Source organism: Sinohyriopsis cumingii, chromosome 12, assembly GCF_028554795.1.
Source record: "Sinohyriopsis cumingii isolate HCF-2022 chromosome 12, ASM2855479v2, whole genome shotgun sequence".
Taxonomy (NCBI): Eukaryota; Metazoa; Mollusca; class Bivalvia; order Unionida; family Unionidae; genus Sinohyriopsis; species Sinohyriopsis cumingii.
In genome coordinates this window covers 43,509,424-43,581,512 of record NC_142972.1, presented here as the reverse complement: position 1 = coordinate 43,581,512, position 72,089 = coordinate 43,509,424, and the positions used below count along the sequence as shown (strand labels likewise).

The window sequence follows — 72,089 nt, the reverse complement described above, 5'->3', positions numbered from 1 at the left end:
CAGCTCTCGGTAAATCCTTTCTCTCAACTCCACAGGCAAAGCACGAATGTTCTCTTGTAAAGTATTCATGAATAGGTCAGTCCGTACAATTCACAAAAGTAATCCACATAGTGAGTAATTTCTGACCACTGCCATTCAGGGTAACGTCTCAGAATGTCACTGAACTTCTTTGATGTAAACGGTCTAAAGCGATATAATAGGATGAATGCACTCTTGACCCAAAGAAATCTAACACACTGGTTGACTTTTTTCACTTTCCTCTTATGAATTTCTCGACACAAAAGTTCTACAGTGACCCATTGAGATTTCACTCTGGCAAACCCCTGCCAAACTTCCTTGTAAATCTTCTCTTGCAGTTCTTTAGGTAATGATTCAATATCGTTTTTGAAATGAAGTTTAAATACTGGTCTCGGTGATGTCCAACATTTGACTCCTAGCCAATATGGTTTCTTCTTCGTCAACGACATGGTAAGTTACTTCAATGTTTCGGTCCCACTAAGGGTAAGTAATGACAATTCGGTGACCATCGAGCATGTTCAACGTAGGCCGAATCTTGCGGTTCCCAGTGGTGAAGTGACACACCGCAACTGAAGCACTTGACTTTATCTCCTTCGCCCAAGTAGAAAAATCCGGCTCTGGCTAATTCTTCGGGGGTCGGTCCTCCCAGATACTTAGGCCATTTTCCTTTGAACGATTGAAGACGATTTTGAAAGTCGCAGTATTCCGACAAACGCACAGGAAACGAATATTCGTCTTTCACAGGTTCGTTTCGATGAGGGCTGGGTGACATGAACAGGAGTTTGCTCAGGGCTGGATGACATCCGTAGGGAGGCAAACGTGAAGGTCGACATTCCCCTTTAAAACGAAACTCAGCAAAATGTCCAAGAGGACGAGCGGCATCACTTTCGCATCCCACAGGTTTGACACGCACAGCATCACTTTCCATGATAGGGGTAGGGACACTAAAGTTCCCATGATGCTTTACGCCATCGCTCAGGTCACAAGGTACAGCATCGTATCCATCGCAAGGCTCATAATCGCATTCCACTTCCGAAGTCTCACACTTGAATTGTGCCTTTCTAAACAACTTGTTCTGTGTTTCTCTGAAAGTATTCATCTTGTTCGCTCGGTCTTGGTAGTCACAATGAACTATCGATCTTGACCATAGCCCCTTTTTATACTAGTCGCAATGCAGTCTCCAGCTTGTACATCTTTCCTTTTTTACGTTTTTTATGTCCTGTTCTGGAAGGTACCGTCTCTAAGGTACCGTCAACATTGTAGCGTAGTGTGATGGGTGGAAAGGCCATAGAAAGGTAAGGGCAGTGCGGAGACCATCGAGTATGTTCCAGAATAGCTGAATCTTTATAGATACATAGTTCCATTCGTAACTTCAGTCCGCAAGCGAAACACAGTACCTCGTATCCCAATCCTGACTCAGGTCCCAAGTAGACAAATCCTGTTCTAGCTAAAACATGCGAAGAAGGTAATCCTTCCCTATCCGTAGGCCATTTCTGAAACGTGTCCAATCGAGGGGCACAATCACAATAGTCAGGTAAGAAGACTGGAAAATGGTAGGGTTTGAACTTGGAGTTCTCATCGGGTTTCTCACTCGATTCTTGCTGTCGCGAAGTCATCTTTCTGGTGGGGTAACTATCCTCTTACAACCAATGTTTTATACCAACGTGTCCATACGGTAAGGTGAAATGATTGGGAAGTCGCACTCGCTTCTGGTACACGATTTGATAGACTTTTTCCAAGGGTCGACTGACGATGTGGTGAGTGGGTAAACGTACAATCTTGTTCGGTTGATAGGTGGTCACTTTAAAATTTCCATCCACTCCCGATTGCAAGGCTTCTTTCAATACCCCAAAGTTGACCACTCGACTGGTACGATAATTCAGAGTCAGTCCTTTCACTTTGCACGTCGTGTGCACTTCTCCTTGTTTGTCCCGGTATTCGTAGCCGTAATTTTTGGGGCCGCCACTGACGAAACTTAGAATCTTGTCGTCGGGATGCTCGTCTGTCCAGGCTCCTAAACGGTCTTCCTCGATGTCAGGGTGATGTTGAATCGGGTGATGGATGTAAATTCAACTGTCCGTGTCAAAGTACAGAACGCGTTCCCCTAACAGTTCTAAAGCTTCGTACAATTTTAAGCGAGCATGGGCTGTCACGTAAGCCGCAATGATGACATTTCCAAAAGGGTCGTCTTGTACAAAGTCCAGATCTTCTTCGTAATTGACCAAGATCAAATCCTCGCGAACGACGTCCACGTGTTTCATGTATTTGGTTTTGTCGTGAATCATCTGAAAGTAGCGGAAAGGTTCTGTCAAATATTCCGTCTTGGGTAAACACGGTCGTTGTGCCATTTTACCCCACAAGCAATTTAACATCACTTTGGCAAACGATCGCCTGCCTTCGTTTTTCTCGATGTGGTCTAAAGAGATGCCTTCTTGTTCGTAGTATTTCTCTTTGAATTGTATTTGGTCTTCGGGAGTGTGACACCAGGAAGGATAGCCGCTGGCTTCTTGTTTCAGTTTCAAAAAGGCATCCACGTAGTCGGCGAAAATGCCTTTCTGACTGGGATCACCCTTGTGGTATTGTTTTGTCTTGGGAAAGTGGTAAATTTCGTACACTTCTAACAGTTGGTATCCCATGTCCAGAGCTTTGAACAATTCTACGCTGACCCAGGTTCCCGTGAAGGCACGTTCTTCCTGGCTGCGCTGACAAGGTTGGTCTTGGTTGCACGTTTCGGCACAAGTATGGCACAAGGGAAACATCAGTTTGCCTTGACAATGGTGAGGTAAGACGGGATGGTATAGGTTCGTGGGAGGCAAAACTTTGCACTTGATCAAGCCTTCGTATTGTCGAATGTTTTTCAGGTCGATGTGTTCCGTCAGCAATTGTGGGTGCCCTACAGGAAAGCGACAATATTTGCACACGTAGGGATACAGCGAACACACGTCCAAGTATTTGATTTCTTCTCCTTTCTCTTCGTCAGCTTCGTACAGCAAACAGGTGGCATTGGTTCTTCCTCCGTACAAATTATCCCTCGGGTTCAGTGGGTCCATGAACTGGTAACTTTCCACGAGGCGTTTAAACTCGGGATCGGTTTTCATACGGTGATCGTACTCGTGTTTCCACATTTTCACCACTTGGTATCCTTCCTGTTCCAACTTTAGGCGCCGCTGACAAGTGTCCTGGTACAAGTCTTCCATGGTTCGTTGCAAAATGTGATTTTTAGTGCCACGGTCAGGGTAACAGACGGGACATCCGTGAAATAAGGAACCGTTAAACTCGTACACGATCTTGGGGTTTTCTAAGTCCCAGCCATCGACCGAATACGTTCTGATGGTCTTTTCGCCCCCTCCGTTGCGGGCATGCTGAATCCACTTGTCTTCCTCGTCGCACAAGTAATGTAACCAACGTAGGGCTTTGACCGAGTATTGACGTTTGACAAAGTGGGTCGTTTGAGGACTGATGACAGCCAGGGTGTTTTCAGGCATGAATCGTTGTCGATACACTAAGGAACACGCTTTGGCAATGGTGCAAGCTTCTTTCAAAGGATCGACCCCTCCGTGTTCCATGAACAGTTCTCGAAATTTTCCACAGCAACGCCGTAAAATGTCCACGTCGGAACGACAATACTTTAGCATTTCTTCCTGAAAGTCGAAAGGGTCTGAGGCGTGAGCATGGTACCAAGCGTAGAAAGCTTCTCGTTGTTCGGTACGCATGTTGTCAGGGTCGTAATAGTGAGCCTCAGGTAAATGAGGTAGAACGGCGTGTTGATTGGCTTCCGTATTGAAAAAGTGTGGAAAGTAGACTTTAGCCATTTCTGTCATTCCAAACGTTTTAGGCATTCGACTCAAAGGCATGGCCAAATAGCTCATCGAATCTTTAAACTGTTCCTGTCCCACTTGCATGAAAATGATTTTGGCTCCGTTCAAAGTCACTTTAGGACGTTCGGTGCCTTGTTCCGTATAGTACCTCAAAAGAAACTGTCCATCGTATCCGGAGAAATTGTGAGCCATCACCGTGGCGTGACGATGACAATCTCGGTAACGTTCGATGTCCTCTTGGCTCCACGTCTTGTCGACGGGGTCTAAGACCCATTGGGCAAAATCGGCTAACGTGTTCGGCCCCCGAAAGATTTTTTCACGCCCTCCAGGAATCTTGCTACAGAGAGGGCAATGACTGAAGATAGGTTCTTGAATGCACTTCTCGCACGCTCGATGAGCCACGCAGAAATTAGGAATGTGAATGCCGGTTTCTTGCATGCATTCGAAATCGAAAAAGATGAAATCGCCTTTCTTCTTGTGACCATCCTCTTTCTCTGGTGGGGGTTGCTATTTTTGCACGTAACATTGGTGTTCCAAGTCCACGATGTGGTGACAAATGTGACATTTTTTCTTTCCTGAACATACGTGTGCCTTGGTATTATTGGTACGTATGACTTGTTCACACGTAGGGCACAATCTTAGCAGTTGACAAGCGCATTTCTTCTGTGAACCTTGCGTTTTCAGATGTTGTTGGTAACAGGTAGGGCTGACAAACGTGCGCAGACAAGTTGAACAAGGCACTGGTTCTTCGCTCAGACAGGGTGAAGAGGCCAAACATCCTGAGCATTTCAATCCACAATGCTTGTGTTGCTCTCGATTATTATAACCATGGTCACATTTCTCACATTAATAACCGTATCCCAGGAATCCGGCGATACTGGTAATGGTATCGAAATGGTCATCGTGATAATAAACATGAATGTATTTTCCGTCCTTAAAATCTTGCCCTCGAAACAACAGAGGCCCGCGCATTTCTTGAGGGTGCACTTTCAAGGTGTATCGTGGAGCTAGGACATCTTGCAATTTTTGCATTTCAGGAATGCCACAGGGTGTGTCTTTGGACAGGCCAGCTTGTTGCAACAGAAGTTCTGCTTCGTTTCGTTGTTTGGCTCGGTCCGATTGTTGAATAGTTTTCCAGGCTCTTTTCCATTCTGCCGTGTCGTTCTTGTTGGCATAGGTTCGTCCCACCGCGATGGCTCGGGCTAAGCATATCTGGTCTTGAGGGTTGTTAATTTGGACGAGACTCTTTTTGGTGCTGCGAAGGTCGTTCACCAATAACATCTTTTTGCATCCAGTCCCTTGAGGAGGAGAGACGTGGGTCATGTCCAGTGTGGCTTTACCATCGGTGATGTCAAACCGATCATTAGATTGTTGTACGTGTTGAATCTTGTCCATGACTTTGGAAGCGGTCAATTCCGCAGGGGTGCTAAACTCGATCCAAACAGGGGATTTCAAACCGTCGTGTTGTATGGAAAGTCTCAAGCGATCGTCTTCTTTGGGTTGACATTGTCGCTTGAGTGCAGTGAGCAAAGAATCCCACACCCCAGTGATAAACACTTCTGATTTCTCTAACGGCACTTCAGCCTTGAAATCTTTAAACTTCACCGTGTATTTGTAAGCCGTGGTTCTAAATTTTCTAGAGGAGCGCTTTTCCGTCTCTCGAATGGAATAGTATTTTTCAGGGTTGACTAAGGGTGGTGAACTTGGTTTAGAGGTTTCAAATTCTGGTTCAGTCATGTCCTCTTCAAAATCACTGGCATGAATTTGTGCCAAGATTTCGGCTCTGGTACGAGGCGATAGATCACGTTTCTGCCTCTTACTTTCTTCTTCTTTCTTCTCAAATGAATAGGATCGTTTCATCTTGAGTGAAAAACGTCAAATGACTCAAGTTCAAACACCATAGACTAATTTATAGTCATGGCAGACTAGCGTATATAAAAGGGTGTGTGTCTTGTCCTTTCACTATTCATTTCACTCTCAAGCCGAGCACAACGATGGAAGAGACTAACCAAATCGAACGTTTTGTCAGAGCTTTGCGAGGGGTCATTAGAAAATTCTCTTCAGACCAGCCTACGGACTACTCTCCTTCCTTTCGAGATAAAAGTCAAGATACTTGCTATATCTGTCAGAAGAAAGGGCATTGGTCTTCAGAGTGTCCAGACCGTCAAAAAAGAAAAAAAAAAACAGGGGCTAAAAAAGACAGAAGTCAAGATACCTGTTATTATTGTCAAGAAAAAGGACATTGGTCTCCAGATTGCCCAAAAAAGAAACAAGAGGAGTCAGAAGAAAAGAGGAATTCTACAGAAGAAGAGAGGGATTCTTCAGAGGAAGAGAGGGATTCTTCAGAGGAAGAAGAGGAAGAAAGAAGACAATTCTATTTACAAGAGGCAAAGAAACAGGAGAAGAAAAGAAGAAGGGAAGAAAATGAGGAAAAGACGGTGAAGAAATTTAAAAAACAGAGAGACTAAACAAGGAGACAGAAGAAGTCAATGAACTTTTAATTAAAGTGTTCTGTTATGAATTGTGAATTGGATTGTAACAAAATGGAGAAAAGAATAAATTAATTATACAAGGTAAGTGTCTTTGAGTTATGATTTTAAAATAAGAACGTACACTCACGCACTCATACACAGAAACGTACTATAAGGGTAAAATGGGCTGTTTAATATTTTTTTGAGTTATTGGCAAATTGAAAGGCTATCTCTTTTCGAGAAATGTGGGTGGCCCTGAAAAGGGCCTTTTTTCTTCATGGTAAAGGGGTGAGTTTAAGCAATCAACTTTAACTGCCTTAAGCCTTTGCCACGGCCAAGGCCTACTTCTGGACTGCGTAATGATGATGATTGGGTTGAAATCACTAAGGGTGGTACGGTAGGCTTAGTCACAGGGTTGACGTGTTTAGCTCGGGAAGGTCGTATTCTCTTCGGTCGTAATAAAGAAGTCTGATACATTTGTTTCAGACTTCTTAACTCCGCTAAAATGTCCAACAGTACCGTGACCGTTTGATTTTCACCCTCTTGTTTCTTTGCTGCTACTTCTTCTTGCTGTTGTTTTTTTCTTACCTCTTCTTCTTGCTGCTGTTGCTGTAGGAGAAAAGCTTGTTCCGCTTCCTTTTGTCGTTGTATAAATTTCTCCAATTCTTCTTTCTGTCTCTGTCTAAAATTCTCCACTTGCGGTAATGAAGAAGGTAACGAAGGTTCCGGAACAAATTCTTGCGAGGAGAGAAAATCCACAAAATCCCAATTCACCTCTTCTGAAAGTGAGTCCGGGTTCCCTTGGGCGGTCTCCCCTGTTGGTGCACCCCAATGGATCGTTTTCTGAGTTTCCGTCATGTTGAATCACTGTCGCATAGATTGACTGCACACAAGCGCTAGCGAATCTATATAGACCACGTGACGTCACAGACTGCTCTCTTCGGATTGGATGCAAGCTGACTGAATTTTGTAACGCGTGTTTGGATTGGTCAATGAACTCAATCTGTTTCAATCCTTCCTCTACCTATAAATAAGCGCAGTTCACTGCATTGATTCACCTGTTCTCGTCGCTTCAAGATGTGGACCACAGTTGAGTCATCCACCCTTGTGTCTTCCATGATGTTTAGGACGGACATGCTCATGTATGTCCGATCCAAGTGGACCGTTGTCCACAGGACAAACACCAGCCTGCGGATACGTAGGATCTACGTTGAAAGACAAGGATGCCTGAAAAGAGTGCTGATTTACGGACCAACAGTAAGACGCAGCCTAAGGACAAGAAGAAGACCAATGCGGTGCCCTTTATGTTAATGAATACATTAACATAAACCCAAAGGCCCTTTTTAGGGCCAGCCATATTTCTCGAAAAGAGAATGACTTTTCAATTGCCTACCCCTTTTATAAATAATTTAAAAAAAAATCCCATGTTCAATTTCCCTTGACGCTATAAAGTCCCACCCTGTTTAAATTCCTTTGACGCTATACAGTCCCCTATTCCCATGTTCAATTCCCCTTGACGCTAATCTGTCCCACGATTTTTCTCCATGTTAAATTTCCATTGACGCTAATCTGTCCCAGGGGGTTCTGTAATGCTAATTCCCATTGACGCTAATCTATCCCCCTTCACTACTTTGGTGCTTGCCTGTAGCAGGAATCAAACTCGGATAGCAAAAATAAGACAGCTTTTTTGGATCATCTACCAATTATGCACATATATAGAGAGGAAATTGAGATATCAGAGCTTATCTTTCACGTGATTTAAATGCACTTCACAAATCTTTGGATTTATTTTCACCTATCATGTTGATCACATATTCTAGTTTTATTACATTTTCGTGATTGCATTATTGGCATATTTGCGAAACAATAATGTCGCGAATTAAGGAAATACTAACTCTGTTACTTCATGTTGCTTAGTCTTAGCTGTGAAACATATATTAAGAATTGTGTCTTACCGAAATTCGCAAAAAAAAACATTACAAGATTAGGAAATTGTGCTAGAACGAGTTAGTCTGTCTTAAATATACATTTTGGGGAATGAATATGATATAAACTATATAAAGAAAAAGAAAAAATAAATAAATAAATAAAAGTGACGTTTAAAAACTTGGTCAGGACAAATCACTTTTCAACGTCTCTTGTTCTGGACAAGTGGTTGGGAGATAAATGTGTACATCATTGAAAGCAGAGACCTAATGGGAGTTCTTGCGAACTAGTAGTAATTTCATATAGTAAGATGCTCCTCCCACGCAAAACAAACAAAAGCAAAACTGACTGGTTAATTAAAATGCCATAAATCTCAATATACCCCTCATCTAGCGAACCAGCTGTCGTACTAATTAAACCTTACTTCTGGCTCAAAACTATCATCTACTGTATAATAATGTACACTCTTGGCAGGCGCCTTTTGCGTACTAAATTCTTTTACTACTGAATATTCAGAAACATGGTCCAGAACAGGACGACAAGCTATTATTGCTATACAAAGCTCTTTATGATCATAGTGTGAACAATTTTAAATAAATTGCTTAAAATCAAACCACAGGTGCTCGACGCGAGCTTGGTGTTAAAAAAAAAAAAACAACAAAAAACAATCATCTAAAGGAAAAAAATCATACAGAGTGACAAAAATACCTTAGATTACCCCGATGACCCGTTCTGACACAGGACCCTCTCTATCATAATATATAAGAGAGAAGATACGGAACTTCCAAATACTGCGCTCCACCCATGACCCTCGATTTCCTTCTGCTATTTCCGTCTTTAAAGGCACACGACCATACTATATGGCTTCTTTTACTTCTGAGATATTTTTCTATCCATCAAGCCATCATTGACTTTTCTGCGTTGTACCAAATTGAAGTTACGGGCTCCGAAACGTGCGTTTTCGCGAAGTTTATTGTGTTGGAAAAGGCAGCAGAATGGATATAGAAAAAAAACAAACAAAACGGGTCAGATATATTATATAATGTTTAGTCTAACTCCGTCTGTATGGCCAAAGTTGACTTGTATGTGTTTTTGTTGTTTTTAATTTGCTGATTTTTTCCCCCCAAACTTAAGGATTACAACATAAACATAGATTTCATTCTACATTACATATGCAGCCGTAAATTTTACAACATTTGTGAATTGTATACCACATATCAAATTAGATTTTTGCGTCTTTAACTTTTCAAAATATGAGTACAAAGTATTCGGTTGACTACAATCTATGAGATAAAAACGAACCGTCAAATCACAATCATTTGTATCTTTTATCACTTTATAGCAAACTTTCATATAATTAAAACTATAGACTTATCTTATAGTGTATATGGAAAAGCAAATATTTTTATCTCTTTTGTATCTACCGCGATTAACTGAGCCATAAATGAAAGACATTATAAATAATAATTGTATCGCAGATGTAATAAATGTGTATTTTGTTTATTAGATCTGAACTCTTTAACAATAAAATTGGAAGTTTCCGAGTGAAATGACTTTGTTATTTCAAAAAACTATTCTGCAACGTTAGGGGATCAATTTCAGAAATTGCATTTCGACACTATAGCACCATATATGCCTGCCGTGCATGACACGCCTCACTTGGAAAGCTATAGGAGAAGGGATAATTGTTGTTGTTGTATGGTTTAACGCCATTTTTCAGCACACGATAGGCTATACATGGCGGCCAGTATTAATGGTGGAGGAAGAACCCGGGAAAACCCCGGAAAGAACCACCGACCCACGAGAAGCTACTGGCAAGCTTCCTCACATACCCACGTTGGCCGAATCGGAGACTCGAACCCACGCAGACAGAGGTGGGATGGCAGCGATCCGTAACGGAGAGCGCTTTAGACCACTCGGCCACTCTGGGCCCCGGAGATGGGATAAAAGTGATCTCATTTTAATCAGATTGGCTGAAAATGAGCGTGCATACAAGGAAATTATCTTCCATAAATATTAACACTCTGCAGAAAGTACATCTTCGAGAGAGTTCACTGATTTCATAACTTACAATAATCAAGACTTATGTACACTATGAACAGACGGTGTCAGGCTATCATTTAGCATGCCAATTTGTAGGCTGACTAAACGCAATATTTTAATTTGACCAGTCTTTAATATGTGTTCCAACGGACTGGTAGGTCAAGAAAATGCGCAATGATTTAATCATATAGGTTCCACATATCCTACAGGATTCAAATCTGGTCAACTTCAGTCAAAATATTGATATATAAAATGAAATTGAAGGTTGTCACGTTGTGTTTGAAAATTTGTGAACAATTCTTGCCTCATGTTTATACATGTCCTCTGATAGCATTCGTAATTGAAAGTACTTTAGGCAATGTTAATACGTGTTGAATAATATGAAGACTTTAGACCGAGTCTGAAGCAAAGAAACTACCTGTCCATGCCTTATCCATTGCGTCACAGCCAAGTTCGCATAAATTCAAAGAGAACCTTGCCGCGGTGGTGAGAAACTCTGTTTTGCCGTTAGCCATTGACGTCACCAATCGACGTAGCCTTAGAGACCGTAAAACTCGACAATGTAACATATCAGTGTTACTAACCAAGACACTTTTCAAAGAGATCACCGGTTTCAATCAGAACTAAGATAGTCAAATGTTGGGCGTGTTTCTCACGCAGCCAGATATTATCCTGTTACATTCATTTTGGGAGAGCCAGTACAGTTTAGATTTGACTAAAAGTCGTCACGTATTCCGAGGGAAAACTATGTACTCGTAATAGAGCAGGAGAAAAGAGATCCAGGAACTTCGGACGAGATTTGGAACAAAGGCTTCTGGGGAAACTTTCCGGGTAGGATAGGACGCCGCCCAAAGATTAGAGAGAGGAGAAGACGGGGAGAATAGGTAGTTATTCGAAGCAGTAGGGCCGGGAGAATAGGCAGCTGTGTGAAGGAGCAGGGCCGGGAGAATAGGCAGTAGTGCGAAGGCGCAGGGCCGGAGACGGAAACAAGAGTACCGGAAGTACCGAAGGGGATACGAGGCGTAAGTTGCAGACGAGTAACAAGAAGGGACACGAGAAGGAAACACTCTCACCTTTAAGTTCGCGTGATGAAATAACTGGCAATTTAAATAGGTCTTGTAATGATTGGAAGCAACTGCATTGAAAAATTGTCCTGTAATTGTTGAATACCGTAATGCAGTTTATTATATTGTTATACTTTTCACCTTATTAGTTTTTATACTTTATACACCTACATCGTCAGCCTTGCTGACTGGGGGCTCGGAGCTATTTAATCTTTTATTTGCCTCTAACATTGTCAATAAAAAACAAGTCACTTGTCAGTTGAACAAGGAAGGAAACTGTTGTGTAATGGATTATTATGCCGCCACTGTGGTAAGTGTGTTATGGTTGGGATGGGGTGCTCACAATATTCTATTAAAATTATTACAGAAGTCCCCACCCAGGGTCGATTTTGGTTGGAAGTTAAATTAGTGAAAGATAGATGTAAATCTCCGAGCTCCCAGTCAGCTATGCCGACAGTTAAATGATTAAATATACCAACAACAAAAAATGAAATTCAACGAAAAAACAATTTAATTACAATTCAATAGTCAAATGATTAAAATTGCCCAAGTACCCTCCTTCCGCTCGACCCTGTTATAGCCTATTGCATAATTGTGATTAGTAGTGTGATATAGCTTTCCACCTGTCATTGTATTATGCTCACCTGTTTATTCTTCTCTCCTATTCCTCCAATTCCTTCTCCTCTTCCTCCCGACTTTCTCCAAATTCCATCACCTCATCGACTTCTCTATACTTATCCCCCTTCTCCACTTTCTCGTCCTCGACTCATTTTCCTCCTCCTCCTCGATTCTCTCCACCGACTAGACTTGTTGACTCCGACTGCTCTGCCTGTCTCACTTACGTATCCCCTCTCAGAGACTCGGGACTCAGTTGAACCGGAAGTTCTGTCCCACAAAAAGTTTCCTGTGAAAACGCAAGGACGGTACAATATTTTCCTTAGCCCTCTCATCTCACACTACACACAGCCTATCATCAGATAACGGCTTTTAAATTTCTTTGATCACGCATTCATTCACATCAAAATACTCGTACGTTCTTGTATGGTAAAACAAAGTCGTAAAAAAAGCACGGTATCAATTACTTCTCATACATACATCAATAAATTGCGTCACATCAGTACATATTCCAAATCCCATTATACTAAACAATATCACAACAATCAGATGCATTTCTTTACATAAGAACTCGTATCAAGTACACACTTATTCAAATATACAAGCTCTGATATATTCATTCATACATATTGATTAATCTTACACACTTCAATCATCATCCAAATTCACAATTCAAGCATGTGTAAATTCTAACATATCACATGAATAAAAGTACCAGTTTCCTACGAAGTAACCTAATAGCGACTTACAAAATTAATTCCGACCACAAGCTAGCATTCTACATAAAGGATACTAGTAATAAGGTATACATACTACACATAATTACAATTACGATGCCGTAATATTCTGCAAAAATCGAGCAAATAACTTACTGACCTTTACAAAGCTTTGTCTTTCCTTAGAATCTCCTCTAAGTTTTTTTTGGGTGGGGTGTGTGTTATCCCTTATTTGATTTTTTCAGACCAGTACAGGAGCCCCCTGCCCTAACTTGATTGTATTCTTTGTTATTATTGTATGTTTTTGCTATATGTGTACATTTATGTATTGTATATTTTTTGTATCTACTAGTATTTTTCCATTTCAAGAAAATATATTTCCATCATCTCTTCATCCTCTAGTCATCTGCGTCTTTTCTTTTCTTTTTTACTAGGTTTTTCTTTTCTCTCTTCTTCTTTTCCCTTTAGAGTTGTTTTTTTTCTATTTCTCTTCTTTCTATTTGTAGTGTTTTTATCACTTGGTTATTTCCTTCTGATGGTTTCGATTCTTCATTGTTTTTGTTTGTCTTGGTTGTTCTTGGCTGTGCCGTTGGTTTCTCGATCAGCTGCAATACTGTTTTTGATAAGATTTTTTTTCTTGTTTGCGGTGATGTCGTTGTTGTTGATGTTGATGGTAGTTGTGTTTCCTTCAAATCTATATTCGTTTCTACTCTCGTTTGTGGTGTTGTCATTTTTGTTCTTGGTGGTGGTGATGTTGTTCTATTTAACATTCCCCGTACTTTTGTTGTTAATATGGCCTCTGTAGCTGTTTCTTGTACCGTTTGTTTTCTCTGTTTCGGCGAAGTCTTTGTTGTTGTAGTCGTTGCTTCCCCATTTAAATTTTGTTCTATTTCTGCTGCTTTTGTTGTTGCTACATTCTCTGGAGTTCATCCTGTACTTGTTTGTTCAGTTGTCAAGCTTGTTGCTTCTTTGCTGTTATTATTTGCCCCGCTTCTTTCCGGTTGTATATTCTGCTTATTTGCTGCTGATTAACTTGTGATTTTTCTTTTTGTTGATTACTTTGTCTTGGATTTGGGTTGTTTGTCTTTGCCCGTGCCTTCTTTCTTCTCGTTTTGTTTGATTGGGCATTTGTGTGCTGTGTGCCCTGTAATGCCACATCCATTGCACTTCCTATGGTATATGCAGCCTTTATACCACAACTTGGTGAGAAAGCCATGTAGTAAAAGTACTGGTTTGATCTTTGTTATGTTCTTCTTTTCTATCTCTAGTGTAGTCTTATGCCATTTTTGATGGTAGTGAGGAAGATGATGTCCATTTTTGCGTTCAACACCATAACTTTCAGCTTTGCTTCAAAACGTTTTACCATAACCTCTAGGAGAATCTTCATTGGGAAATCTAATAGGGGCAGGTCTATTGTCCTCTTTTTGATCTTTCTTAATACCGGTTCTGGTTGTATCATGAGCACCTTTCCTCCTGCTATTTCCATTTCGCCATATGGTAGTATAGGCTTGTTTCGCTTGGGTCTTAGAATCCACGCTTTGAAACCTTTCGTATTCAGGAAGGCTGTTAATTGTACGAAATCTTTGTTGAAAAGTTGTAGTGCTACCATAATTCTTGTCATGCTCGGTCTATTTTCCATTGGAATTTGAGATACATCAATCTCCTGTGCACCTTCTTTGAATTTACACTCCAAGAAATTTCCATTTTCTGTCTATATTCGTGTTGTCTTGAAGTATTGTTCAAGCTCTGAAATTTCCTTATTTGACACCATTTTACCTCGTGCAGTGCGTGATTCTCGTGCAAAATCACTACGATTTTTCCAAATTTTTGCAAAAGTGCAGTTCTCTTTGACTATCTGTCTTTGCAAAGTTTCTATTAGTCTATAGTTTTCAAATATTCATTCTGGTACTGGTACGTATACTTCACAACTGGAGTCCGGTGGACTTTCTCGCGGTTTGCTTTGTACGTGCCATTGTCAATAATAAAGTGAGACATTACTTCTCAACTTTTACAGCCAAATCACGAGTGGTTTCCTCGGAGTAACCCTATATTGCTCAGCAATCTTCCTAGGCGAGACTAAATTTTCGGTTGCTAGTTAGAAGTTATAATTCGGATCGAAATTGTGATTACAATTCCGATTGGGTGTCGTTTAGACCCGATCCAATCAGACTTATCGGACGATGTCCTTCTCGCTGTCTGCCCACGTGGTGACGGATTTATAACACACCCCATTCCCTTCCGGGTTCCTCTGAGCTTAGGACTAAACTGTAACACATAGGTTTGAAGTCGCTCGATCTAACGTGTCTTATCTTGGGTCACGGTAACCTTGCGTAAGAAGTTAACTCTAGCGTGCGGTAATATTTAGACATCAAAACATGACTTGTAATAATAACTTAGTTTATACACGACTTATTAACTGGGGCTGAGCAAACATGACAAAAACGAAACAATCACAACTGATTTATATCTTTTGAAATCTTTGTCTCTGTTCAGACTGACAGCTTTTGTGTGTTTATTCAATATAGCCAATGGTTTACAAAGTAGAAATTGCCTTATCTGTACATTCTTTGTTGAGCTATATTTTCCAGACGTTCAGCTGTATCTCGGTTTCTACTTTATTTCCTCTTCAATTTATATGTACAAAAATACATGTTACATTACAATATTATGACAGCTTTATGATCTGGACCAAAATACACTTAGTAGTCATTTATAGTTGCCCTCCAATCTGTATTATTATTGCGTACATTTTCCCTCCTAATAATGTTGTTTATTAGAATCATACAAGTGACCTGCCTAACGAGTCGGACCATTTCATTGTCAGGTATGTTTCATAATGCACATAACACATACCATGTTATTTAATATGTGAATCCACATTGTAATTGGTTATAGACAGCGCAAGAAGTAAAGTCCTGTAATATGAATTAAGTTGCAAAAAAGAAAGACATTCAACTAAGTTATTTGGATTCCTGACCATACCAACGTTATATAAGGGACATTTATGTATTGAGTGTTTAAAGTCGGAGACCACAGTAAATATCATATAATTAGTATATAATCCTGGACCATGGTAAACATCACATAATCAATGGTTAATCTAGGACCACCGTAAAAATGTGATAATCACGATATATTCCGGGACCACCGTAAATATTAGACATAAAATCAGGGACAAAACCAGTATCCTAAATTATTAAGCCTAAGGATAAAATATATTTTGTATGCAGTGATTTTCCCTGCTAAATGCATACAAGCATTTAAATATGATGCCGAAGTCTGCAGATATATTTCAGTCCTGTATGTTAGTCATGTCGTCTTCGTCTCACCTCTCCGAAATATCACAGCGGTCAGTAAACTTATTCATATGGTATATGATTTATAAGGGGTTGAGATCTCTTGCTGGCATGAGTGGAGTATCATCATAATTTGCCTTCATTTGCATCCGAGAGGGAAAAAGACCATCCCTCAAGACTGAGAGGCAGCAGTGTCAATTGTCATGGTGACAGAAAGCACATGTTCACATGGTTAGTGGTTGGTTAATGGTAGAAGGTTTAGGATCTGGCAAAATGAAATAATCTCATGTATCAATTCTTATCATACATTATACGGACACTTACCTTATTCTGAAGGTCAGAGATTAAAGCAAAGATGGTTACTTGCATTTGTTTTGTTTTTGTTTGTTTATTTTGAGGATTATAGAAAGCACCCCTGTGAACAGGTACCAGGCAGTAGATAAGATTCACAATTACCATGTATATTTCAGAAGGGTCAAATGTCTAAGTGATATTATGAATTGCTTTAAACTTGTTGGGGATCCATTGTTGACACTTTTATGAAGTACTTATATATTTTGTTTGCATATGTGGATACATATCATATTCAGCACATCAAAAGAATTACACACCAGTAGAATGGGACAAAAAGTTGAAAGACCAAGTCCACAAGGTTTGTTTGATTTTGTGTTCTTAGGCCAAACCAACATTCCACCATTGCCACATGTAAGACAAAACTATTTATGCTATTAACTGGTATGTAATACTGCTATTGACTGGTATAACATATATGAAAATAACATCTAGGATACAGATTTTCTCTTCACTGCATAATCCAAAACAAAAGACATTGGTATCCTTTTAAAAACATAATTGTATTCTCTTCTGCAGATGTTACCCATAACTTTATTATAACGGTTGTCTCATTGTACTTGTGGTGAAGAGCAAACGTTTAGGACTTATTTTCCTTCCTAAATTAACTTTTCTTCTACATATTTAGATGCCTCGGGGTAATATATTGAAATTAATGTAGCGTTTACTCCCAAATACCAGTCTTATCCGTTCAGAAACGAAAATTCAATCCACCTTTTGAAATACGAATTCATCCTCATTTAGAAACACAAAAAATCAATGATGAAACTATTGCGGAATTCTGTATGCCTAAATTACTACTATGGCTATCGAAACCTCAGAAAAAAATATTTGGCCTTAAAGAATTCAAACATTCGTCAACAAATCCTCTCCTTTTCAGAGTAAAATCCGGAAAATCAGAAAGATGGAGATAATGTTAGAGCTTCAATTGCAACACCTCATTGCACATCTCGAGCCTGTTACCCGGTAATCCTTCAATTTGTACAGCCTTACTAAAAAAATTGGGCTCAATTGAGATTTTTTAAAATATAAAATCAAGCATTGCATATTATTTTTGATTACCTTTCCACACTGAGAGCTTTGCAGAATCTTAGTTTTGTTGGCTGCTTATTCACGTTAGCAAAAAGAGTAATGAAATGGCAGATAAAAGAGTCAAAGCTGCTAGGATGCGTCCGCTTCCGAATGGATGATTCAAAATACTACCATCAAATATTATACAAATTTCCACAAATTTCATACTTGAAAAACTATGTGGAATGCAAATAACACAACCAAATTTAATAACATTATGCCACTAACAAACTTCATAACACTAATCACACTGTTGGTAAATGGTATCCCTCGTATAAAACGATTAGATAGATGGCGTGATATAGTGCCAGTGGCGTATCGGCCACACATACCTGACTCACGCATACCTTATAAGGGCGAACCTCGACTGAAACGTGTGGCATAAATCATGTTTATTTCCTATACCACTTAACCGTATCGGAAATTCGCACGGCATTATGGGTGACATGTTTAAAAGACAAAATGAAGTATTATTCTTTTTTCACATCGGCCACGAAAGGAGATTTACGTCTGTCAATAAATCTACTGGTTGTTCATTTTTGTTTAGTTTTGCAATATTTTGCTAGTTAAAAATGTATATTCAAATTAATTTTGGAAAGTCACGAAACATACTATATAGTGCAATCACACAAGAGAGCGAGAGAGAAGGAGAGCACCCACATTGTTCATCGTGCACTTGTTAAACGTATGAAATTATTTTCAAATCTACAATCAGTTGATCTACAGTAATGTCATGAAGTAGATTCGATTGCAATGGCAAATGACAAATCAAAAAGATCTTAGTTCACCAGTCCAGAAGTATATTTTGTTAGCGTAAAAGACAGTACTTGATTTACATCCTTCGTTGAAGCAGACTTATTGATGATTTGGGGAAGATGAAATCAGTCAGCATGTTTCTCGAGGGAAGTTATCCTCCGTAACTCTCATTTATCATGAGAAATGGTAAAAAGTGAGCGTACATTAATATGACATTGTCCGTTCATCTGTACGTCAGTCCGTATGTTTCTTGTATCATTTACGCACAATAAGTTAAGCTTTACACCATCTACGTTACCAAAATGTATCTTTGGTTTGCACTTGGAGTTAGAAAGAAGCCTACTGATCTGGAGTCGAGGGTAAAGGTCATTATAACTAAAAACTATTTTACGCTATAACTTTTGTTCTACATCACAGACCCAGACTAGACCTTGTGCATGACTTTTACTTGGAGTAGAAAAAGAAACCTATTTATTTTGGCGTCTAACAATCATAGACTGAAGATACTGTCGCTGAAAAATGAAAAAGATTCTTGCACAAAAGTTTCAGTTCTTGACAAAAGTATGCATTGGGCATGCACTTCAGGTAGACAAGATGACTCTCGGTTTAGGGATTAAATATCAAACGTCTGTGTCATTTTAACTCAGAAGGGCGGTTTTGAACAACTGATTTCGTCCTGGAGTAAATTACCTTGATCAAAGAAATGATAAACAAAAATATGTGCTCGTTTATATCATGCATCGAACAGGGAGAAAAATAAAACATTCCTTGATTTTGTAAATGAACATCTTTCAACGAAACTAAATTCCTTATTTATGAAATGAAAACAGGAAGTTAGTTTCCACATTGTAGATACAAAATCTAGTTTCGGTGTTATTCTAGATAATTGTCATTATGTGCCAAATCTTCCAAGCAGCATACATAGATCAATACTCTTCCGAGCACCAGTGGAGCTATAAACTAGAAGGGAAACTTTATTGCATTAAAATGGGTGAGTTAGTTCTTTTTATTAGTAGTAATGCTACTGCTACTAATCATCGTCATTGCACGTTATTCCTAGACGGACATTTTGTTGTTTACCTTTATACTATTGTGTTTTTATCTTCTTTTACTTATTTCTTTTATCCACTCGCCAAGTTTTGATTGCTGACAAATAAACCAACGTGGTTGAGGGGAGGGGAGGGGGAGGTCATAGGATTCAAGTAGACGCAAGCCGGTTCAGCCTTCTCCAAAGTTGTGAAATATATACCTTCCTCTGTTTCTTAACCCACTTTATCTAGCGCTCGAACGCAAATAAGCAAATTTTTCTCAACAGAACATAAAAAGGTAACTTGACTAATGCATAACAAACTTAATAAAAACAACGGCATCAAATGATTAAAGCATGCGAAATTGAAATAAATCGTGACGTAGGCGGTGATGAACGCAGACTTATAAAATATGAAACTAGATATGATTTACAACCTGACTGAGGATTCGATATTTGAAATCCATGCGACAAAGGCTAGAGAATGAAAACTTTAACAAAGAGAATAGAGAAAATGGATGATGAAGAAAATAAAAGGAAGAAGCCAAGGGTTTGCGCATATAAAATGAATGAAATTATTTTTAAAACTACAATCAGTTGATCTACAGTGATGTCCTGATGGAGATTCGATAGCAATGATAACTGAAAAATCAAAAAGATCTTAGTTCTCCAATCCAGAAGTATATTTTGTTAGCGTAAAAGTCAGCATTTGATTTGAATCCTCCATTGAAGCACATACTTAGTAATGATTTTGGGGTACATAAAGTCAGTCAGCATGCTTCTCGTGGGAAGTCATCCTCCGTGACTCTCTTTAGTCCTGAGAAATGGTAAAGGTGAGCGTACATTGATATGACATTGTCATTCCGTCTGTTACCTGTATCGCTTACGAACAATAAGCTAAGCTTTGCACCATCTATCTTACCAAAAGGTCAATTAGGTTTGCACTTGCAGTATGAAAGAGGTTTACTGATATGTAGTCAAGGGTAAAGGTCATTATAAATAAAATGTATTTCACACTTAACTTTTGTTCTACACTACAGACCTAGGCTAGACTTGGTGGATGACTTTTACCTGGAGTGGGAAAATAAACCTATTATTTTTTTATTTAGACTAAGGACACTATAACTGAACAATGAAACAGATTCTTGCATAAAATATTTTGTTCTCGACAAAAGTATTTATTGGGCATGCACTGCTGGTAGGGAAGATGCTTCACGTTTTAGGGATTAAATATCGAAAGTCGGTGTTATTTTGACTCAGAAATGCGGTTTTAACTGTTTGCATTTGTACTAGAGTTAATTACCTTAACCAAATAAATAATTAAAAAAATATTGTCCCGTCAATTTCGGATGCACTGAACTGTGGAATGTTTTTTTATTTGATTTTGTAAATGAAAATTCTTTAACGAAACTAAAAACATTATTGATAAAGCGCCAAATAAAGTTTCCGCATTGTAGATAAAAGATCTAGTTTCGGTGTTATACAAGATATGCTGTCATTATGTGCCAGAAACTTCCAAAAGGTATAAATAGGTCAATCCTCTTCCGAGTACCAGTGGAGCTATAAAGTATTATGGAATCTTTAATGCAGTGAAATGGGTGAGTTAGTTTTTTTTATTAGTTCTGCTACTATACATCGTCATTGCACGTTATTCCAAGACAGACATTGTGTTGTTTATCTTTATACTATTGTGTTTTTATCATGTTTTGCATGTTTTTGAAAAGAAAATATTTTTATGCATGAGATTTTTCTGGCTGACAGGAAACAAATGCGTTTAGCGAAATAACTTTATATATTTCGTAGTTTCTTGGATATTTCAAATAAAAAGATTTAAAAGCTTAAATTTTGGAACTCGTTTTGAATAAATCGTGCACCCATTGTCCCACTGGAGACTACTGAACAAAACCAGTTAGGTAAGTGAAAGAAGCTTCAACAGAACTCAAGAAAATGTTTGTCTTCGTATTTCACAATACTAACATTTGATCAAAGTTTTAGATCAGAATTCAGACATTGGTTACTGATCCATACAATATCTGCGTTACACAGCGTGGAGTTTTATGTAGATTCACTCATATTTCTTTATAAAGGTAATAATTATTTAAAAAAGTAAGGTGTACAGCCTTCAAAATGACCAGCTATTAAAGCTTCTAATGAGTGAATTAATTAATTAAATCATACGTTCAAAATTTGTTTTTACTGCTGACAAATGAACGAACGTGGTGGGGTGGGGGAGAGTCAAAGGTTTCCATTTCCGTGTAAATGTCAGTGTTCAGAACGCAAAAATGTTCATAATTTCAACTGTTTTAAATTTTTTCAAAGCGACCTTAAACGAATTCGGACAATAGCTGAGGTTCATTTTTATGTTTGGACTGCATGGGATATGAACTTGATGTTATTATAATAGTTTTGATGACCAAGCCTTGAATATGTGACTAATTCTTGATGCGTAGCGCACCAGCATTATGCACGTTAACACTGTCAAGTTAATTGTGCATCGTTTTCCCTATGATATTACGACATCTTCAAATATTATTGTTGATTTAGGAAAGTGTTTACAGACCTAACTATTATTAAAACAATCGATAGGTTGTGAATAAGCCAATGATGACACAATATAATGTGCAAGTAGTAAGTGAAAATGGGGGTTCTGGCTAACCTAGCCCCCCTTGTGTGGTTTAGGTGAGTGAGGAGCCTCATATAATCCTCCTACTGCGTTATTGGGGTTCTGGATCACCTAGCTCCCCTCCCCATTGGTCTCGGTAACCTCATAGAATCCTAATACTGAGTTATGGTGGTTCTGGCTCGCTTATCTGTAAGGAAGTGCATTCTTGCTCACCTATGCTCTTTTCCTTTATGAAAATCGGTCACCTGTCACTGAGGAAGGGGATTTGACTCACTTTGTTATCACTGTGTTCGACGTGTCTCACTGTCTCCATGAGCGAGTGTATGAGTGCCATTGGTGGAGTATAGTTTGTCATCGAAGGGGTATAATCCTTTATAGTTAATGAGTGTGGTGGAGATCTGGTGTCATTGTGATCGGAAAGTTCTCAGGGAGTAATACTGGCGATGTCCATGTAGTAACTGTGTATAATGTTGGTGAATGTCTACTTGGGCAATGACAGGTGTTGTGACTCCTTTGGCTTTTTTTCATGATGATTCCATCGTCGCGTGTGTTGCAGTATATTTTGGATCCTATGAATTCCGTAATGGGTATCCCACAAATTCCATCTTTGAACTTTCCTAGCACATTTTTATTGTAGTCTCATTGTAGTGGATAGTTTAATGGATAATCCCTGAGGTCGAAGAGTTCACGATGCTGATACATGTCTGCTAGACGTCGTCGTCGTGAATCTCATACACGAGTGAGTTGGTATCGGTCATGAGTGGCGTGGCTTTGTTTCCGTACTTAATTTTGATAAAGTGGTAATGAAACTGCAGCATGAGCATTTTGGAGAGATCGAGAACTGCTGCTCCGACTTAGATAGGTTTATCCAGCAAGAGATTAGTTTTCCTGGATTCAATGGCAACGAGCTCTTCGTCAAAGAATTTGATGGTGACAAAGTCATCGTTGTTTACGAGCTTATCTCGTCGACGCTGGCTGTTAACGATTTCGATATTCATGCTACGTCTAATTTTTTCATTGTCTTTCCAAAGACGCTATTGTTCATGAGTTTGAAGAGGTCGTTTTCGAAGTTTTTCGTGGCTTTTGCGCGTTATATTGTGTTGCGATCGATGGAAGGTTTCATCCACGGAGATTGCTTAAACTTGAGTACAGGATAAACGTTTTTAAGAACGAGTCCGTGCTGTACAGCTTGTTCGAAAAGTCAATAACTCTTTATGCAGTGTGTTTTGTGGCTGAGATTGGGTATGAGTTTTTATTTTACCTTAGCGTCTCCGAGTTCAAACTGCTTCTTGTGTTGTTTCTGTTTCGGAGAGAGTAGGGAGTTCAATTTGTTCAACGCAGTAGAGATAGTCGTTGTGAAGTTCGTGAAAGTGTTCTTGATACTCAAGATCTGCTTCGACAAAATAGCCACAGCCTTCTAGGTTTCCTGCCTGCTTTTCTTGGAGGAATTTGCTCTTTGCTGATTCAGTGAAAATCTTCCTCAGGAAAGGGTTGTGACATAGCCCAAGTATAGATATAGCAGCGTATTTATTACTGATGACGGAGATACTTTCTCGTACTATTTGCTCAGTGAACATAAAGGTGTCTGGATCCTTGCGGTGTTCTTGTGTCACTACGGTATGCTTAAGCATAGTGTCACAGGAGAGTCCTGGTGAAGAGAAACACAAAAGTGGATAGAGCTGGTAATGGCTGAGGCACGTGCGACTGAAATTTTCGAAGACATCCGCGAATAAGAGCCTGTCCGCCTTGCGATAAACATCGTGCTAATCTCCGAGTGTTTTGCTGTCGAAGTCGTTCCATATCTTGTTGCGTATTCTTATTCTTCACTGGTGACTCTTGTGAGGCTGAGATGAGAATAAAAGTCTTTTTGAGGTGGTAGCGACGTTTCGTCGAAGCGTGAGTAGGAATCGACGTACTTGTAGCGATAAACTCCTTTTTTGCTTGAGCAGATTGGCCTGGTGACCAAATTTCTATCTGAGATGGATAAACTTCGGACAGTTGTTTAGCGAGTTCTTCCAGCGTCGTCGACATAAACTGGAATGAGTCGATGAATCTAAATGGTTCATTGGTGATTAACATGTACTTTTCGAAATTGTTGAAGATACATTTGATCTAAGTTCCCACTTCCGCTAGAATCTGTTTGATATATGGATGATTGAGAGCTGCCACAATACAATGCCCATCATATTATCGTAGATTATGACCAATGACTGGAAGGAAGTCTGGATCCTTGAAATATAAGTTGCAGTTGACGTGAGCAGCTCATCGATATGGGCCAGTGATGTGGCAGTGGTCTTTCACTCTGCTCTCATGTGGTTTAAAGTACTCTTCACATTGTGGCACTGCTGAGATGATTTATGTTGTCGCAGATGTGACGGTTTGAGTGAGGTGGTTGGTGCTGTGTTTTTATGTGGCTCTCCTGGACACATTTCAGTTCCTCAGCGAGTTGTCCAAAGAACCAGGCGATGCAATCTTCACCGCGATTCTGACGATAATCTGATGACAAGGATTCATCGACGGAACAGCATACCTTAAATCTAATCGAGAATGGGACGTGTTTTTGCTCCGCCTGAGTACAAGAATGGCCAGGATCTCGGGAGGGTCCTTTTATTTTTCCAGCTTGGCCTCGCAGTCGAAGAGGGTATAAAACGCATAAGCGTATTTTCGTGATGATGTTCGAACTTACGCTTTACAACACGTGGCATCTGTTCAGTCTGTAATGCTTGGAAGTATCCACCTGAGATATGTGCGTGTAGTCGTTGGGGCTGAGGGAAGCACTGCAAGCAGCGATAACAGAAATAGCCGTGATTTTTATAGTTTGTGTACTGGGATCGACATATTCGGCTCAAGTCCTTGATATTCACGAAATGGTTTTGATAATGCAGTAAATCGATGCTGTGTTGTGAGGCTGTTTTGGAGATCATTAGTGGATAAACCATGAACTGCTTTTTTCCTGCCTTGTTGTCATCGAGTCCGAACACATTAATGGAAAGTCTCTCTTTGAGCGATTCCATTGTATGAATGTCTTGGAGTGCCGCTGAGTTTTGATGATATCAAAATAGGGCTTGTACTTGGAGAAGCGACCGGCATTGTCCTCTGCAGGATGCAGCGCAGAAAGGGTAGCACACACGGGGCAGTAGTTATCATTGTTCGTGACGGTCATGAAAGCTTTAGTGGACAAGACGGGTTTTGGAAGAGGCACATATTTGCTTCCACGCAACGGTGTGAATTTGAAAGTTTGAAACGAGATAGAATTCACTCCGGCAAAGATCCATGCCGATCCTGACTTCTGATAATCTTTGATGCGACGCTGGATAAACGACCAGGCGATGTCGACGATGTTGCTAAAATCATTACAGCGATACACGATCAATGATTTAGATCTAATGTCTTTGAGTCGATGAGCGATATCATGACGAAGGATAAAATCTCTTCCTGGATCGGCACCTACCTGATTTAGAATTCTGCTTTTCATTGTTACTAAAGACAAGATTTTGGTCACTCCTTGCAACGATAGAGATGCTATATTATATAGCCCTGTATATCATTTCTCTAATTGCTTGTTCATTTTGCTATTTCTTTAATCGCTTGTTTATTTTGTCATAAGAAAATATTTAAAGTGTATGGTATAGCATCATGCCTGTGCGTGGGACACAAAGGTGTGTGTGGCTAACTCAGGGTAGCAGGGAAACGTGCAGTAGGTCCTGTAACGGAGAATACTGCGCTCAGCACTATACTCCGATTAAGAGTTGAAGCCAAGGAATTAAACCATGCTTGGGTGGTCAAGAAGGAGTTCGAGGTCAGCTTTAAGTGTTTCAGCGATCATCCCATCGATTAAAAGTTACAACGAAAAAGCCAAAACAACTCAAAAACCAAAAACCATGCAGAGATTTTCAACGAGTTCCTAGCTCTAAGATTAAGCATGAGGCAGGAAACAGCGTTTCTCACATGGAAAGTGCATCCCAAGTTTAGTCGTTACTAAACCAACGAGTAGCATACGCACAAAGATCAAACACATAGTAAAGTTTAGCACGACAGAAGATCCCTCGGATAATCGAATCTGCAATTCGGAAATAAGATATGATGGATAGCAAACAAATTTGTCGAAAATCTTGTTTTTACTCCATTTTTATGAGGATCGGACAACAACTTGAGGTCTTCTCGATGCATGCAAAAAATGCAATGCATGAACAGTTCTTTATCGTAGGTCATGTTGAGCGTGCCAGTGTCGTATAGTGTTTTCTGATTTGCCTCCGAGAGCAAGACTAGACCTTGTCCCATGTCCATGACTTTGGCCAACGTGAGATTTACGCAAATGTCGATGTTGAGATGAAACGCATTGACATGGCCTCCTCGAGATCTTCCTTTTTTGCACGACGACGACGAAGATTTTAAAATTATCTCAATAATATAGATGTTTGACGTAGAGATGCCCGAGCATCACGTGGATGGTACGCGATAGATGACCATCTATCGCGTATCATCCACGTGATGCTCAGGCATCTCTACGTCCAACATCTATATTATTGAGATAATTTTAAAATCTTTTTCACCGTTTTCACGCTCAGACATCGCATGAAATGATGTACAATCAGATGTTCGTCGTAGTAGATTTTGACGATAAATGTTTTTAGCCAAGTCTGACCGTTGATTTCGCGTCAACAAGACCTGTGCACACGATGCTCCCTGCATTTTGGTCATACCAGCTCGATGCTTACGGACACGTGATTCGATAAGACCGTGACGATGGACCTCTTCGCCGCTAGACATTCTCTTTATATTTTTGATCGTAGATTTTTTCGAATCTACTCAGAGCCGCACAAAGATCGTGTCCACGATGATAAGTAACACCATATCCAATGGAGCTCATCGCAAGTACGGGCAGAGTTTTGTTTAGCATTTTCTGATACGCCAGCATGGTCTGTTTGGTGATATTTTTATTGGCCTCCAGACGTGGCTTGAGACGTTTGATCAGGGTCTGCATAGCCAGTCCAGCTCCGGATAAAATCAACATGATCGGATTGGCTAGTGCTCCCGTGGAAATGACTCCGGAGGTCGTCACGAGAAGCGAAATCATCGAAATGACTCTCATGATGAGTTTGTATTGCCCGTAACGCCAGTTTGTAGACATAGGCTCGTCGATGGTAACATCAATAGTTTGCTTATAGTTAAGGACGCTGTTATGTCGGAAAGATTTTGTCGATGTGGTTAAAATCCAGGATCATTCTGCGTCCACTAAACTCGGCAATAATAGTACAAGCTGTGGTAAGTTTTCTTTTAAGAATTGGATGTGTCCATTCATTTTATCATCGTCGATCTCATATATGTTTTCACCTACCAGACACATATATTTTAAGCCATGGGTGATTTTGGTCAACAGATTTGATTTCACGAGATCCGATTGCATGTCAGGAGTCACCGTCAGTTCCACATGGTCTAGATATTGTTGTGATTCTATGACGTACAACATTTGTTCCTCGAAAGCTTTTTTTGGTGATGACGATAGAGATAATAGCATGCTAGTGTGATTTTTTCTACGTTGAGGTGAATTTCTTTAAAAGGATTTTGATCGCTGAAAAGATGAACTCTCTGTCTCTGTGAACTCACGACCACCAGTACTTGTGTCGATATTGATCTCGAGCGTTGGTTTTATTTAAAAGTTCCTGAGAGGCATTTGGAACAGTGACGAAATTTCTTCGTGGAAGAACACACCCTTTCTTAAACACAACACTCAGATTTTGTTATCTGTCCTCTGGTTGAAAATTTTCTAAGTACGATTAAGAATCGAACTTTCCATACACGCTAAACATCATTACTTTAAAAAGCGCTCCCATAGCTTTTATTCTTTTCAAACACAGGTGCCTCATCTCTAACGATTTCGTCGTCGCTGTCACCTCAGCGTTCGTCAAGTGCCATCAATGCTATAATCACATCCACATCCTCGTATTCCAGCCCCACCTGCTGAAAACCTACGTTTGCCTATAGCGTCTCTGAGTTTTTAATTTGCCATGTTCGTTTTTTCTTGTCGTAGTCCTCTTCCTTTTGCACAAATTGTCGTCGTTTGACATACACTGTTTTCACGATGGCGTCTATGAGGCTGAGAAGTAATTCCTTAATGATGTCCTGGACCAAGGTTTTGACCAATCGAGCCGACTCTTGAACGTTACAAAATCTGAAGACCATCCAGTACCGATCGATGGCCTCTCGGAACTGTGCCTGCATCATGCTTCCCACTGACAGATGAGACCGTTTGACCTCGTCCTCTTACCTTCGTTTATAGACCTCTCTTAGAGATAATCGAATCTACTTTCTCACCTCATTCAACTCTGCATGCGCTATCGTCGTCTGCTTCAGCTTCTGCTAGTCGTTGTTCGTATAAGACGCCTCCTGCCTATAATCCTCTTCGAACAGCAACTGGTACAATTATGTAGGCGATGCGCACGATTTCAGTCTCTATACAAGATCGTCGAGAGTAAAGATCTGAAAATAACTGCAGGATATGTAGGTCCCGCCGTCATCCACACATACTTAAAAGCCACGTATGTAATCTTAGTGATCGTCATGGTGAGCTCCAGCAGATTATTTTCTATGACCGTCATTCCGTTATACACCACATCAGTCATATCATGGGATCCGATGCCGTCGACTCTCCAGGTGAGCACGCGATCTGTTCCTACTGAAAGTCCACCCAGCTGAAAATTTCCAGATTGAGATGGGCACATGCACTTGGACTCGTATCCAAAAATTAGAGGTCTCTTCCGCCGTCGCCCACTTGTTGACAGAATTACTCGCGACTAAATGCTGAGCGTACATGAGATAAGCCATTTGAGAGGCATCGTATTCCGACGACATCGAGATCGAAAATCCATATCGATTTGCAGTCGATGCAGGTAAGACGGGAATGTGACAATTATTACCGGTGGATAGTCCATGTTCATCAGTCATTCTCCCGTCGCTAAAAACACTAAGTCCGTTACCGTATTTACACTTTTATTCACCACATAACTTCACATTGCCATAACTGGCAGTGGTGTATTCGCTCGAAGACGTGGTCGTAGGAAGACCCTTGATAGCATTACCTGTCATGGTGACGATTCCCCGTCATTATATCACCCATTGTGGATAATTTAGTGCATCGAAACGAGTTGAGCTGACCATACGAGATTGCGTGGTGTTATCCGTGAGGGGCCAGGAAGTAGGCAGTTTGTACAATTAAAGACCTTGCATCGACGTGGTCCTGTTCAAGCTAAATTGAGAGTTATTGATATCCACTAACAAGTAGTAACTAGCATTGTTGATGCGAAATCCTTCGACAGTTTGAACGGTAATGGGGGTGCAATTGCCACTCGCATCTTTGTCGATCCAAATGAAGCCGTCGGAATTTCAAAAATAATAGGCCATACTTGATCTTTTATTGAGTTCAGTAATCACTCCCACCTCTCGAGTTTTCTGAGACGTGGAGCCCGACTTCGGTGAGGACATGGTGAGATTGCTGATCATTTGACCTGACATGGACAACGTGCCCGTCACTGTCACATCACAACTAATCATGCCTCCTATTTTAGCGTATTTTCCAGCCAATACCACATCCATATCGGAGGCTCTTACGGGTTGCGATGACTCCGCTGCGGCCGCAGGAAGTCCGTACAAGATCCGACCACCCATGTTGAGATTGCCCGTCATCGTACCCGCCGTCAATGACAATTTCGTCTGTGCGAGCTTGTTCACGTGATACCAGTGGGCGGCATGGGCATCCGGAGGGGGATAACTTAAGTCTTCTAGACTGGTCAGACTGAGACCGCTCATATTGAGATAGATGACCCGTCATGGGTTCTCCAGAGCGATTGACTTTGTCCTCATTTTGGGTAGAATGCACCGACTGGATCAACGTCCCAAACGTGGTGTAAGATATTTTGTTATATAAACCATGAACATCATTAACTTCCACACGAAGAAACACGACCCAGATAATCCGAATCATATTTGATGCCGGATTGTCATTACATGATCGTGGATCCCACTGGTCGATTCAAAACCAATCTCCTCATGAACATGCTTCTGAATAACATGCTGAGGTACAGTCGGTTCATCATGTACACGCTCAATCCTCAACAGGACAAATACAACATGCTGAATGAGTTCGCAGACTCCCTGGCAAGTAAAGTTACGATCGCAGATCCAGAGGAGATTTAACCTGTGGAAGACCTGGATGCAGACATGCACAAAATCATTGTCTTCAACAACTTCTGCGAGTATTTTTCCTTGTAGTGGAACAAGCGCTACAACTGTCTCTATCTGACTCAGTTCTACTACTACGTCCCCAAATCCATCAACGCAACATGGGAGCTTTCATTCTGCTTTCTGGACTTGATAACCAAGATATTAATGCCATCGCGAGAGACCAACACTGCGACATCTCTGCCTCCAAATTCAAATACTGGTATGCAATAACTACGTCGGACTATCAACATTATACTTTAAGGCAGGCGCTGCACGTGGATTAGTAATCAAAGTCAACCAGATATATGTACCGTGGGTTGAAAATCGACAGGGCCAGATTTAAAAACCTTCATGAACTACTCGAGAAGGCAAAAGATTTTAACTGCATTTTGATGGGTATTATCAGTAAAAGAGAGTAAGCTTACCGTTCTGGAACTACACCCCTATTTCCCATGAAAGTGTATCCACCAGAGACCCTAGGAGAAGAAGAAGCTCTCAAAGAACAAGGACTTCCGTCAGGATTAAGACCCTACGCTTCAATGCGCTTCCCTCTCGAGTAGAGGTAGCTCATTTACGGAATCATTATCGCAGGAGGATCACGCCAAACGTATACAAGCGAGAAAAGAGGAATGCAAACGAAAACCTGTAAATTGTTATTTGTTCACAGAATACCGTAAAATAATGGATGAAAAAAGGAGCTTGAGCAATGGGAAAAGGCGCTCAAACGAAGTCAATCCACAGAAGAAGAAGGAATCCGTCGCGGGGGCAGCACCCGCTTCTTTCACACACACTTCTTTTAAACAACGCCAACATATCAACGATGGTACTGCGTTGTAGAGGAATATGTATATAGCATGCATTATTGCAGAGATTGTGAGCTTGATGCGAGCTGCGAGGACCTTCACGTCGAAAGAAATTTGTCCGTGGGAGAGTGTAAAGGATGCGGACATCGACAAATTCTTAGGGGAGCCATGGATGTCCATACCCTTATCGGAAAACTTCTCAGACATCGAGGTGGATGGACGCTGCCAAGACAGAGGTACACAGGATTATGAAACCCCTTATATGAACAACTGGATGAAGACGACCAGCCACTCCCAGGTCAGGAATCGTACAACGGTGTTGATGTCATCGCGATACACCACAAGATTTGTTACAGAGATCATCCCGATGATAAAGCGGGACGCGATCGGGTCATGCTGAAGGAGTTTAAAGATCTCAAGCCTAAATATTTCAGAGAACGTGTAGATCGATCTCTCGTCAGTGTCATAATTGGCACTAAACATACGTTAGGAGTAGGTGTCAAGGCAGTGAAAGATCTCGGAGAGGAAGTGCATAAATCCGCACGCAAGCATTTTCCATGACAAAGAGTCATAGCTCGCCGTAGACGTGGACGAGATATATGGTCAGCAGATCTCGTCGATATTAGAGATTACAGCGTGTACAATTATCGTTCCATTACCTTATGATGGTCGTCGCAGTCTCCAGTAGGTATGCCTGGGCAATTCCTCTTAAAAACGAAATGGGAAATTCCATCGTAGAGGCGCCGAATCAGATCACAGGTACACGAAAGCCACATAAACTCTGGGCAGATCATGGAAGTGCATTTTATAACAAACAGTCTCAGATTGGCTTCAAAAAATAACATCATCCTGTACAGCTCTCATAATCCTCTCAAGGCCTCAGTCATCCAGCGATTTAACCGAGCTGTCAAAAATCACATGTGGAAAATATTCACCAGCCATAACACTAGCAAGTACTTAGATTGCCTTCCGGGGCCCCGAGTGGCCGAGTGGTCTAAAGCGCTCACCGTTACGGATCACTGCCATCTCACCTCTGTCTGCGTGGGTTCGAGTCTCGGATTCGGCCAATGTGGATATGTGAGAAAGCTTGCCAGTAGCTTCTCGAGGGTCGGTGGTTCTTTCCGGGGATTTCCCGGTTTCTTCCTCCACCATTAATACTGGCCGCCATGTATAGCCTATCGCGTGCTGAAAAATGGCGTTAAACCCTACAACAACAACAACAACAACAACAAGATTGCCTTCCAGACCTCTTTGACCACTACAGTCATACCTGGCATCGAAGCATTCGAATGACTGCAGCAGAAACCTCCTCAGTAACCAAAAACCAGCAGGACGCAGAGGCCTTTCTTTTAAGAGCTAAATTCAAGGCAGGGGATATGTATAAAATCAGCAGACGAAAATCCGCGTTCGTGAAAGGATACACCCCTAAAAAAGTCTTTGTCGTTGATGTCTTTCAGAAAACCATTCCCATCACCTACACCCTTAAATATTCTTCAGGAGAACACATCCAAGGGTCTTTATACGAGCAGGAATTACATAATACAAGCCAGAATGTCTTCCGAGTTGAAAACGTCTTCTTCACCAAAGGGAAAAAATCTCTCGTCAAGTGGCATGGATATCCTGAGCCATTCAACTCGAGGACCCCCTTTGCTTCTCTCACTACGATAGCGCCTCAGACATAATCGTATCAATCTCTTCCATTAAGCACTTCCAAGAGGCAGCTTTACCTTTTGCTGCATGCCCGTGAAGACCCATCTTCTCTAAATGTGCTTAAACACATGCTTAAATTTGATAAATTTCGCACAATCCACCAGCTGCCATTGAGTCACCCAACTCAGCCAGTAATCAAACTCATTTCACTTGGGCTCTGATAAATGAAAATACTTCAATTTATTTCGCATATAATATTGCTGATTGTAGCGCTGCACTAGATGGTGATGACTGACTACGCTTCACCGACTCCTTATCCTCCTCTTCACTCTCCTCACAATAGATCATCACGGAAACATAACTCAGATCCTTATTCGCTTACTCTATTAACTCCTTAGCATGCTTCATCCATGCCTTAGACTCATCCTCACTTAATTCTCACTTTGGATCAAAGCTCTTCTCACTCAGAGCCAACTTGTCTACATGCCAGGGATAACACGGAAGCGGCATCTTCGTTATACTACAGACACATCTATAATAAGAAAAGCAAAGCGAGCCAAAACCCACTTCTATAGGGATAAGTGAGTCAGGACCCCCATATCCCAGTCATAAAATTATATGAGGTCACCTAGACCACGCAGGGGTCTAGGTGAGCAAGAATCCCCATTGTTCCCTCCTACTTGTTCATATACACTGTCTGTGGTGCGATTTGTATGCATTAAATATACTGCTCAAATTGGTAAAGTCTTCAAAATTAAAAACGAAAGAAAACTTGTGTCCAAAAGAGGAAAGTCATTTCCATGGCTCCAATTGTAAGCAAGTAGAAGCAAGACGGTTCAGCTTTCTCAAAGGTGTGATATCTTGAGCTTCCTCGGTTTTAAAATTACTTCATCTTGCATTCAAACGCAAATAAGTAATTTTCTTTGCAACAATAAATGAAAGCGTACCTTGACTGATGCTTAACACACTGGACCAAATTTAAATGGCATCAAAAGATTAAAGCATGCGAAGTTTAAATAAACCATGACGTATTCTGGAATAAACGCAGGCTTATAAAATATGAAATCAGAAATGATTTACAACCTGCTTGAGGAGTAGAGATTCAGATTCCATATGGCTAGGGTGAAGACAGAAAACTTAAACAAAGAGAATATAGAAAATGGATAAAGAAGAAAATAAATGGAAGAAGACAAGAGTAGTGAAGGGGGGGGGGGGAGATTAGCGACAATGGGAATTAGCATTAAAAACACCCTTGGGTCAGATTAGCGACAAGGGAAATTTAACATGGAGAAAAATCGTGGGTCAGATTAGCGACAAGGGAAATTAACATGGAGAAAAAAAAATCGTGGGTCTGTCTAGCGACAAAAAAGGAAATTAAACAGGGTGGGTCTTTATAGCGTCATGGGAAATTGAACATGGGATTTTTTTTTTTTAAATTTTTTTTTTAAAAAAGGGGTAGGCAATGGAAAGGCTATCTCTTTTCGAGAAATATGGCTGGCCCTGAAAAGGGCCTTTGGGTTTTTCTTCTTTTAACTTCTTAACTTCTTCCACCATCCTCTTATTTTGTCCATCAACCCCTTCTTCTTCTTTTCTGTTTCCGGCATCCAGTCCGGGTGACCCATGGCCCGGAACTTCTCTTGGATTTTCATCCAGTTTGTGTTCAGTTTTTCTAGTTCATCCTTTTTTTCTATTTTCTTCTTCTTTTCTTTCCTTTGACCACTTTTCTTTGATCTTCTTGACCTCTTCGGTCAGCACATTCCTCATTAGTTCTTCAGCTTTCTTAATTTTTTCTAACCCCCACTTCGCGAAACACCAATCTGTCCATTCTACAATGTCTTCTAGAAAGCACCTTGCACTCGTCACATGATCTATCGCTTCTTTTAACTTACCCACTTTGACATACGGTGGGTTAATTAAACCTCTGATTCTCTTTTCCTCATCCTCTATCATTTCTTTTACAATATTTACGGATAAGTGGAGGCTGGTTACTTGTCTAGAGACGAAGTCTTTTGTCACTGCATACCTCCATTCCTGTTCAACCCTTTCTACTACACTCAATCCATCCACCATCCAATACCAACTTCCCATAAGATCGTTGTATAAAGCTGAAGCTGCTGACATCTTCTTGTTTGCTTATTCCGTAGAATGGGCTCCAATGGCCAACACTGAAGGTTTTATACTGAAAGCGCGTACGTGAAGGAAAACATCCCCCTAAAACATAAAATTGATCTTACCTAGATCATGACCCAACAACGCACGGACGTGAAGGAAAACATCCCCTACTTTCTCATTTCATATAATAAAACCCTAACTACACTCTTCACATACGCTAAGAAACAATAAATAAACCCATAATCTACTATTCACACAAACATACCTGAGCTCTTATAAACACTAACACACCAACACATACCCTCACACAATGAAAAAAGAGTTAGTGTTTATATTCACACTACTCTACCTACACACATTGGCAAATTAATAGTTATTTCTTTTCTAGAGTATTGGGTAGCCCTGAAAAGGGCTGTTTTTTGAACTCCAGATGCACCTATCTAATGGTTGCACCTTCCTGGCCTGGCGCCACACACGCATCTTCTTCCCCAGTCTCCTTTCACCTTTCTTCGAAGAGGGAGGATGATTCGCTTCATCACCCCAATCCTCTGTCTCGGGAATATTGAACGACATCCTCTCTTCTCTTTTCTTTTCCTCCTCTTCCCTCTGTCTTCTCTCCTCCTCTTCCTTCTTTATTCTTTCTTCTTCTATTATAGCCTCCGCAGCCAGTTCATTTACCAGGCGCCTTACATATTCCAGATGTATCTGGAGTTCAAGAAGTTTGCTTATTCTGCTACTATTCATTCTTGTGTTGATCAATCAACAAGGGTAGCTAAAATGCCGAACGAGTTTCAATTTATAGTGAAAGCGCGGACGTGAAGGAAAACATCCCCCTAAAAACATAAAATTGATCTTACCTAGATCATAACCAAAAAAACAACAACGCGCGGACCTAAAAGAAACACTCACTCACTTTTTTATGCTACCCATCACTATTTTAATTTTTTTATAAATCACTTCAATTGACTATCCACATACGCAAAGCAATCCAATCTAAGTCCAAATATACACCTCTAACACCAAAAAAAACATGATTTTAATCTACTATCCACACCAACTTACTTAAGCACTTACAAACACAAACACACAAACAAATGTTCACGCAAGTCTTTATACCACTGGTGCAACACGTCTTTGTTCGAGATGAGACTCCAAGCTTCGTCCAGATACTTGTCCAATTTTTCTTCTTGACTCAACATCAGGCATTTATCGTGTTGAATTTGACTGGGATGATCGTTTTGACATCCATAGCAATTTTTCTTGATCAATTCCGTCATTTTTTCGACCAAGTGTTTGGCAAAACAGGAGACTAAATGGGCTTCTTGTTCTGGCCATCTCGGCTTCATCATGACAACTTCTTCGTCTTTGTCTTGAGATTCTTCTCCTTCCATGGTCTCCTCACATTTCATGTCCAAAGTTTCTCCACTAGGTAAAGAGGGATAACAATCTTCCATGACTTCTAATAATCTAGAATGACTTCTCTCAAACTGTTGATTTATATGGTATTATCGAATTCTGCATACAGGATGACGTTCACTGTCGCTGGTAGTTTATCTGCAAACTGAAGTTCCACACGAATCTGACCGGATTTTATAGGGTGGAAATGTCCCTCGTCGCTGCCTTGGTCTGGAGTGAAATCGAAAGCCCACAAAGCATAGCCTCCTGCGTAATCGTCGTACGTAATGCCGTGACTGGTGTTGGTTCCTAACTGGCCGGTGGCTTCGTACAGGGACAAGTACGATCTCAAGTAATTGTTCTTGGTAAAGTCAGGTTCGAAAGGTCGGGTACACAAGGTCTTGCCATCGCGACTGACTTCGATTTTCTTCACGTTGAAGTGTTGAAAGTTGAAAGGATTTTCACCGAAGGTTCCGTTGAAGGCTGAATTCGAGACCATACCAAGGATCAAACGTTTGGGTAACTGTCCTTGGAACAGATGATCTTCGATCATGGAATGATGGTTAGAGGGAATGGTGAACGTTTTCATTTCCACGCGTCGTATGGGATACTTGGCGGTCGTTCTGCTCAACGTCTGACTGATGTCGTTACCTACTTTAGGTAACACTTCCAAGCGTCGTACGTAGAGTTTGGCCTCCTCGATTTTGCTTTTAGGATTGCCAGCAGTAGTATCAGCCAACAAATGGAAAGCGGCACTGCTACGATTCAGTCTCAAGCGGACATTGACCCCGTTCAGCAAATATTTCTCTTGCAACCACATGTCCAAATGCAAACGATCCATCAGTTCTAAATTCTGTTCACCTAGGATTTTCTTTCGTCTTTCCACAAAGCCATCATTGTCTTTATCTGTTTCCTCAAACGCCTTCGCTTCGTCAGGTTCCCACAGCACACAGGCATTGAGATGAGTATCCTTGGCATCTATTCCGTACGTCAAGAGATTTTCCAGGTAGGCACGGTAAGGGTATGTATCCATGCTGCTGCTGACTAGTTTGTTATTCAAGTACAAGTCCACTGAGCTGAACAAGGAATGCATGAAATTGTTGACGGGAGCTATTGGCTCAGTGTCTTCTACTGCTTTATTATCCTTATCTAGAACTTTGACTTTCAGGTACAAGTAACTGCTGTTCAGATCGATGTAATCTTCGAGCTGTCCCTTGATTTCAAACTCGATGGGAGCAGAATCGGCCAATGAGGAGACGGGGTGAAATTCCACCCACTGGGATTCGTGCATCGTCATCATGGTAGGGGGCATGGCAAACAGATCCAGTTCCGTCTTGGAACAAGCGCAAGACTCTCGGTGCATCATTTTTGTTCTGTTCTTTCTCAATAATCGAAAACGTCTAAGTCTCGAACGGTTCTTCTTTTCTTGGCCTTTCTCGCTTGAAGTCTGGTGAAAGGGTGTTTTCTTCGTCGTCGTCTCTTTCTGCCTTGTCCTTGCTGAATGCCTGACTCGGTAGCGTGCAGGGCATTTATAAGTGTGTCTCGGCGACCCAAAATGTCTTTACCCGTTTGCAGCAAGACATTTTTGCCTGCCCTCATGAAGGCTTCTTTAGGGTTTTGTTTGTCGATGATGACATTTTGGAGAAATTCTTTGCCTTGTGTCAGTGCCGCATCTTTCAAGGCGTGCAATCCGCGTGTCACCATCGGTTTCAACACCGGGGCCACCGAACGAAAGGCCGATTTTAACATGTCTCCTAAACCGTGTCCTCGATGTCGAGCAACCCCTCGGTACACTGGATACATGACTTACGAGTCGTGAGAGAACCGTTTTCGAAAATGGAGTTTCACCGTGACTTTTCCTTTGGTGAATGAAATATTTTGTCCCAAATCTCCTTTTATAGCAATGTTGACCGTGTCCAAATAAGACTTGCTGACAGGCAAATAATGAGGATGGACAAATTCGCGGTGGACATGGTAAGTGTTTCCACCTTCCTCGTCAGTGGCCGTAGCAGAATTTACTTTGAAAGGAATGACACGCAGTAACGGTACGGAGGTGTGTCCCACTACGTTATACTCCACCACATCGGAGTACACGAAGATCAAATTCAGTCCTTGGTTCAGTTCTACCGGGAACTTAAAATACCTTGCAAAATGCATGTCGTTGTCAATCTCTGCTATTTTAATAATTTTTTTGGTCTGCTTATCCGTGACCATTTTGAGGTCTCCACCCAAAATGTCATACAATTAAGGGCAGAATTTAATACGTATACTTCTTTCCTCACTTTCAAATTTGATGAGTAGACGGTGAGACAGTTTGTGGTACTCGATGGTGACACGTTTTTTTGCTGTGGTCAGAACTTTGTCAAAGGTTGCATAGAATTTGTCAGCGATGGCCTCCACCAGATGTTGACCACTAAAATAATGGCCTGAATTAATTTTAAAGCGATAAACGAAAAGAGGAGGAGAAGAAGAGTCACTGCTACGGGGTAATAGGTCCTTTGCAAGATGTGAGTTATGTTGAGGACTGCCCGTCATCTTTTGCTGCAGTGCTGGGTCCAGAATTTCGACGTCAAAAGTGTTTTGACCATCAATGATGTTTTGGATTTGTGTTGGGTGAATCATTTCTACCAAAGCCACTTCCCAATGGGCTTCGTGATCTAACGGGATGGCCTGAGGTAATTTAGCCGTGTAACAGCACAACGTGTTGTGGGGAAACACCTCCATGGAACTGTCACTGGGTAAGGTTAAGTAAAATTGGTTTTCGTGACTCATAATTCCAGAGTTTTGTGGCTGTCCGAGGGGTTAGTGGATGTCAGAGGCGTGTTTCCGCCCAAAATGGGGTTCTGGTTGTGGTTGAACTGGTGACTGGCACTGGCACTGGACACAAGGTTCCCGTGGTTCCCGTTCGAGGTGAATTTCAGGGAGGGATTAGGAAGCAGGTAACCGATGCAACTGCTCAATAAAATGGTCCACAATTGTTTGTCTCCTTGTTGCAAACTCAGATTGGCAATGGCTTCCCCGATGACACAATACACCACGAAGATTTGGCAGAAAAAGACGATTTGCGTTTTAGGCACACGTTCTCCACACCACACCCACAAGGGTTGTTTTTGTAAATCTTGCACAGAAGAACTGGGTGAAGAAGGAGTGGTCGACGTAGCTGCGTCTGTTGTGTGAAAGGGCATGATGGTCACTTCTTTTTATAGTCGATGACTTGCGAAGCGTCGATCCAAGAATCAAAACTGGGTGGATATCCTTTCCAACGTACTTTGACTTCTTTGACACGTCGTTTGCCCACTTTACGGGTTCTGCGTTCGAGAATGCTTTCGATGTCGTACACGTCGTCTTCTTTTTTGGTGACACGTTGTAACTCGGGTAAATAAAACGTTCCTTTGAGTACTTCTCCGTTCATGTCTTCCAATTTATAGACGGCAGGATGACGACCATGCACTCGTCCAGTGACGCGAAACAATTCGGTCGTCCAGTTAGGTAAGTAACCTTTGTCAAAAGTGCGTTTGGTTTTGCCAATGCGCACCCAATCTCCTACGGTCAACTCTCCACTTTTCTTGGGGACAGCCCTCGTCGGGGACGTACCAAACAGGCGCTCAAACACCAACACTTCGTTGTCGGGAGTCACTTCTTGCGGAGCACGTCCGATGCTTCGATGGTAAGATTGGTTGTACGCTTGCACCAGGTGTGGTAAGATGTCGATGTACTTCAGAGTGTGGTGATGCGTAAAATATTTCCACATGCGTTCTTTCAAAGTGCGTTGAAAACGTTCCACGATGCTGGCTTTGGTTTCGGGATTCTCGGTGGTAAAAAAATGAATGTCAAGTTTCTTTAATTCTCTTTGGAAAGCTTGGTTCAGAAATTCGGTGCCTTTGTCCGTTTGCCATCGAAGAGGGTGACGACCGCTTTGTTTCAACACCCGTTGCAGGGTTCGCACTAACTCGCTGCTCGATTTGGAAGTCAAGGGCACGACCCAGGCAAATTTGGAAAAGACGTCGATGACACAAAACAAATATTTGTAGCCACGATTGTAGCTGGCCAAATGAGAGACATCGGCTAAATCGGCTTGCCATTGATGATCGATGCCTTCCACTCGGGTGCGACTTCTGGCAAACTTGCGTCGAATGGGTTTGTGCAAAGTGTAGGTAGCTTGTTCTTGTAACCATCGTTGCACCTGAGGTAAACGGAGACTTTTCAGTCGAGTTTTGGCAGCACGATACAATTTTTGAACTCCTGCGTAACCTGCAGGATGGGAGGGATCGTAGTAAATGCTGGCTAAGACTTTTTCCATTTCTTTTTTGTGTTTGTGTGTTAATAAGACACCCACTCTTGGAGGAGGCTACTCTTTTTCTCTTGGGGTATTTTCTTGGATTGCAATGCTTTGCGTGTGCGACCGGCAATAGGTGTTGAAGAGGAGGAGGAGGAGGATGTCTGAGCGGGGGATATCGGTTCTTGTTTCACTTCTGTCTTCACTTCTGTCTTCACTTTCTTTTTCTCTTGTGATGAAGAAGGGGTGGCCATCATCTTTTTAATCCATCCAATTCTGGAGGTAGGTGGTGTTGTTAACTTGCGTACTTTTTCTGGTGGAGTTTGAAACCCTTCTTCTTCTTCTTCTTTTCCTTTTTCTGTCTTGGTCACTGGTAGTGGTGGTACTGGTACTGGTACTGGTGATGGTGCTGGACTTTTCATCAAGGTCTTAAAATCTTTCAGAGTGGGTAGAGCTGTTTCGTCTAAAGCTTTCTGGTGAAAGAGTTGCAGTCGTTGCAAGAGTTGACCGTACTTTTGCGATTTTTCTGTTTCGGACAAATCTTGGCGATCCATCAAGGACTGCAATTCGTGTTGTAACTGGGACATCTCGCTCAAATTGGGATTGGGAGGTAAATGCGGGGTGCGTTGTTCTTGCCACCGATGGTATTCCATCCATCGTTTGTAAGGCACTAAAGCTAGTTTTCGTCCTTCCATGGGGTTGTCAAGGGTCAATTCTGAGATCTTGGGACTTCCGAAGGCCTTTTTATCTTGCTCCCACCAGTCCTCCCAACATGGTTCCCAAGACTCCTTTCAGTATGGGGCCTAACAAGAGAGGCAAAATGCCTCCACGTTGGACCAACATCTTCTTTTTTTGACGAATGGAAATTTTCTTTCGAACCATTTGGCGAAGAACGTGACGATGTTTGCTTAAGCATTGTTTCTGGTGTTTGGACAAAGGAATCGTGCCTTTCAAAACGTTCAAACAACATTCGCACACGGTATCGATGACCTCTTTGGAGGCCGTTTGAATGAGTTTTTTTCGTAGGGGTGGAGAAGCTTTGGACAGGACAGATAACATGTCCACATGTTTGGCTAAACGTGGTGGCAGTCCTTTCCTTTTCTTTCCTTAGGGTTTTCTGGAGGGTGACATCTTTGAGTCTTCAGGAGCACCAAAAAAACACTGATACCCTACTCGGTCACAGGCCTTTTTTATACTGGAACGCGTCGCTACTGATTGTCTTTACGTCGTATTAGTTTGAGGACAGGCATGACACGTCGTGCAGGGGTACGCAACGGACTAAATCGAGCCAGTTCTTGCTTGGACAAATCCAGTAAACTTTGTAACTTGCCCGATCTTTCATGCACTTTGATTTTGGGAGAAGGTACTTTGTGAGCAGCAGCCACTGCCGCTAAATGGGAGGGTCCTGCCACTGGGGAAGTTCTTTTGGGGGTCATTAACGGAGAAGTTCTTGGTGTGATCAACGTCTCTAAGTACTCTTCAGTTCCTGGTGTCATCAAAGGAGAAGTGGACAAACGTGAGGATGCCGGAGACGCAGTTACCGCAGTGGCAGGTCGTGGTTTGCGAGTGTAAGGTTGTGTCCTGGCCGAAGTGCCTCTCTTGCGACTAGTTTTCTTCTGTGGACTTTTCTTTTTCTGGGGACTTTTTCTCTGTTTCTTTTTCTGGGGGCTTCTTTTCTTTTTCCGGGGTGGTGGTGTCTGGTCAGAGGAGGGTCCTGCCACTGGAGAAGTTCTCCTTGGGGACCTGGTCTTTTTCTTTTTCTTCTTGGGGCTTCGTTGGACTTTTGTCTTGGGTATAACTTTGGGGGCATTAGGATCCCATCTTAAGAGAGAGAGCGAATGATGACCCCTCCTAGAGTACCGCTCCCTCCAGGTTTCAAAATGATTTGTTTTTTGGTTTGAGTGTCGATGCGGGGATCGGCCAGTTGGACCAAAGCGACTTTGTTTCGATCGAAAAAGCGTTTGGTTTGATGAGGAATCTGAATGATTCCTTGGAGTAATTGACGTGCCGTCACCGTGAACCATCGTAAGACTTCTTTGAGACTAGCTTCTAAGACACGAGCTCGTGTTTGTGGATTTTTTTCTCGACTGATGCCATACAAGGCACGAATCAATTTGACGGGAAGATGCGACTGAAGGGACGTCATATTCACACTGTGTGAGACAGACGAAAAAGGGTTTGAGGTTTTTATAGATTATTTTATGGGGAGTGAAATGAAGTCGAGGACGGAGACGTGTACAGGACAGGCCCTCCGTCTTGGCACCAGTGGTGAAACAAGTGGGTACGAAATCGCAAATCCTCGGGGGTCGTAGGTTTCAAATCGACGAGTAAATAGGCGTGTGGCGTTTGAGTGGCATCGTCGTACGCCTGAGTCAGCCAAGGCGTTCCTAACTGTTTGGCTAAGACTTGCACTTGCGATTTATCTCGAGGGCTTTTAAACAAGACCACGTAATGCGCATTGAGACTGATGGTGCGATGGGCTTTACTTTGTTGAAACAAATTTTGGGTGATGTAAACGACACTGGCATTACGGTGATGCCCTTTGCGCGTGAACCACAATTTAATTTCTTCTTCGTCTTCTCCTAACATGTCGTCAAAAATGACCAAATGGGTTTGACGGGAGTCAGAGACGATGCCGTCGTCTTCTTTAGGAATGCCTTCCACAAACACGATGGAATCGCCTTGGCTTTCTCGCAAGAGGTTGTACGCCGATTGCCACTCTTTGTAACACCACACGATCCGTTGAGGTGGCCGATCGATCAAATGATGTTTATGTTCGATCAAACGTTTGACGAATTCGGTTTTGCCAGAACCGCTAGGTCCAGCAATGAGCATGTTAAAGGGATGGCGAAGATACAAAGCCTCCCAACTGGCACGATCTAAGTGTTTGTCGATGACTTTGACAGTAGAGGAAGAGGGAGCAGAGACAGCAGAGGTAGCCATTGTGTGAGAAATGTCACTTGTGACACGAAAAACAAACAAGACAAGAGTTTATATACTTTTTCAGAACACGTTTATTGAATGTTTTTTTCAAACATGAATACGAAAGACAAAAATACATAAAAGCCAAAGGCTTAAGTACAAGGATAAAAGGCACATGATAACCATGAACGTGGAACAAACACAAGTGTCTGTACAACATGTTTTGGGTAATGTTCTAACCAGTTCTATAGTAGGGGGTAAGGCCACACAAGTGTCCTCCCGAAAGGGTCTTTCAGCTGTCCACGACAGTCCTGTCCTGGGTGACGGGTTCTTCTGGCACCGTCACTAACACGGGTTGAAAAGTAACTTTTTTCCTTGAATAACTCTCGTGCATACTGGGCCACTTCTTGGGTCCAAGCCTCAAAACCCCATTCTTTCCAGGCACGGACATCTGTCCAATGGGGATGTAAGTCACAAGCTACACACACATCGTCATACACGTCTTGGGTAGCTAAAAGTTGACGAATCTTTTTTTCCTGTTGAGGTCGAGAAGTATCCAGATGAAAACGCAAGGCTTTGAGCAAAAGGAGTTTTTCGTGACCATTTAAGGCCATTGAGGTGGTAAATACTGATCGTAAAGAGTCCACAAAGAATCGGCTGGTAAACGAAATCCCAGAAAACAAGTCACTAAGACACACATCACTTGTCGTCCCAAATTGAATGGATACAGTTCTTGTAATAATCGATGGTAATGATCCACGGTTTGAATATGGTCATTGAGTTCCTTCCACGGAATCTGTTGAATGATATGTGACATAATCCGTGGCATGGCAACTTGATTTTATAGTGTCTTTGTTTCGGAAGCAATAAAGGTAATTTCTAACCAAACACGTTCGTTCTCCAGTAGGGAATTTAAATGTTACATACTGTAACTGAAACGTCAGAGTTTGTCTAGATGTTTCGTCTTTTTCTAAGCAGATTCCATGTAACAAATGTTGGTAATCCTTTAATTCGTCTTCCTCAATACGTTGCAGTAAGTGAATCTCCAAGTAACCAAAATTACGAACGTCTGGCCCATCATCATCATCATCATTCATATACTGAAAGTATTCAACAAGGTCTGACCAGTGAAAAAATTTCTGACGAATCAGTCCTCTTATACCATTCAGGTACCAGTGGTTAAAGATCTGGTGACGTAACGGATGCAATTGTTCTTTACGTTTCACTTGTATTTTCACCAGCTCTCGGTAAATCCTTTCTCTCAACTCCTCAGGCAAGCCCAAAATGTTCTCTTGTAAAGTATCCATAAGTATATACACTGTTTTTGGAATCCTTGGGTGGTGGCCAATAGCCTCGTTTAACTTTGTGGCTAATGTAATATCCACTCATAATCAGTCTTCTTGTACTTTGGAACATAGCATAATTTAAAAACGGACGAATCACTTTGAGTTTGCGTTTCACTTGTATTTTGATCAGTTCTCGGTAAATGCGTTCTCTCAACTCCACAGGCAAAGCACGAATGTTCTCTAGCAAAGTATCCATGAATAGGTCATACTAAATCCTCTTTGGTCTGAGACAAGAAATGTACTCTTTGCACAAACATGGTTTTACTTCAGTGTCGAATTTAAATCGTTGAGTCACTAATCTACACATTACAATTCGTTCAGAAGTTTCCTCTTTCACTAAGTTGACATTGTGTTCAAGATGTTGGTAATTCGTTAACTCTTCCTCTGGAATTCGATGCAGTACGTTTACAATGATGTAGGTAGAATCGTCCATACCAAACCAATCCTTTTTAAAACTAGAGGATCGTTGATCAATGTCTGTCCGATGGAACACTTTCAATTGAATCAATCCTTGTATAGCCTTCAGGTACCAGTGGTTCAAACACCGGTGACGTAACGGATGCAATTGTTCTTTACGTTTCACTTGTATTTTGACCAGTTCTCGATAAATGCGTTCTCTCAACTCGACAGGCAAAGCACGAATGTTCTCTTGTAAAGTATCCATGAACAGATTATTATGGTAAGAAGTTACTTCAATGTCTCGGTCCCACTAAAGGTAAGTAATGACAATTCGGTGACCATCGAGCATGTTCTACGTAGGCCGAATCTTGCGGTTCCCAGTGGTGAAGTGACACACCGCAACTGAAGCACTTGACTTTATCTCCTTCGCCCAAGTAGAAAAATCCGGCTCTGGCTAATTCTTCGGGGGTCGGTCCTCCCAGATACTTAGGCCATTTTCCTTTGAACGATTGAAGACGATTTTCAAAGTCGCAGTATTCCGACAAACGCACAGGAAACGAATATTCGTTTTTCACAGGTTCGTTTCGATGAGGGTTGGGTGACAGGAACAGGAGTTTGCTCAGGGCTGGATGACATCCGTAGGGGGGTAGACGTGAAGGTGAACATTCCCCTTTAAACCCGGTAAAATGTCTAAGAGGACGAGCGGCGTCGCTTTCGCATCCCTCAGGTTTGACACGCACAGCATCACTTTCCATGACAGGGGCAGTGAGAACAAAGTTCCCATGATGCTTTACGGCATCGCTAAGGTCACAACGTACAGCATCGTACCCATCGCAAGGCTCACAATCGCACTCGTCTGCAAACTCCGTTACGCAATTACAATGGTAACCACATGGACAATCGCAGTTTCCTTCCGGACATTTTCCGTCGCAATGCATGGGTCTTATCCATCCAATATTAGTCACACTAGAGGAAGATACAACTTTTTTACAATCCCCAAACTGGAACGATGTCTCTTTCAAAGTATTCATCTTGTTCGCTCGGTCTTGGTAGTCACAATGAACTATCGATCTTGACCATAGCCCCCTTTTTATACTAGTCGCAATGCAGTCTCCAGCTTGTACATCTTTCCTTTTTTACGTTTTTTATGTCTTGTTTCGGAAGGTACCGTCTCTAAGGTACCGTCAACATTGTAGCGTAGTGTGATGGGTGGAAAGGCCATAGAAAGGTAAGGGTAGTGCGGAGACCATCGAGTATGTTCCAGAATAGCTGAATCTTTATAGATACATAGATCCATTCGTAACTTCAGTCCGCAAGCGAAACACTGTACCTCGTATCCCAATCCTGACTCAGGTCCCAAGTAGACAAATCCTGTTCTAGCTAAAACATGCGAAGAAGGTAATCCTTCCCTATCCGTAGGCCATTTCTGAAACGTGTCCAATCGACGGGCACAATCACAATAGTCAGGTAAGAAGACTGGAAAATGGTAGGGTTTGAACTTGGAGTTCTCATCGGGTTTCTCACTCGATTCTTGCTGTGGCGAAGTCATCTTTCTGGTGGGTGGCTATCCTCTTACAACCAATGTTTTATACCAACGTGTCCATACGGTAAGGTGAAATGATTGGGAAGTCAAACTCGCTTCTGGTACACGATTTGATAAACTTTTTCCAAAGGCCGACTGACGATGTGGTGAGTGGGTAAACGTACAATCTTGTTCGGTTGGTAAGTGGTCACTTTAAAGTTTCCATCCTCTCCCGATTGCAAGGCTTCTTTCAATACCCCAAAGTTGACCACTCGACTGGTACGATAATTCAGAGTCAGTCCTTTCACTTTGCACGTCGTGTGCACTTCTCCTTGTTTGTCCCGGTATTCGTAGCCGTAATTTTTGGGACCGCCACTAACGAAACTTAGAATCTTGTCGTCGGGATGCTCGTCTGTCCAGGCTCCTAAACGGTCTCCTTCGATGTTAGGGTGATGTTGAATCGGGTGATGGATGTAAATGCAACTGTCCGTGTCAAAGTACAGGACGCGTTCTTCTAACAGTTCTAAAGCTTCGTACAATTTTAAGCGAGCATGGGCTGTCACGTAAGCCGCAATGATGACATTTCCAAAAGGGTCGTCTTGTACAAAGTCCAGATCTTCTTCGTAATTGACCAAGATCAAATTCTCTCGAACGACGTCCACGTGTTTCATGTATTTGGTTTTGTCGTGAATCATCTGGAAGTAGCGGGAAGGTTCTGTCAAATATTCCGTCTTGGGTAAACACGGTCGTTGTGCCATTTTACCCCACAAGCAATTTAACATCACTTTGGCAAACGATCGCCTGCCTTCGTTTTTCTCGATGTGGTCTAAAGTGATGCCTTCTTGTTCGTAGTATTTCTCTTTGAATTTTATTTGGTCTTCGGGAGTGTGACACCAGGAAGGATAGCCGCTGGCTTCTTGCTTCAGTTTCAAAAAGGCATCCACGTAGTCGGTGAAAATGCCTTTCTGAGTAGGGTCACCCTTGCGGTATTGTTGTGTCTTGGGAAAGTGGCAAATTTCGTACACTTCTAACAGTTGGTATCCCATGTCCAGAGCTTTGAACAATTCTACGCTGACCCAGGTTCCCGTCAAGGCCCGTTCTTCCTGGCTGTGCTGACAAGGTTGGTCTTGGTTGCACGTTTCGGCACAAGTACGGCACAAGGGAAACATCAGTTTGCCTTGACAATGGTGAGGTAAGACGGGATGCTATAGGTTCGTGGGAGGCAAAACTTTACACTTGATCAAGCCTTCGTATTGTCGAATGTTTTTTCAGGTCGATGTGTTCCGTCAGCAATTGCGGGTGCCCTACAGGAAAGCGACAATATTTGCACACGTAGGGATACAGCGAACACACGTCCAAGTATTTGATTTCTTCTCCTTTCTCTTCGTCGGCTTGGTACAGCAAACAGGTGGCATTGGTCCTTCCTCCGTACAAACTATCCCTCGGGTTCAGCGGGTCCATGAACTGGTAACTTTCCACGAGGCGTTTAAACTCGGGATCGGTTTTCATACGGTGATCGTACTCGTGTTCCCACATTTCCACCACTTGGTATCCTTCCTGTTCCAACTTTAGGCGCCGCTGACAAGTGTCCTGGTACAAGTCTTCCATGGTTCGTTGTAAAAACTGATTTTTAGTGCTACGATCAGGGGAACAGACGGGACATCCGTGAAATAAGCAACCGTTAAACTCGTACACGATGTTGGGGTTTTCTAAGTCCCAGCCATCGACCGAATACGTTCCGATGGTCTTTTCGCCCCCTCCGTTGCGGGCATGCTGAATCCACTTGTCTTCCTTGTCACACAAGTAATGTAACCAACGTAGGGCTTTGACCGAGTATTGACGTTTGACATAGTGGGTCGTTTGAGGACTGATGACAGCCACGGTGTTTTCAGGCATGAATCGTTGTCGATACACTAAGGAACACGCTTTGGCAATGGTGCAAGCTTCTTTCAAAGGATCGACCCCTCCGTGTTCCATGAACAGTTCTCGAAATTTTCCACAGCAACGTCGTAAAATGTCCACGTCGGAACGACAACACTTTAGCATTTCTTCCTGAAAGTCGAAAGGGTCCGAGGCGTGAGCCTGGTACCAAGCGTAGAAAGCTTCTCGTTGTTCGGTACGCATGTTGTCGGGGTCGTAATAGTGAGCCTCAGGTAAATGGGGTAGAACGGCGTGTTGATTGGCTTCCGTATTGAAAAAGTGTGGAAAGTACCCTTTAGCCATTTCTGTCATTCCAAACGTTTTAGGCATTCGACTCAAAGGCATGGCCAAATAGCTCATCGAATCTTTAAACTGTACTTGTCCCACTTGCATGAAAATGATTTTGGCTCCGTTCAAAGTCACTTTAGGACGCTCGGTGCCTTGTTCCGTATAGTATCTGAGAAGAAACTGTCCATCGTATCCGGAGAAATTGTGAGCCATCACTGTGGCATGGCGATGACAATCTCGGTAACGTTCGATGTCCTCTTGGCTCCACGTCTTGTCGACGGGGTCTAAGACCCATTGGGCAAAATCGGCTAACGTGTTCGGTCCTCGAAAGATTTTTTCACGCCCTCCGGGAATCTTGCTGCAGTGAGGGCAATGACTGAAGATAGGTTCTTGAATGCACTTCTCGCACGCTCGATGAGCCACGCAGAAATTAGGAATGTGAATGCCGGTCTCTTGCATGCATTCGAAATCGAAAAAGATGAAATTGTCTTTCTTCTTGTAACCGTCCTCTTTCTCTGGTGGGGGTTGGTATTTTTGCACGTAACATTGGTGTTCCAAGTCCACGATGTGGTGACAAATGTGACATTTTTTTCTTTCCTGAACATACGTGTGCCTTGGTATTATTGGTACGTATGACTTGTTCACACGTAGAGCACAATCTCAGCAGTTGACAAGCGCATTTCTTCTGTGAACCTTGCGTTTTCAGATGTTGTTGGTAACAGGTAGGGTTGACAAACGTGCGCAGACAAGTTGAACAAGGCACTGGTTCTTCGCTCAGACATGGTGAAGAGGCCAAACATCCTGTGCATTTCGATCCACAATGCTTGTGTTGCTCTCGATTGTTATAACCATGGTCACATTTCTCACAGTAATAACTGTATCCCAGGAATCCGGTGATACTGGTAATGGTATCGAAATGGTCATCGTGATAATAGACATGAATGTATTTTCCGTCCTTAAAGTCTTGGCCTCGAAACAACAGAGGTCCGCGCACTTCTTGAGGGTGCACTTTCAAGGTGTATCGTGGAGCTAGGGCATCTTGCAATTTTTGCATCTCAGGAATGCCACAGGGTGTGTCTTTGGACAGTCCGGCTTGTTGTAACAGGAGTTCTGCTTCATTTCGTTGTTTGGCTCGATCGGATCGTTGAATAGTTTTCCAGGTTCTTTTCCATTCTACCGTGTCGTTCTTGTTGGCATAGGTTCGTCCCACCACGATGGCTCGGGCTAAGCACATCTGGTCTTGAGGGTTGTTAATTCGGACGAGACTCTTTTTGGTGCTGCGAAGGTCGTTCACCAATAACATCATTTTGTATCCAGTTCCTTGAGGAGGAGAGACGTGGGTCATGTCCAGTGTGGCTTTACCATCGGTGATGTCAAACTGATCATTAGATTGTTGTATGTGTTGAATCTTGTCCATGACTTTGGAAGCGGTCAATTCTGCAGGGGTGCTAAACTCGATCCAAACAGGGGATTTCAAACCGTCGTGTTGTATGGAAAGTCTCAAGCGATCGTCTTCTTTGGGTTGACATTGTTGCTTGAGTGCAGTGAGCAAAGAATCCCACACCCCAGTGATGAACACTTCTGCTTTCTCTAACGGCACTTCAGCCTTGAAATCTTTAAACTTCACCGTGTATTTGTAAGCCGTGGTTCTAAATTTTCTAGAGGAGCGCTTTTCCGTCTCTCGAATGGAATAGTAATTTTCAGGGTTGACTAAGGGTGGTGAACTTGGTTTAGAGGTTTCAAATTCTGGTTCACTCATGTCCTCTTCAAAATCACTGGCATGAATTTGTGCCAAGATTTCAGCCCTGGTACGAGGCGATAGATCACGTTTCTGCCTCTTACTTTCTTCTTCTTTCTTCTCGAATGAATAGGATCGTTTCATCTTGAGTGCAAAACGTCAAATGACTCAAGTTTAAACACCATAGACTAATTTATAATCATGGCAGACCAGCGTATATAAAAAGGGTGTGTGTCTTGTCCTTTCACTATTCATTTCACTCTCAAGCCGAGCACAACGATGGAAGAGACTAACCAGATGGAACGTTTCGTCAGAGCTTTGCGAGGGGTCATTAGAAAATTCTCTTCAGACCAGCCGACGGACTACTCTCCTTCCTTTCGAGATAAAAGTCAAGATACTTGCTATATCTGTCAGAAGAAAGGGCATTGGTCTTCAGAATGTCCAGACCGTCAAAAAAGAAAAAAAACAGGGGCTATAAAAGACAAAAGTCAAGATACCTGTTATTATTGTAAAGAAAAAGGACATTGGTCTCCAGATTGCCCAAAAAAGAAACAAGAGGAATCAGAAGAAAAGAGGAATTCTTCAGAAGAAGAAGAGAGGGATTCTTCAGAGGAAGAGAGGGATTCTTCTGAGGAAGAAAGAAGACAGGTGAAGAAAAAGAAACAGGAGAAAAAAAGAAGAAGGGAAGAAAGCGAGGAGGAGGAAGAAGAGGAAAGGAGTGTGACGGTGAAAAAATTCAAAAAACAGAGAGACTAAACAAGGAAACAGAAGAAGTTAATGAACTTTTTATTAAAGTGTTGAGTTGTGAATTGTGAATTGGATTGTAAAAAAATGGAGAAAAGAATAAATTAATGATATAAGGTAAGTGTCTTTGAGTTGTGATTTTAAAATAAGAACGTACACTCACGCACTCATACACAGAAACGTACTATAAGGGTAAAATGGGTGGGTTTTTTTTTGAGTTATTGGCAAATTGAAATTGTATTTCTTTTCGAGAAATGTGGGTGGCCCTGAAAAGGGCCTTTTTTATGGTGTAGGGGTGAGTTTAAGCAATCAACTTTAACTGCCTTAAGCCTTTGCCACGGCCAAAGCCTACTTCTGGACTGCGTAATGTTGATGATGATTGGGTTGAAATCACTAAGGGTGGTACGGTAGGCTTAGTCACAGGGTTGACGTGTTTAGCTCGGGAAGGTCGTATTCTCTTCGGTCGTAATAAAGAAGTCTGATACATTTGTTTCAGACTTCTTAACTCCGCTAAAATGTCCAACAGTACCGTGACCGTTTGATTTTCACCCTCTTGTTTCTTTGCTGCTACTTCTTCTTGCTGTTGTTTTTTTCTTACCTCTTCTTCTTGCTGCTGTTGCTGTAGGAGAAAAGCTTGTTCCGCTTCCTTTTGTCGTTGTATAAATTTCTCCAATTCTTCTTTCTGTCTCTGTCTAAAATTCTCCACTTGCGGTAATGAAGAAGGTAACGAAGGTTCCGGAACAAATTCTTGCGAGGAGAGAAAATCCACAAAATCCCAATTCACCTCTTCTGAAAGTAAGTCTGGGTTCCCTTGGGCGGTCTCCCCTGTTGGTGCACCCCATTGGATCGTTTTCTGAGTTTCCGTCATGTTGAATCACTGTCGCATAGATTGACTGCACACAAGCGCTAGCGAATCTATATAGACTACGTGACGTGACAGACTGCTCTCTTCGGATTGGATGCGGGCTGACTGAATTTTGTAACGCGTGTTCGGATTGGTGAATGAACTTAATCCGTTTCAATCCTACCTCTGCCTATAAATAAGCGCAGTTCACTGCATTGATTCACCTGTTCTCGTCGCTTCAAGATGTGGACCACAGTTGAGTCATCCACCCTTGTGTCTTCCATGATGTTTCGGACAGACTTGCTCATGTATGTCCGATCCAAGTGGACCGTTGTCCACAGGACAAACACCAGCCTGTGGATACGTAGGATCTACGTTGAAAGACAAGGATGCCTGAAAAGAGTGCTGATTTACGGACCAACAGTGAGACGCAGCCTAAGGACAAGAAGAAGACCAATGCGGTGCCCTTTATGTTAATGAATACATTAACATAAACCCAAAGGCCCTTTTCAGGGCCAGCCATATTTCTCGAAAAGAGATAGCCTTTCCATTGCCTACCCCTTTTTTAAAAAAAAAATTTTTAAAAAAAAAAAAATCCCATGTTCAATTTCCCTTGACGCTATAAAGACCCACCCTGTTTAATTTCCTTTTTTGTCGCTAGACAGACCCACGATTTTTTTTTCTCCATGTTAATTTCCCTTGTCGCTAATCTGACCCACGATTTTTCTCCATGTTAAATTTCCCTTGTCGCTAATCTGACCCAAGGGTGTTTTTAATGCTAATTCCCATTGTCGCTAATCTCCCCCCCCCCTTCACTACTGACAAGGGTTTGCGCAAATAAAATGTCGCAATTAAATGCGATCCTTGCTCAATTTTAAATGCTCCACATGCTCCGACTAAAGTTTGACATAAACAATTAAATTATATGGTTTTGAGGACAAGTGAATTACATAGTTTTGAGGATAGAATTAAAGATCAAACTTCCAAACACGGTACGGTGAAAATAATGCAATGTAGACAAAGTAAATTCCAAAGAAATATATAAGCTCGATATGCAAGCATTGTCCATCGTTGGAATAGTATTTGTCGATTCGCTCAGCTCATTAAAAAAGTGCAAGTCGCACAAAAAATAAAACTCTTGAAAGGATCTAACATATCGACGAGGGAAATTACTGCAAAAGCTACGCTGGAACTCATGGATACAAGACAAGCTGGGTTGTGTATAGAGTGAAGGTTACATCAATGCAAAGTTAACGTGAAACTCCAAAATGGAAGGAGAAAGAAAATGATATAAACTTCATCTTTCTCTGAGATTGTTACATAATAAAATGATGATGCACAAAACATAATGTGTCTGAAATAACTATATATAGATTACATAATTTCAAAATTCGAATTAGACATTGAACTGTTTTCATGGGAATCTTAGCTGTCGTAAAACAATTAGCAGCAGATACAGACGAGGCACTGGATACAAGCTATAACTTCTACTTACTACACCTAATAATAATGAAGTGATATTTGACTAAGTTGTTATATTTTATTATTTTGCATTTTTATACATATAATACATATTGCAAGCTAATTTGATTTACAAATGGCCGATCTAAGCATTTGTCAGTTTTTATTTTTTTTAATTAAAATTCTTAAAGTATCAAATATGCAACATGTTTTGCATGCCAGCCCGTAAAATTGTGAACTTAAGAAAAGGTGGTACCGCTGAAGAGAAGATATCTGATAATGGAAAATATTAGAAAAATATTTTCGCAAAATTTTCAGAAATCATTTTTAGTTCCAGTTGAACTAACAATAGAAGAGTAGCAAATATTTCTAATTAGTAATTTTGATTATAAAGTGAGTCTACTTAAAATAGGAGACTGAATTCAATATTTCATACCGAACACTGCCATTCTGGGGAAACAAATTTAACTCATATTTGAACCAAATAATGCATGTCCACAAGGTTATGAAACGGTACCTAAAAGAATACAAGGTGTTGAAAAAATCTGTCTTTATCTGTTTAGAGTTTAATTTGATGTTGGCTGTAAAAAATATTAGCAAAATTGATACTCAATGATCGTACTGCAAAAGTACCAACAAAAAAAGTGTTGAATATTATTGAAACAAAGAATTTCAAAGATATTCAGAACAGTTTGCATCAAGATATTAACAATGTACCTGATATATGAAAAATCCGAAACAACAGGCTAGACTAGAATTATTTTTAACCTGGGAAGACATTGTGTAGCATTATAACTGAAGCGAACATAGAATCTGGTTATAAATCTGATAATTATGGATTTTTTATATACTAAATCGAAACAAAAATCTGCAGATTGCAAGTGCAAACATTAGATCTCAGAAACAGTATTGGTATAGCAGGAACATTTATTGATTATGAAGCATTAAAAACCAGAATTTCTAGAGAATGGTTAAATATGTTGAGCTGCAACCAAGAAAATATAAAATTATTTTTAAAATGTACTGTTCCGTGGCATACATATATGTTATAAACCTTCATATTTACACCATTTAACATAGAAGGAATGATGGACAGGAGGACTAAGAACTGAAACCGCCAATTCAAACAGTATCCCTGTATTTACAGACTGGTGAACTGTACATCACATACATTATCGCATAAGAAGAAATAATAGAGAAATAGCCTATAATGTTTTAAATTAAACAACTATTATACAATTATTAAACTGAACAAATTCATATATCTTTGGAATTTGTTGGGTATTATCCTCTGCTGTATGATGTTAGTTGTGGTAAGATGGTAGAGAAGAAAGCAATTTATATGAGGCGGAATTTCAAGTGATATTGAAAGACATAATTGTGACAGAATATAGCCGGAGCTGAAGTTAAAAGTCCTTCATTTATCAACACCCCACACGATCTATACCGACTTATTTCAGATTTGTTGATTTGCAAGTATACTAACCAGCTGTTGTCAGACATTATAACAATAATGAATGTATAATTTTCTTTTAATATTTCATTGTCGTGTTTCAATGTTTGCAATATTATACCTTCATTAATCACAACCATATTATATAAGTAAATATTTTTGTTATCGAGGAGAGCGTGAATAAGTCTATGCTTGTTGGTGTTCATCTATATATCAGGTTTGATTTTATGTAGTATGCACAATGAATTCTGTAAATAAATACTGTTTATACCAGGGGGTAAGGTGAGATGGTTTATCAGTGATATAAAAGAAGCTAAGCACAACAGCTAGCCTCAGCAATTCCCCAGTAGAACGGAGTTTGTGGAATAGAGTAGCATGACATGAAACCCACCTGATAGAATTGGGCCAATTAATCCTGTCGAAGTGTAGTAATCAAGATGAATCAAAGTTCTACCGTCAGGACTCGTGATTTCAGCACTACATGAACACGTTAACAGTATAGCTTCTGGACGAGTCCTTAAAAGACCCAAACTCCAGTAAAACAAAAGTGTTTTGAAAAATGGATAAGACGATGTTAGGCAAACAAAATGTGTCCACTCTTAACACTGATCACTTGTAAATGAATGCGTGCTACCTGGATAACTCAGCACAAACACCTTGTCTGTAACTGATTGATAGTTGATAACAACAGTGCTGACTGGAATCCATTCTTTGTGTAAACACTGTGAAATTACGTCAAATACCTACAGATACAACGGGATCAGTACGTTTAAGAAATTCAACAATATTGTATTTATATCCGTGATATAAAATCAAAAGGAATGTTAGTAAAAGATTGTACATGAAATATTAGCCACAAAATCCTTCTTGAAAGGAAAAAAAAATTAAAATATACTTATGTTAATTATTTAAACATTTATTTTATTCATATAGGGAAGTGCAACAAATACCCCAAAAGTACGACACTGGATAAAACAAAATGTGAGTAAACTAAATCACTACGTATTAAATGGCAAACTTGCAAAGAACACTACATATTTCCAATTAAAATCAAACGTATCAGAAAAACAGATGTATATAAGGAAATATTATAAAGCAACATTTTCTTCTTTCATGGAGCATGGACTGAATCGTTGGCACAGCTAAAATCCACCTAATAAGCTTTATAATGTTCAAAACCTCGCCATTACACAAAATATATTCATGTGATTCATATAAATTTATCTCTGCAAACCAGATGGACAATATTAAAAGTAATTTCCAAATGTTTACTAAACCAGTATTTTAAACAAGCACAACCTATCCCAATAAAAATAAAATTAACAAATGTAAAGACATTTAAATAATTACTAGGTAAAAACTAACATGAAGGCAACTTAAATAGCTACATGAATAATAACTTCTGCACCCCTTTGAACGATCTTTAAAGATTATGAATTGTAAACTTAGTACAACACGTGATTTTCTTTTTCAGGTCAATTGTTGAAAACATAAAAACAACATTTACGGACGGTTCTTACGTAAAGGTGTGAAGGTAAATGTCACTACAAGCGACGTGAAAGATCGAGATTTCACGGGACTTGGTGATCTCCATACAATGTTAGCCTCAGCGCCAAGGTCCGAGGAGGGAGCAATGTTGCAAAAAAGGGCGAATGAATTAACGGTTGTATTTATACCAGTCATTATATTCGTCAGCGTACTGATGATCTTCGGCTTGTTCGGAAACTCCATGGTTTTGTATTTTTATGGGTGGAAGACAAAGAAAACACCAAATATATGCTTTATTTTAGTTCTTGCAGTATTTGACCTATTGACCTGTACTTTGGGCATGCCTATGGAAATTGTTGATTTAGTACTGAATATCACCTTTTACAATGTCGTAGCCTGCAAAATTCTCCGATTTGTAACTTATTTCACAAACATTGCATCCGCTTTGACCTTGGCCAGCATCGCCATAGACAGGTACAGGCGAATATGTAAACCATATAAAAATCAGCTTTCAATAAAGCAAGTGAAGATTATATGTGGCTTGTGCGCCTCTGCATCTGTACTTACGTCATGGCCAGCTTCGATTTTTTTTGTGATCGAACCAGTACCTGTCATTTACACCGACCCTAAAAACACAACGCATCAAGTGGTTATAACGGGGTGCGATTGCACTCTTACAAGATCGAAATGGTACACCCCTTACGTACTGATGTTTCATGTATTTCATTTTATCGGGTTTGTGGTTCTGACCATATCCCTCGCCGTCATGTATGGTCTCATCGCAAGACGTCTGTTCTACTACCGGACACAACGCTTGGATTTTGCAGCATTTAATCAAAGACGTACAAGAAGCGGAGAATCATCACCAGAACAACCTGATATGCCTTCTGTGCCAGCTGCAGATTCCTCCCTTAAGGCTGATTCTCAGGGAGGAAGGGGCGATTCTAATTTGAGCAATAACCTACAGCCAGTCAATGGACTGGAAGAATTAGATAAGACCATTACGGATCATAAAGTGGATACAAATCTCGATATGGTACCAGAGTACGTTGTTAGAAGTACTGAACAATGCAGTCCTCCCTGCAACGGAACTTCGTCGTTAAGAGTTTCGCCCGATTTAGAAGCTAATCCGCGCTGCGAGAACAACATGACTTTGGAAATTAATAGAGACACGCCTGGAAACCAGTCCATCCGTTTCAGAATTGGACAGAGAGACAACAGTGTTGTAAAACATACAGTTATGCTGTTTATCGTTTCCTTGGTCTTTGTTCTGAGTTTTCTTCCTTATCTCAGTGTCGCCATAAAAGGTTTATTTCTGGACGGATACGAGGTGAACATTTTCACAGATGGTCAATTGGTCGGCTTTGCATTGGGATACCGTTCTCACTTCATAAATGGTGCATTTAATCCCCTTATTTATGGTTTTTTCAATTCTCAGTTCAGATATTTTGTGTACAGAAAACTATGCCCCTGCCGTTTTTGGAGTGGAGGGGTGGGGTGGGGTTAAAATGATGGTAATAAATTTAACCTTATTAATCTCTGATCAATATTGTTTAGCTCAACTGATGTAGGAACAATTCAAGTGTCTTTATTAATAAATATAAGTGGTGAATTTTTAAAGAAATGAAACTTTGTTTTGATTCGAGATTCACGTTAAAACTATAATATCGTCTGGCTGCAGCGTTTTCTGCGCTTACTAAACGCAAAATACACAACTCTCGACGGCAATCACTACACAGCTTGAGACTAGCATATGAGAGAGAGAGAGAGAGAGAGAGGGTACAATTCTAAAACCCCGAGACTTTACTCAACTCTGGATTTGAGCAACTCTAAAGGCTCGCCATCGTAAATGCCCCATCTTTTTTAAAGCATATTTCACACACACACACACACCATGTACTCGAACACCCCCCAAAATGGTAAAAAAGAGATAACAAGGGAAAATCTGTCATATATATGCTTTGACTGCACGTATGAATTTTGATATAAAATATTTTAAAATTCATTCTGTTTGAAATTTGTCTGTACATGACCCTTTCCCCTTTCAAATAAGCCCTGGACGAGTGCCAAGGATGATACCCATTGCTCAGACGTGTTTCACAGGAACAAAGTACACAAACGTTCACAACCGCTTGACGAGTACACGTGGAAACCAGACGAACGAACGGGCGACAGTCAGAGGTATTAGATAAGGTTTGGATAACAAGTTACAAAAGAATATATCAAAGCTAACTGTTGGTTATGCATTATTACATACTTATTTGTTTGTTTTCTGCTAAACTACCACAGCATGATGGCATACTTTCTGCTTCACTCTGTGAACTAATTTCAATAGAGCAGGAACAGAACACAAACTGTCACTACGTCAAGGTAAAGAGATCTGCAAGTTTACATGTACTCACTTTTTATCTAGTTTCAGTAACATACAATAGCGTAAGAGAACGTTTTGAAAGCGATGACAATCTATCTTAAAAGCTAGTCAAATCGATAGTAAGTCGGTTTTCTGTAAATTATAATATATTTATAATGTCTATTATTAAGCCTCTGTCTACCAACGGTACCAAACACTTGTTACATGATTACGACAGATTATCATGCAGTGTATGTCATTGTCTCATATATATATATATATATATATATATATATATATATATATATATATATATATATATATATATATATAGATAGATAGATAGATAGATAGATAGATAGAAAGATAGATATATGGTTATATAGGCGAATTTTCTTACCTTTTGTAGAGCTTTATTATTGGTTGCTAGCATAAAATAATGCTATATATTCTCTGTCCATCCATTTAGCCGGTTTTATGGTACATGGAGTATTGCCTGCTGACTGTCCTATGATTTATTTTTTCTGTATGCGCTTATCAAAATCTTTCCTGCATGACTTTAATATACAATCTTACCAATGTTGAAGATAACGATGCCAGCGCTGGTTACAAAAATAATGTTTATGTTTCTCATTTCGATTATGTAGGTAAGAGAAATCGTTAGATGTTATATAAATGTTTATTTTACACTTGTCCACCAGCTAATAATCATATATTGCATTGTCTTACTTGTGTTGATGTTGGTGTGATCTTAGCAACACACTATCAAACACAACTGGGAACCATGACCTTTTAATTTGTATGCATCCATTCTTAGTAGTGTTTCATTCTTCAGAGTGTAGAATCTGATATGCATTCATGTTTGCAAAGAAAATATTTCTATACTTCATAATAGTGTCATTAATTGACCCCAAAAACTGAAAGCGATTCACTCTGTAAACTAAACTGTTGACCCTTTCGATATACCATGCTCAAAGATGTTCGATCCGCATGGTGAATCAGGTTTAATGGCTTGTACCTTTTCATGGGGATGCTTTTAGATTTTTTATTATTATTCAAAACAAGGACAACAAATCTAACTTTTGATCAATTCGTTAATCTCTGACCTTTAGAATACTATTATTATTTTATCCTAACTTTATCATTCACTAGTCACTAACACTGAAGCTCTGAAATGATTATATCGTGCCTTATAGTAGATATGAAAGTGGGTGACAGAAGGTTCTGACCCTCCCTCGCACCTGTCGTACACCATATGTTGCAATTTACTTTTTCTTTGTGTGACCAGAACTGCAATATCTAAACAAACTAAAATTGGACTCCTTTATCATTTTCAAAGTAGGTCATCTTCTACTTCGTAAAATAAATTTGAGACCTGACAGTTTTTCTGCGTCATGTGTACGCCTGTATGAATGCAACGGAGAGGGTCCTTTCCTCCCAGCACTATATTGCATACCGCTCCTTTTTGGTATTGACATCTACTTTGAAAGTTAAATACTTTTTACATCATCTGCACTATGCTTGTTCAGCCAAATAAATCAACGATCGATAATAGGCTCTATGGCTCTGACATACTTGCAAAGCAGATAACAGCCTCTTTAAGACCTGTCTATTGGTTTCCTAAACCAAGGGCTGAAAGAATGGGTGGTCTCAATACATTAGCCTCGGCTTGCGATCATCCCTCTTAGGAATAGATGATGAGGTTTGATTCAGTAAAGGCTGCTATCGTAGAGACAGGGCTGCTGACTATACCGTGCAAAGAGCTCTCATTATCAACCTACATCAACGTTCCATAACAATGCCATCAATGGCACCCCCTCTAACCTACTAAGAATTATTTCTACATCTGCAAAGAATTATTTATACGTCTGCAAATGTTTGACATTGCCACATTTGCCCGATACCCCCACCCTCAGTTGCAGTGACTGCAAGATGAAACAATTCACAAGTTAAAGGAGTCATATCCTCAATGCCATCAGACGCTCATGGTAGTCCTAGAGATTCAAGAACAATGAGCATGTATGTGACAGGGAAACTGTGCTGGCAAAGCAAAATACAGTGTGCTTTTGAATGAGCTGAAAGACTTTGCTAAAACATTTAGATGATACCCAAGCAGCCACCAAGCTGTTGAGGTCTGGTTATACCATGAGTACAGTCCTCAACATGGCCTGCGCATGTCATTGAGTAGATGTCACCCTGTCAAGCATCACATCTGCTGACAACAATTGCAATTTGTTTCCACTCCAAAAACTATCATGACCCATCAAATCAGCTATATGAATATGTGCCTTGACTGAAAAACTGTTGATGAAACAATTCACAACAGGGGAACTTTCCAGAGTAGTTTGGGTACATTTTACATCCAAGATGACAGTAATAGCCTTCTGATTATATGACATTCAACACATGCCACTATTGACCATTCGATTTCGAGCTGTCATAAGCTGACATTATTAGCAATACATCTGACCTTGCTGAAAACATCTCAAACGTACTGGAGAAACACTGTAGAATCTTTGTGCTTCATGAAGAAACTACCTTGCTTACATATGTTGATGCTATGATCCTGAGTAGTCTACCTTATGACTGCTTGCACAAATTAACTGTTTTTATGTTAGGCTGTAGTTGTTAGCATAAATTGACTGGTTCTCTATTAATATGTCGTTATTGTCCTTAACTGATTCCTTTCAATTAAACTATGGTCCAGACATACGATTGTTTATAATGCTATGTATATAAACAGCGACAAAACATTATATTAGTAGCGTTCATAGGATAAACCTTAAAATATTCTCACTACAAACATATTGATACTGAACAGTCTGACCAAAATGTTTGTTCTGACAGGAATAGTTTTCACTGACAAATCTTGTTGGCTTGGACAAAATTATATGTGCGATTTCAAATACATGAAACAGTATAAATAGGTATGTATTCTTGCAAAGATTGTACAAATTTTCTCAGGACTAATGTCTCTACATTTTCATGGCTGGAGTATCTTCTTGATCAAAGCTCAAAGGAAAGGGGACGGGAGTACGCAGTGGGCCGGTTTGAGCAGGCAGTCTCGGGAGTGAGTGGGTGGGGGGTGGGGGTTAAGGGGTGAGGGGGAAACATGGCTCTTCGGGAGGCTAGAAGTGCTGCTACACCCCATATAAATTAGCTGGATCACACACACACACACACACACACACACACACACAATAAATTTAAATGAATAAAGTTTGCTGATGTTGACCCAAAAAAAACTTTTATTTGCTGTCAATGGTCGGGAAATTTAAGGGATATTGAAACAGTATCAATATCTAAAAAATAAAGATAATGAAAGAAAAAGATTAACTTGAAGTAACTGGATTTACGTAGTGTAATATTAGCCACATGGTGATCAATGTTAGGGACACTTTATAAATAAGATTTGCTAAAAACATGCACAAACACATACAGCATTTGTACAGAAATCTGTTGCAATCAGACGGGTAAACTTTAATGGTCCACTGTTACAGCCAATGAACATAACGTAGCAAATTTTAAAGACAATGTTTACAGGTTCATGTACATCCAAGTTTAAAATACAATATCAACTGTCCCGTGTGTATCCGAGTTTAGATACAGTATCTACTGGCCCATGTTCATCTTGCTTTTAAATACAGTATCAACTGGCCCATGAACATCTGAGTTTAAATACAATGTCAACTGGGACATGTACATCTGAGTAATATCAACTGGTCCATGTACATCCAAGTTTAAATACAATGTCAACTGGGACATGTACATCTGAGTAATATCAACTGGTCTATGTACATCTAAGTTTAAATACAATGTCAACTGGGACATGTACATCTGGGTAATATCAACTGGTCCATGTAAATCCAAGTTTAAATACAATGTCAATTGGGACATGTACATCTGGGTAATATCAACTGGTCTATGTACATCTAAGTTTAAATACAATGTCAACTGGGACATGTACATCTGGGTAATATCAACTGGTCCATGTAAATCCAAGTTTAAATACAATGTCAACTGGGACATGTACATCTGGGTAATATCAACTGGTCCATGTAAATCCAAGTTTAAATACAATGTCAACTGGGACATGTACATCTGGGTAATATCAACTGGTCCATGTAAATCCAAGTTTAAATACAATGTCAATTGGGACATGTACATCTGCGTTTAAATTATAATATCAACTGGCTCATGCACATCAGTTGCAAATGCAATTACACCTGGCCCATGTACACGAGACTTTAAAATTAGGTTGGCTGAGCATGAACTTAACCCCACAGGGACAGTGATGAGATGTCAGTGATCAGTAAAGGTGATCACTTTAGCCATCCTGGCCACCTGGCCAGAACAAAGACTATGAATATTAAATATGATTTAAGAAATTCTATTTTAACATAAAGGTTTGCTTAAAGTATATAGTACCTAGTAAAGCAGCTTTATGCATATTTACATGGCTTTGTTTATGAATTCAATGTATATTATTTTACAAGACTATATTTTGACCAAAATCTAACAATTCTGTGGTGAAAGCAAAGACAATAAGCTCAGATTCCAAGCAATGCTTTAAACAAACATAATAGATGATATTGCAAACTACCAGAAAGAAATGAGTATGTACAATACATGTACATTATTGCTTTCCTTTGACTATATACAAATTTAAAAATAACAAAATAAACACAAGTACTGTTAATGGAACATTATTATGCCCCTTCAGTGTTTAATAGTCCTCTATTTAGACACCTGAAGGATACAGCTGACTCTGTAGATTACCAAACAATGACTCTCAATAACACTGACCACTGGTCCAGGTATACAGTCTCGAATAAAACTTATTGTGCAGAAATCATTAATTTCTTATGAGACTTACTATACCCGTGACCTCTGACCCCTAGACCTTAGAATCATAGATTTATGTCTTATCACAAGTGCAAGCCATCTACAAAGTTTGGTCAATGAACTTATTATAGAACCAAATTTATTCAGTAAAACTCACTTTTTTATTCACCATGACCATGACTTTGAATTTGTGTGTCCCAAAATCAACAAGCTTTGTACATAACTTATGCGCAAGCCCTCAAACAACTTTGGTCAGTGTACATGGTCTAAAGTAAAGTTCTTTTGTGAAGACAACTGAACTTCTTTCAGTGAAAGTGACCTTGACCATAAACCCCAAATCAATACACATCTTTATATGCAAGTCATCAACAAACTCTGCTGAAGGTAAATGGTCGATAACTTTTTTTTGGGGGGGTGAGGAAACCATGTGGAGGCAATTCAAAACGTTTGGACCCGATCTGTGATGTAAAACTAATGTTACTATGCAGAAGCCACTTTTGCTCTTGATAACTTTGATCTGTAACCTTTTGAACATAAAAACAACATGCTGCTTCCTTGGCCCAAATGCAAACAATATGTAAAGTTTGTTAACTATAAATTGTAGGGTACTTAACTTATTGACAAACCATTTTTGTTCTTTCAGTCAGTGACCTTGACCCCTGACCACAAAATTAATAGGCTACGTTCTTATGCCAAGTACAATTCACAAAGGTTGTAGCTGTTGAGAACTCAAGTTATTGTACATGAATAATGTTGGTCTTGACCTTTGACCTTGAAATCAATTGGGTTTTTAATTACCTCATGTGCAAACCCTCAGTCTGTATACTGTTGTTGGTGGACAACTCAACCTGCCAAGTAAAATACATTTTTCTTCTTTCAGTCACAGTTACCTTGATCTTTGACCCTGAGAGTGATAGGGTTCATTCTTACCACTTACCACTAAGTGCAAGCCATCTGCAAAGGTTGCTAAATGTATTTAATGGATAACTCAAGTTATTGTGCAAAAGTGAAAGTGGCAACAGACAGACAGATGCACACACACATACATGAATATCTAGTTTTATCTGTCTATATGAAGTGGTTTTTACTTAATTATGCTATCATGGTTAACAATACAAAATCTCAAAAATGTGTACCAAAAGATGAATTGCTATAAATACCTGCAAAATAGTTCAGGTAATCTGCTTTTGAATGAAAATATTCCTTTGAAAGTTTGCTTGTCTACTTCATGTAGTTTTTGCTTGAATCATCGTGCTAACATTACTTTTTCACAAACTGTCTCCGAGTCCCCAAAAGGTAAATAATGTAAGAAATAGAAATACTAATAAACCTGAATATCTAATTAAATCAACTACATGTGGATGCAATAAGGTTGCATAATTCCATATGTCAACATCGCATGTTTATTTTTTAATCGTGCTAACAAGTTTTGTTTGTTGAAAAAAAAAAGCATCCAAGTTCCAAAACTTAAATGTTTTATATAAAATGAAAAAAAATGCTGCAACAGTATGAAAATCGTATCAGGCTATCTACATTAGGATACAAATATGCTTACATGCTTACACATGTTCATTTGTCTAAATTAAGTGTTTTTTGTGCAATCCTGCTGACAAATATATCAAGATTGATGGACAGTAAGACATGAGCAAAGAAAGATACTCCCACAGCAAGTAGTGAGCAAAATGTTTTTCTAAGAATCTGCATTCCATATCTTATATATAGAAGATTAGCCATGACTTAAAGGTCATATATGATTCTGCAATCATCAGACTCTTTTTCAAGATCATGTAAACTACTGTAGTGATAAATTTCAAGTAAACAGCCATCTTTAAAGACCAATTTTATTATGTTCCCTGGGATAGCTGCTTTAGGCAGGTTTCACTGTCCTGTATGACCTTGTGCTTATTCTAAAGAAAATGAAAACCATGTCAACCCGTCTATTTCAAATACTGTTTTGTCAGGATATTGTGACTTTCTTAATATACACATGATAATTTGGAATGTAACGATTCACTAATGCAATGATATTTGTCCCATATCACAATATTTCTAAGCTTCAAACACACCTTTAAAAATGATATTTTCTGACTTGTTTAATCCATAATGGTCTCTTTATCGTGTTCACATTGCTAGCACCGTCTGCCTGCAGCCCACAAGTCTTGACAGGATGACAATTATGTGTACAAAATTCTGATTGCATGTCTCCGTGTTTGGGGTCAATTCTGATGACTGACCTGCACTATTAACCCTTTCTCATAGATGACTACCTTGCATGTATGTGGATTTTTATGTAAACTGATTTTGATGCCCTTGAGATACAACTGAAGTTTGAATGGTCAACTCTTACTGCCTCAAGATGAGAATATTCATGGTAATAAAAAAACAGGCAGTCTGCATGTTTATATGATGTCACATTACATGTAGCTGATGAATCCTAAACTGCCAATCAGAGATAAAAGGAAATTGTTGTTGTTGTTGTTGTGGTGGTGGTGGTGTTTAACCCCATTTTTCAGCACACGATAGGCTATACATGGCGGCCAGTATTAATGGTGGAGGAATAACCCGGGAAAACCCCGGAAAGAACCACCGCCCCAAGAGAAGCTACTGGCAAGCTTTCTCACATACCCACATTAGCCGAATCCAAGACTCGAACCCACGCAGACAAAGGTGAGATGACAGAGCGCTTTAGAAAACTCGGCCACTCAGGCTCCCCTAAAAGGAAATTAGAAATTTCCCCAAAAATGTAAGTGACTATTGATATCTTTGCAGATAAATCAATACATTTAGACTTTAAGACTGATTTCTGGGAATTACATTTATCTTGTGACCTTGTCAGTAACAGGATTTATAAAAATCCACTCTAGAAATTCAAGGACTTTTCCAGTGTTATCAAAATAAATACAGTCAGTAAAGGAGTGCGTGAGTGTGATTAGGATTTTTAACGTAGCTTTAAAAAATTTCAGTCATATCGCTACGATATCTGCAGTGTGGCAGTTTATAGTGATGTCTAGCACTGTAGCATCATGCCGCATACATGTATCATGATGTCCCACCCAGTCACATTATCCTGACACCAGGCCGACCAGTCCTAACACTAACCTCTTAATGCTGAGCGCCTAGCGAGGCAGCAGTTAGTACCATTTTTGTCAGTTTTTGGTATGAATCGGCCGGGCAGTAAAGGAGAAGATAATACATAAAATATAGAGTGACACAAACCAAAAGAGCTAAACGTCTGAAGATCAGAAACACAATCCAGCAAGATCTTCAATGAAACAATGAAAACAATATTCCTGGAACCACATGACAGAAATTGGTCCAAAATAGTGTTAGTGGGAGCAAACACGATTTTCAAGAAATTTAAATCAAAACGTTACATTTTCAAGGATTTCAAGCCTTAAATTTAACTGTTTTATAACAAAAAAGAACAAAACAAACCCCAAAAACGAAAACATTAATGACAACGATTGATGATTATTATGCACAACATTAAATTGAATTTATTTATTGCACACTTGGAACTCGGTGCCTTTGTACAACTAAAGAAGAAACTTTATATGGATCATTTGATACCATTAGAAAGAATCATTAAGCACTAAATGAATTTGAAAGCTTTACGTATGCATTTTGTCACAGATAGCGATATTGGGATACTGATACCTGATGGCTAGCGCTTTTTATAAACATTTTAAAATCGAGCAAGATAAACGCATACTGAAATATCGTTGTGTGGTAGGTACTATGAGTGAACTAGTTATGTTTTAGTTAAAAAAACTAAAATATTTGCACACAAAAGCAGTTTTCTGTGCGAAGTCATCAGCACCATCCCTTAAAGTTGTTTTTGTTTTTCATTTGCTTCTGCCCTACTTTTACAGTTTGCATGCAGTACCAATCTCTGCTTGGGAGATAAGGCTCGGCTTGCAGGGCATTAAAACACTTGATTGATTGATTGGATTTACGTCGTGTGCGCCCAGAAGGGCATGCAGAGTGTGGAAAACCAAATGAATTTTATTCATAGTGAATTGGAATTTCTAACATTCATTATTTTTAAATTTCTAAATATATAACAGACTAAATGATATTAAATCCTTCCTATTGTTGAAAAGAAATTCTGTTTCATAAAAATAACAATTTGATTTTTCTATGAAGCACTGTATATACTCACTTATAAGTCAAGTCAAACTGCAAACAACAAAGATCCTGATCAGGTTCTATGTTGTTTGTTCTACTGATTACTCCTAACAAACTGCGAAGATCCAGATCTGCGAAGTATTGAGCAATCTGTTACAGCAGATCTGGGTATGTGCAGTTTGCAGTTGGACTTGTCTTATAAGCGAATGGATACGGTATATTTTCTTCTCATGGCTATTCATGAACACTTAGTGGAGTAAGATACCACGATACGTATCATATCATCACCTGTACATCAATATATAAGTTTTGTATCTAGCATGATTCAACCGTACCTTTACACTCTTAATGTACATGTATATACAATGATCTATTAATTTCCACACTGTTCAAACTTGTTCCCAGAATTCTTCTTTACTTACTTGAAGACCACTGTACATTCTTCTTTATCACTTACTTTATATTAAAGAATGTTAGCACATTATGTACTAAAAGGGTCCTGCATGTCCATTGTATTAGGATATATCCTAACTGTATCACATTTAGATAATACCATTTCCCTCCCATGAGACATGACGGGATTGAGAAACAGGTGATCATTGTGTAAAATGATTTTGTTTTAGAACCAGTCTAAAAAGTTGATGCATGCACTTACTTATTAAGGCATGATATGAGATTGAATATGGTAAGATAATTTTAAAAAACTACATACAAAACTTTAACGCATACAATCTTGCCCCTGTTGGCAATGGTCACACTCGTGATACTTAAAATAGTTGCAACTTTTCTAAGATATTCAAAGTTAAGTGCAATTTATCCAAAGGAAGAGGTTTTGCTTTTTATCTTACTCTTGCATAAACAATATTTATATTTTTTACAAGCAGGCTTAATCAGTAAGAATATTTCACTATTTTAAGAGTGGTCTCTCACTATAGATCCCCCTGCTTACTGGAGGAGCAAAGGTATCTAGAGAATCTACATAGTGAGAAACTACTATAAAGAGCAAGATAACATTCTTTCTGATTAAGCCTTTGTGTAATAGAACTCCATGCACACTATGGTCGGTTTTCAGTAGCCCTAGAGTGTTTAAACCACATTATGCCTGTTTCATAGACCCTAGAGTGTTTAAACCACATTATGCCAATTTCATAGACCCTAGAGTGTTTAAACCACATTATCCCAGTTTCATAGACCCTAGAGTGTTTAAACCACATTATGCCAGTTTCATAGACCCTAGAGTGTTTAAACCACATTATGCCAGTTTCATAGACCCTAGAGTGTTTAAACCACATTATGCCAGTTTCATAGACCCTGGAGTGTTTAAACCACATTATGCCCGTTTTATAGACCCTAGAGTGTTTAAACCACATTATGCCAGTTTCATAGACCCTAGAGTATTTAAACCACATTTTTTGCACACCAATGTGATATAGATATGGTGGAAAATACCTAACTATATTAACTGGTAAAACATAGATGCTATGGTTCTAATGAATGCCATTATAATGTGGGAGCATTGTTTTATATACAATATACGATCCAGATGTGAGGGTGATACATGACTTGTAAATGTCTAAAGCTTTGTCAAATTCAGTTCTTTAGCTGCCATAAAATGTATGTAAATATACATCTGTATGTACAAAAAGAAGACAAAAACTGTAAATATGAAAAACCTGAGCTATCCTGACAAAATGGAAAAAAAAATGAACACACAATAAACAGATGATGAATTTATACACCTGCAGACAGGTGACAAATGACATTTACAATACTGAAGTTCTCTATTCCTGACCTCAGTTTTCCTATACATCTTACATTTTAATCCTTAATTGAGATATTTACATATATACTTACTGCTTGATTTAGAATTATGAAATTGCCACTGAACATTAAACAATTATTAGATATTAAAATTCAATCTTAATTTCACACATATTCTAGACGTTGGCCTAGTTTTTTTTTGTTAATAACAAAATTAAGGATTTCTTCAAATATAAGGAATTCCTCATTTGTTTTTTTTTAAGAATCAAACGATTCCAGGAGTGAACAATTTTTCAACATAATGAGTTCAACTTCATCCAATGTATCACATCTACCTCCTACGAAAATCCCAGTACTGTCGGAATTGTTATAAGGAAGATAATACAGACTCTTAATCTGAGGAAATATTGGAGACATTCAGGGAAACACAAATTGTAAAGATACATGTCAAAATCTGAGTGACACTTCTCTCTCATACACTTTATTCATCTGGAAAATTATTTGACTTTTAAATAAAATAGCCGCCTTCTTAATAGACCTAAAATACACTGGTTCTATCTGAAATGTATAAAAATGAAACGTGTGCTAAAAGGACAGTAGTTTTGCAAGGAGTGTATTTTTCCATCCACAGGAAGAGCTACACAAGGATCATGTATTTCATCATTTACTCGCTGTAAAGGCAGGCCATCTGCACGCAGAAGCATGTAAGCACTATTTGGTATCTTATGACTCATTGCTATGTATAACCATCCGGACTTGAAGTGATTGTAGGCCTCAAGACTTTTTGTAAGCTTTCATAGTCGCACGTGTGAAAATTCCATAAAAAAATGTTCATTATTAAATTAACAGACATTTTTCATAGTTATATGGATTAGGTACATAGACACAATCAGATGTGACCAGTGAAAAAGAAGAATGGACATGGATGACAATTTTAATTTTGAAAATGGTTGTCCCTTTAAATTAGACATTTTTTTTAATTTACTTTTTTATATAATATAGACAATTGATATCATGCTAAAAGATACATAATAGTATATTTTTCGCTAACTAAAATTGGAAGGAATCTGTGAAAATACAATATATCCTTATGACCGTAAACTTTAATGTAAATATAATGTTAAAACAATGTCGCTAAACAGAATGTATTTTTTCTCTCATACAACAGAAATATATTTTCCTGGAGTGTCGATTAAATAGGAATACAGATCACCGTACTGGAATGGTGGCCATTTGCATGATTTTATACTTATGGGTAGAAATCAACTGAGATTTTGAAAATATCTTTGATTTCTGCTTTCTTTATTAACTTTGATTCAAAAAGTAAGACTTAACAATCGATTTAAACTACATGACTCTGTAATATTCCGTATAAAAACAAGAGAATATACACTTTTCTTTAAAGGTGAATTAAAAGAACGTTGCTGAATCTACACCACTACTGCATGATAAAATTAAATGTACTACTTCTACTAACAAAACAATATTGATTAATGTTATTGTTATGACCATGACGGTCTTTTCCCTTTAGTATTTCCTGTGGTGACAAAAGAAATTCAAAGTTAAAAACGTCTTTTGTTTTGACGTTTGTATTACTCTTGAAAAACTGGAATGGTAAAGAAAAAATAAATGAAGGTTAAACATTGTGGGAAGTCATGGCAACAAGAGGAATGTTAACATTAGGTAAACCGGATGAACATTGTGGGACGATATGGTGGCAAGAGCAAGTGGTAATGTAAGAATTGAACAATACCCAAACTTACTGACCAGTACTTACACCTACTGATCAGCACACATTCTTATTGACCACACATGCTAATGCATTCGTACTGATTTTCGCTGTCAAAGGGTAACGTTATCATTAAAACGACATAAACAAAACGAGACGTTGTCATTCAGAGATGTTCTAGTACGATATGCCTTAAATTAATAAGTACTAAGGAAAAGTGGTATATTTTAAAAATATTACATAAAACTGGATAAAAGTTATTCATGTCTTTATTTAAAACTACTGAAAACACATCATTCAGATGGTCCGTCAAGGATCTGCCAACACGTGCATTAGAGATTAGTCTCTTAGACTTGTAAACGACACAATATAATGTGTCGTGTGAGTCAATGAGCAATGCCAGTTATTCAGTTGAAAAAAGTTGTCTTGCCATATTACGACAATGTCCTTCACGTGTAAACAAAAGTTCAATTTCTTCTTCATCATTATCGTAACATGTCATGGAATATGTCAAGACGTGTTTGACGAAAATCCGAAATGATCCCATCGTCTTAGCGATGAATTCTTTCTACGAACGAAATGAATTCTCCTTGACTTTCTTTGAAGAACGATTGCCACTCTTTTTAAGACCGCTTGATGCGTTGTGGATCATGATCGAACACACGTGATTTGTGTTCTATCTAACGTTTGATAAATTCGGTTTTAACAATAAGCATTCTAAAAGGATGGCGAAGATACATTGCCTGCCACCTTTGACAATCCGACCTTTCGGCAATCTCTTTGAGAACTAAGTATGCAATCATAACTCTCAAGAAGTGTTTGGAATACTGACATTCCATAAACGATATAAGACATTCAACATTTTATATATTAAATTTTTCAACGTTTAAGAAAAAATAT

At 39.9% G+C, this 72,089-nt stretch overlaps 1 protein-coding gene across 2 annotated transcripts; it reads left to right on the top strand.

Annotated features, from left to right (window-relative positions):
• Positions 1 to 19,051: 19,051 nt before the first annotated feature.
• On the top strand, positions 19,052 to 58,379 carry LOC149786349 (uncharacterized). Of its 2 annotated transcripts, none has more exons than XM_089978186.1 (2): positions 19,052 to 19,136; positions 56,363 to 58,379. In XM_089978186.1, the coding sequence occupies exon 2, from the start codon at positions 56,486 to 56,488 to the stop codon at positions 57,881 to 57,883; it is 1,398 nt and encodes a 465-aa protein (XP_089834312.1). In that variant the 5' UTR covers positions 19,052 to 19,136; positions 56,363 to 56,485; the 3' UTR covers positions 57,884 to 58,379. The 2 variants fall into 2 exon arrangements, with proteins under 2 accessions (XP_089834312.1, XP_089834313.1); XM_089978187.1 differs by lacking the exon at positions 19,052 to 19,136 and adding an exon at positions 55,821 to 55,869.
• Positions 58,380 to 72,089: the final 13,710 nt, after the last annotated feature.

Coding starts and splice junctions, on each gene's coding strand:
- LOC149786349 (XM_089978186.1), top strand. CDS start 56,486: ATGTTAGCCTCAGCGCCAAGGTCCGAGGAGGGAGCAATGTTGCAAAAA.